Source organism: Plecotus auritus, assembly GCF_963455305.1.
Source record: "Plecotus auritus genome assembly, chromosome: 2".
Lineage (NCBI taxonomy): Eukaryota > Metazoa > Chordata > Mammalia > Chiroptera > Vespertilionidae > Plecotus > Plecotus auritus.
Genome location: NC_137771.1, coordinates 22,806,174 through 22,877,576, shown reverse-complemented (window position 1 = coordinate 22,877,576; position 71,403 = coordinate 22,806,174). Strand labels below are relative to the sequence as shown.

General features: G+C 48.1%; 3 protein-coding genes across 3 annotated transcripts; all 3 read right to left on the bottom strand.

Moving 5' to 3' along the window:
• Positions 1-20,603: 20,603 nt before the first annotated feature.
• GJA4 (gap junction protein alpha 4) lies at positions 20,604-23,202 on the bottom strand. Its single transcript, XM_080654876.1, has 2 exons — positions 23,126-23,202; positions 20,604-22,115 (listed from the first exon to the last, which is right to left on the bottom strand). The coding sequence occupies exon 2, from the start codon at positions 22,096-22,098 to the stop codon at positions 21,109-21,111; it is 990 nt and encodes a 329-aa protein (XP_080511002.1). The 5' UTR covers positions 22,099-22,115; positions 23,126-23,202; the 3' UTR covers positions 20,604-21,108.
• Positions 23,203-41,405: 18,203 nt separating this feature from the next.
• On the bottom strand, positions 41,406-42,230 carry GJB3 (gap junction protein beta 3; the record flags this gene model as incomplete). Its single annotated transcript, XM_080654887.1, has 1 exon — positions 41,406-42,230. The coding sequence occupies exon 1, from the start codon at positions 42,213-42,215 to the stop codon at positions 41,406-41,408; it is 810 nt and encodes a 269-aa protein (XP_080511013.1). The 5' UTR covers positions 42,216-42,230.
• Positions 42,231-70,056: 27,826 nt separating this feature from the next.
• GJB4 (gap junction protein beta 4) lies at positions 70,057-70,860 on the bottom strand (the record flags this gene model as incomplete). Its single annotated transcript, XM_080656081.1, has 1 exon — positions 70,057-70,860. One exon carries the CDS (start codon positions 70,858-70,860, stop codon positions 70,057-70,059), a length of 804 nt encoding a protein of 267 aa, XP_080512207.1.
• Between the last annotated feature and the right edge of the window lie 543 nt (positions 70,861-71,403).

Genomic DNA, 71,403 nt, shown 5'->3' with positions numbered 1-71,403 from the left:
GTCATGATGTGGCAACGATTTCACTGTAGAGCAATATTTCAGAGATTGCCTGTGCAAAGTGGAGAGAGAGAGGAAAAAGCAGCTTTTCATGTTGGACATGCTGACTTGGAAAAGGTTGGATGACATCCATATGAACTTGCAGATGGACCCAGGAGAGAGATTGGGCCACTTTTGTGTGGATCTAGAAGTTTGTTTGAAGAACATGGAGAGATGTAAACCCCAAATATGAAAAGATGTTGGGAATAGGCTGCCGTTGAAGGTAATCAGATTCCTGCTGATGGAGGCATGTGAACAGAAGCTGGTCAGCCATTGTATGCATAATAACCATACAATCTCAGTGGTGTATGACAATGAGGGTTTACAGGTCATAGGTTGGGAGTAAACTAGGGGGCTGGACAGGCAGCTTGCTGATCTTGGATGGGCTCGTTCACATTTGAGGGATTAGTTGGCTGTCGGCTGATCTAGACTGTCTCTGGTGGGGTGAGTGGTGGCTCTGCCCTGCTCCACATGCCCTCATCCTTCCTTAGGCATGTTCTCTTGAAGGAGAGCAGATGCAAATATGCAAGGCCTCAGAGCCTAGGCTCAGAATGGGCCCATGGTCACGTCTGTTGCAATCTTTTGGTCAAAGCGGGCCACAAGACCAGCCCCGATTCAAGGGATAGGAAAGTAGGCCCATCTCTGCAGTGAGAAAAACTACAAGTCAAATGACGAAGGCGGTGGGTTCAGGGAGGGGTGAAGAATTAGGGCCATTAACGCGATGCGCAATGCGTGGTGCTTAGATTAGTGTTCAATCTGAGTTCTGTGCAAACCTAAGTTTTGAACATTTTCTTCAGTGATTCCCTGGAAGGCTTGGGGGAGGCCGAGTGAGTTGTGCTTTCTCCTCTGGACTGCTAGAAAAGCCTCTTCACTTGATCTTAAGAACATATTATTAATTTATTAACTCAGGGGTGATGCTCTCTGTTGTACTAGTTGCAGCAAGGGCTGTCAGGGCGCCACTCAGGTCCCTTTGACACTGACTATTCCTGCACCTGCTGTCATGTCAACTTGCATCTTTCTGCCTGAGGACTTTCGCTGGCTTCGGGAGCATGGTCAGCCCCCTCACAGCGCAGTCTGGAAGCTTAAAACGTTAAGGTGCCAGGAGCAGCACTTCTCTAAGAATGGGGGCGGGGGTGGTGGTGGTGGATAAATATTTCAGCTTCCTTGCCTCTCAATAGACAATTCTGTTCTATGCTGTGTCCCAGAGGTCCCCGGTGGGGCTGAGCCCCAGGTGCCCCCAGCGGTCTGGCCCACCGATGCACCCCGTATCAGATTCCTCCCTTTCTTATCTCTCTTCCCAGTGGGAGCTCCTGGGGTCAGCTCCTGAGTAAAAATTACTTTGCACTCAAACGCTTACCTCAGGGTCTACTTTGGAGTGGGGTGCGGGGTAGGGGGGCTCCAAACTAAGATATTAACCTAATGGGTTTGTTTTGAGTTTCCTGATAAAGAATGAGGGGTAGCAATGACAGGTTGATAATAGCTCCCACAGCAGCCCAGGAAATTAACGCAGTAGCCTACAAACATGAAGGGCTAGGGCATGATGCAAAGAACATGGACTCCGTGGTCTGGGAGATGTGGACCACTCGCTGTGTGGCCTTGGACAAGTCACTTTGCCTCTCTGAGCCTCAGGCTCCTCATCGGACAAAGGCGAGGGGCAGCAATCTTTCCCTTTCAAACTCCCCGTGAGCACTGAAAGCGGTGACGCTGGGAAGGGGCCTGGCATAGAGACTGACTGAGAAGCAGGCCCCCAGCTCTCAAAGGTTAGCCCACTGTGCATTGAGGTCAACTACAGTCCTTGGGGCCTGGCAGCCACCGGGGTCTTCATTTTCAGTAAAGGGAGACTTGGGGTTGGGTGCTTTATCGCCCAAGTGGCCAGGACCTTGCTCGTTGTCCCCACTCTAACTCTGAACCTGGCATTCTGGCCTGAGTGACCTTCAGGGTGGGCTTGGCCCGGCCCTGCCTGGGCAGACCCAGCTGGCAGCCTGGCAGCCGGGCTCTCTGGGCTTATCAGCTCCCATGTTTGCTCAGGATGGGTACAGGTCCCCTCCTCCCCCTCAGAAAACAAGAAAACATGTTTTGCCAGTGGCGGGGTGGAGTGGGTGGCCTCTCTGGCTCCAGGCCGGCCCCCAGCAAGGCGGCCAGCGGGCGGGCAGCCTGTTGTTGTTGGATGGAGAGCTGGCTGCCCGGCCGCCTGTTTCCTCCAGCTGTCCAAGCACGGCCGGCTGGGGAGGAAGCCCCTGGTCTGCGCTCAGTGAGCCGAACCCCCTGTCACAACAAGGGAACAATGGCCTGGATGGGCTGGAGGTGGGAGGGTGGAAGGGCAGCCCCGTTTGTTCTCCCACTCCCACCAGGGACAGGGACAGGTTGCTGGGAGGTCTGCTACCTCCTCACCTCCCCGACCCCGTCTTGTTTTCCACCTTGTCGGGCACTGTCTCCCACCATGGGGCCAAGGAAAACAGAGGCCTCAGGAAACGTTTCTGGGCTGTTGCTGGGGTTCCGCAGGTCTGCGAGGTAGCAGAGCTGGGGGTGGGGACTGGCATCACATAGGCTCCATTCTGCCCGGGGCTGTAGCTAATGAGTCACAGGTCTGTTTCCCCACAAGCACCCAGAAGACTTTGTCTCCCTGCATCTTTGTGTCTTCAGGCCCAGCACAGGGCCTGCCACAGAGCAGGCAGCAGAAATAATTTGTTGGCTAAATAAATGAAAGATCAAACATATGGATAAGTTTAATTTCTAGCTCTGCTATCTGGTGGCTGTGTGATTTTCAGCAGGTTACTTAACCTCTCTGAACCTTACTTCAGCGTAGGAAGTACTCAGTACTTCAGAGTTTTCAGAGTAGGAAGGATAAGGATAGAGCAATATTGTATATGGCTCTACATATCTATGGGTGTATATATGTACCCAGGGTGGGGCAAAAGTAAGTTTACAGTTGTTTGTATGAAAATGATGCAATAATTAATAAATAATAATAAAAGAATAAACAGTTTTTGTGTACTCATGACTGAAAAGATACTTTTGCCTCATTTTGTATATGTATATTGGATTAGTCAGATAGACTAATGCTGTAACAACAATACTAACCATAAAAACATATCCAACTCACCTTAGCCAGTTTGGCTCAGCAGATAGAGTGTCATACTGAAGGGTCCCAGGTTCAATTCTGGTCAAGGGTGCGTACCTTGGTTGCAGGCTCCATCCCCTGTCCCGGTCAGGGCGCGTGTGATGTGTTTCTCTCACATTGATGTTTCTCTCTGTCTCTCACCTTCCTTGCACTCTCTAAAAATCAATGGAAAAATATCCTCGCGTGAGGATTAACAACAACTACAACTCACCCAGTTCTTTATGGCTTAATGCAGTGGTCGGCAAACTCAGTCAACAGAGCGGCAAATCACGGCTCGCGAGCCGCATGTGGCTCATGAGCCACAGTTTGCCGACCACTGGCTTAATGCAATAAAGGTTTATTTTTTTGCTTATTTCACAGTCCAGCCAGGCTCCTTCCATATTGTGGTTCCATCATCTGCTAGGGTCTCAGAATCCTCCACTGGATCCTCTCCGTCCTCCAGCAAACAGAGCGCATGGAGAAGGCAACCCATTCTTAGCTGCCTTATGCAGAGATAACTCAGATCACTTTCATTTACATTCCGTGTGAGAACGGGTTGCATGGCCCGACCTAGATGCAAGGAGACTAGAAGTGGGGTCTACAGTGTGTCCAGGAAGAAGAGGACAGCATGATGGGGGTGAGCTCTAGCAGGCTCTGTCACACACATATCAATGATTAAAAAAAGAGAAACCAAGATGGCGGCAGAGGTAAACACCTGAACTTGCTGCCTCGTACAACCACTTCAAAACTACAACTAAAAGACAAAACGGACATTATCCAGAACCACAGGAAGGCTGGCTAAGTGGAAATTCTACAACTAGAAGGGAAGAGAAAAGCACACTGAGACTCAGAGGAGCTGCGGAAGTAAAGGCAGAGGTATGCGGAGAGGGCTGGCAACTGAGTAGGCAGCTGGCTTTTTCAATCCAAAGGGAGACACAGCTCCCGACTGCTCTGAGCTCCAGTTCTGGGTGAGACTCTGGGGACCCAGACCTATATGGGGAGAAACTGGACTGTCTGGCAGCAGACGGAACGTGAGGGTGGCTTTCTCTCAGAGGTGCTTGCAGCGATTACCAAGGGACACTGAGACCCTGGGGGCCTCTTAGGGCAGGGCTGATGGGAAGTCATTGCTGTTTGCTCCACCCTGAGATTCCGCCCCATCCAAGCTGTGTACAGAGGCTTTTGCATATGAATGGTCTGGTCCTTTGAAATCTAAACTTACCTAACAAACTGCAGCTGAGTCGGAGAGACCCAGAACATCCAAAAGAAGGCCCAAGGCCCCACAGCAGCTTGCATTGCTTCACAGCTGGACCTCATCTGGGCACCTCCAAAACCCAAACAAAGAAGAGGAATCTGCAGAACTATCCGTAAGTCATGCTGGGTGGCCTCAGGAAGAGCCTAAATTAGCACCTCCTTGGAGATCCAAGAGCCAGTGTACCCAGTGGTCAGAGTGGGACCATCCAGATTATAACTCCTTAGATCCATAAGGGACACACTCAGGGGGCAGACTCAGTGAGCATCAAAGCCCCACTGAAGCAAGTCTTGCCTCATAAAGGTGTCTTCAGCACAGAAGTTCTGCCATCCTAGACACAGCTGATCCTCATAGCCAATTGGCTTGGAGGGCAATTCCTCCCAGTGATACCAACAACAATCAAGGCTTAACTACTACAAGACTGCGCACACAGCCCACAAAGGGGTGCACCAAGACTGTCCACCTCAGGTAACTGGGGAGGCTGAGCCACTGGGCCCTATAGGACACCTAGCACACAAAGCCACTCTATCAACTCAGGGAAGCAGCCAAAATGCGGAGACAAAGAAACAGGTCACAAATGAGAGAAATGGAGAAAAGCAAACTACAGGATATAGAGTTCAAAACCACGGTTATAAGGTTTTTTAAGAATTTTCTAGAAAAGGCTGATAAATTTAGTGAGACCCTCGAGGATATGAACAAGGACCAACTAGAAATTAAGCATACACTGACTGAAATTAAAAATAATATACAGAGATCCAACAGCAGATTAGAGGATTGCAAGAATCAAGTCAAAGATTTGAAATATGAAGAAGCAAAAAACACCCAACCTGAAAAGCAAAAGGAAAAAAAGAATCCAACAATATGAAGATAGTGTAAGGAGCCTCTGGGACAACTTCAAGCATACCAACATCCGAATTATGAACGTGCCAGAAGAAGAGAGAGAGCAAGATACTGAAAACCTATTTGAAGAAATAATGACAGAAAATTTCCCTCACCTGGTGAAAGAAATAGACTTACAAGTCCAGGAAGCACAGAGAACCCCAAACAAAAGGAATCCAAAGAGGACCACACCAAGACACATCATAATTAAAATGCCAAGAGCAAAAAGGCAAAGAGAGAATCTTAAAAGCAGCAAGAGAAAAACAGTTAGTTACCTACAAGGGAGCACCCATATGATTGTCAGCTGATTTCTCAACAGAAACTATGCAGGCCAGATGGGAGTGGCAAGAAATATTCAAAGAGATGAATAGCAAGAACCTACAACCAAGATTACTCTACCCAGCAAAGCTATCATTCAGAATTGAAGGTCAGATAAAGAGCTTCACAGATAAGAAAAAGCTAAAGGAGTTCATCACCACCAAACCAGTATTATATGAAATGCTGAAGGGTATTCTTTAAGAAGAGGAAGAAGAAGAAAAAGGTAAAGATAAAAATTATGAACAACAATTACATATCTATCAACAAGTGAATCTAAAAATCAAGTGAATAAAAAAATCTGAATAATCTGGTGAATATAATAGAATCAAGGGCATAGAAAGGGAGTGGACTGACAATCCTTGGGGGGAAAGGGGAGGTGCGGGAAGAGACTGGACAAAAATCGTACACCTATGGATGAGGACAGTTGGCGGGGGGGGGGGGGGGTAAGGGCAGGGGGTGGAGTGGGAAACAAGTGGAGGGAAGCTATGGGGGGGGAAAGAGGAACAACTGTAATAATCTGAACAATAAAGATTTAATAAAAATAATAAATAAAAAAATATAGCTAACAACAAATGAACAACTCTTCCTATGTGCAAGATAACTGTGCTCATTTAATTCTTGCAACAACCCTGTGAGGAAGGTACTGATGGAGATGATTCCTACATTGCAGCTCAGGGAACTGGCAACCATCAGTCTATCTCCCCTCACCGAAGTTTTGTCCTTTCTAGAATTTCATATAAATGAAGTCATGTATGATATTGTCCTTTATGTCTCCCCCCACAGTTAGCATGTTTTTGAGATTCATCCACATTATTGGTATGATCAGTCTTTTTTCATTTTAGCCTTTCTAGTGTTTTTTTTTTGTAGTGGTATTTCATGATGGTTGTAATTTTCATTTCCTTAATTACTAATGTTATTAAGCATCTTTGCATGTATTTTAGTTGCTACTTTTTGATGAGGTCACATTTATTAATTTTTTCCTCTATGGCTTGTGCTTTTTGTGTTCTATCTAAGAAATCTTTACCTAACCTAAGTTCACAAATCTTTACCCCACCCAAGAATTTATCTTCTTTTTACTGGGTATCTCTCTATCGTTGATTTCAAGTTCAAGTCCATTGTGGTCAAAAACATATTTTGTATGGTTTCAATCCTTTTAAATTTATCAAGATTGGGGTTATGGTCCAACATATGACCTATCTTGATGATGTTCCATGTGCACTTAAAAAATACTATATTCTGTTCTTAATAGAAGGAGAATTGTATAAATGTTAACTGGGTCAAGTTGCTCGATAATGTTGGTAAAGGCTTTTATATCCTTACTAGAGGCCCAGTGAATGAAATTCATGCATGGATAGGGTCCCTAGGCCTGGCCAGCAATTAGGGCTGATCTGTGGGGCCACTGGCGGGGTGATTGGGGGGCCCCTGCTGGCACCCACCTTGGCTGGCCTGGGGCCTGTGGGCTGGGGGCAGCTCCTGCATTGAGCATCTGCCCCCTGGTGGTCAGTGCATGTCATAGCGATCCGTCATTCCACTGTTCGGTTGATTTGCATATTAGGCTTTTATTATATAGGATAATTTTTTGGTTTATTTGTTCTATCAGTTACTGAAAGAAAACAATTGAAATATTCAGCTGTAATTATAGATTTATCTGTCTCTTCCTTGTTTTAAAAAAAGTACCCAGAATTCAACAGAGTAAATTTTAAAGATCTTATTGGTGTTATTTAACGATTCATGAGTGGGACAGCATCCGATGTAGCAGTCAGAAAGGAGCTTGGAAGAATTGTACAAAATGAAAGACTTTTATAGGAAGAAGGTAGTGGGAACAAAGAAGTGATTCTAGGCAAAAAAACAGGTTGGTTATTGCAGCTTACGTACCTTTAGGCAAAGGTGGGGAACCTTTTTTCTGCCAAGGGCCATTTGGATATTTATAACATCATTATAGGCCATACAAAATTATCAACTTAAAAATTAGCCTGCTATATTTGCTCAAATGGTTATTTATTTATTTATTATTTATTAATTTTATTTTTTTGTTTTTGTTGCTATTTCATTTTTTATTATTTTTATTTTATTTTATTTATTTGTTTTTGGTCAAATATTTAATTAACTTACCCCTAATGCCTTGGCAGGGCCAGACCAAATGGTTTCACGGGCCTTTCACAGCCTGCGGGCCAAACCTTCCCCACCTCTGCTTTAGGGGAAGGCAGGGGTCTATCAGGTTTAAGTAATCTATAAGATTACTTAAGTAGTGCTGATTGGGCGATTCCTGATTGACTGGTTAAAGATTCCATTTCTGAGAGAGCTGAAATTGTAAGTTTTGATTTGGTGATGTATGTCAGCATAAGTGACTCCATTTTAGGTCTGTTGTCTTGTTTTTAATAGGTGTGTCAGCTTTTGCTTCATGTATTTTGAGACTCTATCACTAGGTGCATGCATACCCACTTAGGATCCCTCTATATCCTGGAATTAGAGATGTCCCTCTTATCCCTGGTCACATTCCTTGTTCTAAAGTGTATCTTGTCTGATAGTCATATGGCCACTCAACTATCTGTATTTGCATGGTATATTTTTTCCATCCTTTTTACTTTTATTTTTAAATAGACTTAGTTTTTTTTTTGTTTGTTTGTTTTTACAAAGGAGTTTTAGGTTCATAGCAAAATTGAGCAGAAAGCACAGAGAGCTCCCATATCCCCCCTGCCTCCTTCCCTACCGCCCACTCCACCAACAATATACAATACCAGAGTGGTACATTTGTTACAGTCGGAGGACCTACATTGATACATCGTCATCACCCAAGTGTGTAGTTTACATTAGGGTTCATTCTTGGTGTTGCACATTCTATGGGTTTTGACAACTGTATAAGGGCGTATGCCCACCATTATAATGTCATAGGAAATAGTTTCATTGCCCTAAAATCATCTGTGCTATGCCTCCTTATTCCTCTCGCCTCTCTAATCTCTGGCAACCATTTTTGTTTTTGTTTTTTAAATATATTTTATTGATTTTTTACAGAGAGGAAGGGAGAGGGATAGAGAGTTAGAAACATCAATGAGAGAGAAACATCGATCAGCTACCTCCTGCACACCCCCTACTGGGGATGTGCCTGCAACCAAGGCACATGCCCTTGACCGGAATCGAACCTGGGACCCTTCAGTCCGCAGGCTAACGCTGTATTCACTGAGCCAAACCGGTTAGGGCTTTTTTTTTTTTTTTTTTTTTTTTTAATGTCTATAATTTTGCCTTTTCCAGAATGTCATATAGTTGGAATCATACAGTATGTAGCCTTTTCAGGTTGGCTTCTTTTACCAACCAATATGCATTTAAGACTCCTCCATGTCTTTCTTTTTCTTAAAAAAATTCTTTATTGTTGAAAGTATTACATATGTCTCCTTTCCCCCTCCTCCATGTCTTTTCATGGATTTATAGCTTTATTCTTTTTAGTGCTGAATAATACTCGATTGTCCGAATGTACCACAGTTTATTTACCCATTCATTTACTGAAGGGTATCTCAGTTGTCTCCAAGTTTTGGAAATGACGAATAAAGCTGCTGTAAACATTTGAGTGCACATTTTTGTGAGGCCTTAATTTTCAACTCCTTTGAATACAGCAAAGGAAGTAGTAAGAGGGGACATCCTTGCCTTGTTCCTAATCTTAGTGGGAAATCTACTTTCTCACCATTAAGTCTGGTGTTAGCTATTGTTTTTCCTTTTTGTAGATATTCTTTATCAGGTTGAGAAAGTTCCCCTGTATTCTGAGTTTACGAAGAGTTTTTTATCATGAATGGGTGTTGGACTTTGACAAATGCTTTCTTTGCATTTATTGATATGATTATGAGAGAAAAATGGGCAAAAAACATACAGAAGAAACACAAGTACTGAGGAAGTATATGTTAAAATGCTAGCCTCACTAAAAATCAATGCCTATGCACTGAAAGGTGATCCCATATTTTTACCTGTTTAATAATGAATAAACCAAGAATTTAAAAATTTTAATAATGCTGTATGGGTGCCTTGACATGGGCACTTTGGTACAGTGCTCTTGAATGCACAAGTAACTTTTCTGGAAAGCCTCTTGTAATTCATATAAAAAATAATCCTGTGCAATGAATATAGTGAGCCCCTTCCTTCCTCTTCAAAGCCTGGGAGGATGCTGTCCCCTGCTGAGATGCTCTTCCCAACTCTGCCCTGGATCCTTCCTCCTCACCTTTCAGGTGCTGAAGCTCACATCCTCAAGGCAGCTTTCCACAAACTACAGTCTCCATTAGATCCTCTCTCTTTTTCTTTTTTTAAAAAAATATATCTTATTGATTTTTTACAGAGAGGAAGGGAGAGGGATAGAGAGTTAGAAACATCGATCAGAGAGAAACATCGGTCAGCTGCCTCCTGCACACCCCCTACTTGGTATGTGCCCGTAACCACGGTACATGCCCTTGACTGGAATCGAACCTGGGACCTTTGAATCCAAAGGCCTACACTCTATCCACTGAGCCAAACTGGTTAGGGCTAGATCCTCTTTTTATAGCTTTAACCATCAACCAGCATTCCTGGGGCCACTTGGGGGGAGAAGGCTGAGGGTCTCACCATTCAGTATGTGAACTTTCTGTTCATTCCTCTATGGTGTGTCCCCCCTCTACTGTACACGGTGTTTCCCAGGGAAGAAGCTCGAGCCCTCCACAGGGCAGGGGAAGGTGGTTACCTCGTGGCTCAGAATGGAGGAGGGGATCCATGGGCTACTCTCAGTCAGCTCTTCTGCTCTCACCTCCACCCTCTCTCCCACTCTCAGAGGCAGTTGGTGCCTTCACTTCTTGTAATTGACTTGTGCTTTTCTGTATTTCTGAATCACCCACAATGAGTTACTTTCACAATCAGAAAAAAAGCCCCTAACTTTCATAATTTAAAATTTCATACCTTTTGACCCAGTAATTTTACTTCTTGGAATGTTTGTCTTTTAAGGAAATAGGCAATTTGGAAAACATTTATGTACAGGCATCTGCACCCTAGTATAATTTGTAACAGAGGAAAATTAGTTGCAAACAATCTAAAAATTCAATATCAGGATTATGGTTAAGTAGACAATGATAAAGCCATTAAGTGGTGTTTCCAAAGATTTATGACATGAAGGAAAGGTTTATAATTTAATGTAAAATGAAAAAAGCAGAATATGAAATTATAGGTATACCTTTACTCAGATTTTATTTAAAAATATGTATGGAGGAGGGTGGAAGGAATTAGTTCTGGATATTAACTGTTGTTTCCCTTGGCGGGTAGGATCTCATTGTCTACAATGATTATGCATTACCTTTATAATCTGAATAAAAACTTCTATATATATGCAAAAGAGAAGAAAATAGAAAAGTTAATGTAATCCTAGGTTGCATTAATAAAGGTAGAAGTTAAAATATAAATGGATTAAATGCTCAAATCAAAAGATATAGGGTAGCTGAATGGATAGAAAGCATGTCCTATATATCTGCTCTCTACAAGAGACCTACCTCAGGACAAAAGATACACACAGACGGAAAGTGAAAGGATGGAAAAAAAAATTCCATGTAAATGGAAATGGAAAAAAAGCTGAGGTAGCAATATTTATATCTGACAAAATAGACCTCAAAACAAAGGTCATAAAAGAGACAAAGAAGGTCACTACCTAATACCAAAGGGATGGATCCCACAAGAGGCTATAACCTTTGTAAACATATATGCACCCAATATAGGAGCACCTAAATATATAAAAAAAATCTTGGTGGATAGTAAGGGACAGTCATAGTAGAGGATTTTTTATTTTATTTTATTTTTTTTTAGTTTTTAAGTCTTTTTAATTTCTTAAAGATTTTTAAATGTAATCCTTTTTATTTATTTATTTATTTTTTATTGTTTAAAGTATTACATATAGTAGTACATATATCTCCTTTTTTTTCCCCATTGACCTTCCCCCAGCCTCCCGTACCCCCTGTCGCATGCCCTTATCCCACCCCCCCCAGTGTCTTGTGTCTATTGGTTGTGCTTACATGCATGCATACAAATCCTTTGGTTGATCTCTTCCTCCACTCCCCTAATCTTTTTCTTTTTAAAAACTATTTTATTGATTTCAGAGAGGAAGGAAGAGGGAGAGAGAGATAGAAACATCAATGATGAGAGAGAATCATTGATCGGCTGCCTCCTTCCTGCATGCTCCCCACTGGGACCGAGCCCGCAACCTGCATGTGTCCTTGACCGGAATCGAACCCGGGACCCTTCAGTCTGCAGGCCAACACTCTATCCATTGAGCCAAACCAGGTAGGGCTATAGTAGAGGATTTTTACATCCCACTGTCATCAATGGATAGATCTTCCAGACAAAAATAATCAACAAGGCAATAGCAACTTTAGATAACACATTTCATCCCAAAGCAGCATGTGTCCATGGAACATTCTCAAATATAGACCACATGTTAGGACACAAAATAAGTCTTAACAAATTTAAGAAGATTGAAATCATAGTAAGCATCTTCTTGGACTACAGTGTTATGAAACTACAATAAAAAACTGAGAAACATTTAAACACATGGAGGCTAAATAGCATGTTATTAAACAATGAATGGGTTACCAGTGAGATCAAGGAAGAAATAAAAATTACTTGGAAACAAATGAAAATGAACACACAACAACCCAAAATCTATGGGACACAGCAAAAGCAGTCCAGAGAGGGAAGTTCATAGCATAATGCTTACCTCAAGAAACAAGAAAAATCTCAAATAAACAACCTAACCTTACACCTAAAAGAACTAGAAAAACAACAACAAACAAAGCCCAGAGTAAGTAGAAGGAAGGAAATAATAAATATCAGAGTAGAAATAAATGACATGGAAACTAAAACACAGTATAAAAGATCAATGAAAAAAGAACCCCAAAACTGGTTCTTTGAAAAGACAAACACGCTTGATGAACCTTTAACCGGATTCATCAAGGAAATAAAAGAGAGGACACAAATAAATAAAATCAGAAATGAAAGAGGAGAAGTGACAACTGACATACAAAAATACAAAGGATTCCAAGAAAATACTATGAACAACTATATGCCAACAAACTGGAAAACCTTGGTGAAATGGATAAATTCCTAGAAGCATATAATCTTCCAAAACTGAATCAGGAAGAATAAAAAAGCCCTGAATAGACCAACTACAACTAATGAAATTGAAGTAGTAAAACAAAACAAAACAAATAAAAACTCCCAGCAAACAAAAGTCCTGGACCAGATGGCTTCACAGGCAAATTTTACCAAACATTCAAAGAACTACCACCTATCCTCCTCAAATTATTCCAAAAAATTCAAGAGGAGGGAAGACTTCCAAGCTCTTTTTATGAAGCTGGCATTATACTAAGTCGGAACCCAGATAAAAACACTACAAAGAAAGACATTATAGGCCAGTATTCCTAATAAACATAAATGGTAAAATCTTCAGCAAAATATTAGTGAGCCAGATCTAGCAATATATTAAAAGGATCATGCACCATGATCAAGTGGGATTTGTTCTGGGAATGCAAGGATGGTACAATATTTGCAAATCAATAAATGTGATATATCACATAAACAAAATGAAGGATAAAAAGCACATGATCATATCAATAGATGCAGAAAAAGCATTTTGTAAAATCCGGTACCCATTTATGATAAAAACTCTCAGCAAAGTGGGAACAGAGGGATCATACCTCAACATAATAAAGGCCATATATGATAAACCCACAACCAACATTATACTCAATGGGCACATACTAAAAGCATTTCCCTTAAGATAGGGAACAAGACAGAGATGTCTACTTTTACCATTTTTATTAAACATAGTACTGGAAGTCCTAGCCACAGCCATCAGACAAGAAGAAAACATAAAAGGCATCCAAATTGGAAAGGAGGAAGCAAAACTGTCATTATTCTCAGATGACATGGTATTGTACATAGAAAACCTTAAAGGCTCCACCAAAAAAAACAACAACACAACCTAATAGATCTAATAAATAAATTTGGCAAAGTAGCAGGATACAAAATTAATATTCAGAAATTGGTGGCATTTTTATACACCAATAATGAACTGTCAGAAAGAGAAATTAAGAAAACCCCATTTACTATTGCAACAAAAAAAATAAGGTACCTAGAAATAAATTTAAACAAAGAGGTAAAAGACCTGTACTCAGAAAATTATAGGCTATTGAAGAAGAAATTGAGGAAGATACAAATAAGTGAAAGCATATATTGTGTTCATGGATTGGAAGAATTAAAATCATTAAAATATCCATATTACCCAAAGCACTATATAGAATCAATGCAATTCCAATGGCATATTTCACAGGTCTAGAACAAATATTCCAAAAATATATGGAATCCCAAAAGACCCAAAATAGCCTCAGCAATCTTGAGAAAGAAGACAAAGTTGGGGGATCACAATACCAGATATCAAACTATACTACAAAGCCACTGTAATTAAAACAGCATTATGCTGGCATAAGAACAGGCATATTGATCAATAGAACAGAACAGAGAACCCAGAAATAAACCCAAGCCATTAAGCTCAATTAATATTTGACAAAAGAGGCAAAAGCATACAATGGGGTAAAAAATTGGACAGGTATATGCATAAAACTGCAACTAGACCACCAATTTATACCATATACAAGAATAAACTCAAAATGAATAAAAGACTTAAATGTAAGTTGCAAAACCATAAAAATCCTGGAAGAAAAATAGGCAGTAAAATCTCAGACATCTCACATAACAATAGTTTTGCTGATATACTAGTATCTCCTTGGTTAAGGGAGACAAAGGAAAAAATAAACAAATGGGACTACATCAAACTAAAAAGCTTTTGCATAGCAAAAGAAAGCATTAACAAAGAAAAGGGGACCCACTGTATGGGAGAACATATTTGCCAATGATATATCTGATAAGGGATTAATTTCCAAAATATATAAAGAACTTATACAACTCAACACCAGAAAGACAAACAACCCAATTAAAAAATGGGCAAAGGACTTGAATAGACACTTCTCTAGAGAGGATATAGAGATGGCCAATAGACATATGAAAAAGTGCTCAATGTCACTAATCATCAGAGAGCGGCAAATTAAAACCACAATGAGCCCTAGCTGGTTTGGCTCAGTGGATACAGCATAGGCCTGCAGACTGAAGCGTTCCAGGTTTGACTCCAGTCAAGGGCACATGCCCGAGTTGCAGACTCGATCCCCAGTGGACTGTGGGAGGCAGCTGATGAATGATTCTCATCACTGATGTTTCTATCTCCCTCTCCCTCTCCCTCTCCCTTCCTCTCTGAAATCAATAAAAACATATTTAAAAAAACACCCACAATGAGATATTATTTCATACCTGCCAGAATGGCTATTATCAACAAATCAACAAACAACAAGTGCTGGCGAGGATGTGAAGAAAAGGGAACCCTTGTGCACTATTGGTAGGAATGCAGACGGTGCAGCCACTGTGGAAAACAGTATGGAGTTTCCTGAAAAAATTAAAAATGAAACTGCTTTGACCCAGTGATCCCACTTATGGCCATATGTCCTAAGAAAATGGAAACACTAATTTGAAAGAATATATTCACCCCTACATTCATTATAGCATTATTTAAAATAGCCAAGATCTGAAAACAGCCCAAGTGCCCATCAGCAGATGAGTGGGTAACGAAAGCTGTGGTACATTTACACAATGGAATACTATGCGCCTCTGAAAAAGAAGGAAATTTTACCTTTTGCAATTGCTTGGATGCACCTGGAGATTATTATTTTAAGTAAGATAAACCAGTCAGAGAAACACAAATACCATATGATCTCACTTATATGTGGAATCTAATGAATAAAATAAACTGATGGGCAAAATAGAAACAGAGGCGTGGATACATGGAACAGACTGACAGCTGTCAGAGAGGAGCACTGGATGTAGAAGGTGAAGGGGTTAACCAAAAAACATATCCTATATAATAAAAGCGTAATATGTTAAGAGTCTGACCAATTGGTTGACTATTCTGTTGACCACTCGACCAGTTGCTATGACGCTCACTGACCACCAGGGGGAAGATGTTCCGACCGGTTGGTTAGTTGCTGCTGGGGTCCTGCCCTGGAGCCCTCCTGCAGTCCCTCCCCAGCCAGCTGGACCCAATAGGCGCCAATCGGGACTGATCGCTGGCCAGGCCGAGGGACCCCACCCGTGCATACTAGTAAATGCGTGCATCTGGCCTCTAGTATACATATAACACATAGACACAGACAACAGTGTGGTGATAGCCAGAGGGAGTGAGGGTTGGGGCTAGGTGGATGTGAGCAAAGGGAAGAAAAATGGGGACTGAAAGAGACTTTGCTTGGGGTGATGGGCACACGATGCAGTGTGTAGATTATGTTTTATTGAGTTGCACACTTAAAACCTATATGGTTTTGCAAACCAATGTCACCCCAATAAATTCAATAAAACAACAAAAGTGGAAGTTTTGAGGCAAGAGGTGATAATCTGGATTCTGACCACTTGGAGTATCATGTCTAGCATCCAGAGGAGGATGAAACATGTTAAGAGGAAAGTGGACAAGCTGCAGGTTTGCTAGAGACTTCTGCAAATCAGAGTCAGCTGGAGGAGTAGGAGAAGCACAGGCCCAGGACAGCTGCAGTGTTTGCATGGAAAGAGCAGAGCACCTGAGCCTCGTATGGCCCTTGAGGTCAGAGCCAGGGCTGGTGGGAGAAGCTGGAAGGTGGAGACAGAAGTTCCAACAGTCCTGTGGTGGATTCCTCTTCCTGCAAACATCAGTGGCCATGCTGAGCCCAATGTGAAAAGGAAATGGAGGAATCCCAGTCAAGGCTCTGGAGGTCACTGTGAGAATCATGAGGTCAGCAACCTAGTGGTCAGTGAGCCGGCATGTTCAATTGGGAAGTTTTTTCTTCTTCTAATACATTTTTGTTAATTTCAGAGAGGAAGGGAGAGGGAGAGAAAGAAACATCAGTGATGAGAGAGAATCACTGATTGGCTGACTCCTGTGCGCCCCCACACGGGGGATCGAACCCGCAATCTGGGCATGTGCCCTCACCAGGAATTGAACTGTGACCTCCCAGTTCATAGGTCGAAGCTCAACCACACCGGCCAGGCTGGGAAGAAGTTTTGCCATCACTCAGCCCAACCACTGTCTACTTTGTTTATGCATGCCCATGACATTCACATGCTCCCCTGGGTCCCAGATAAGATGACTTGGGCTTATGCAGAATTCCCAGTGCACACCACATAACCCCAGACCCTTTTTTTTTTTCCTTACTCAGGAAGGCAATGTGGAACTCAAGTGACTGGGATATATCCTATTATAGAAACAATCTTGAATCTGTTTTAATTCATGGAAAATAGCACATCACTTGTGAGCTTCAGATCAATGATGAGTGACTAGTTCCTCCATGCACTGCTCCTCATACCTACCAGCCATACACCTGTCTCTCACCCAACACTTATATTTCACGATAGGGAAAATGAGGCCCAGAGAGGGGAAAGGACCACAGTCAAGTGACTATGAAGGATGGGTTCCAGGAGTCAACCTCCTATGGCTCCTCCTGTGACTGAGAGTTGCCTGTACCCCACTTCGATTTTGGTAGTGTGAAGGATAGGCTGGTGGGAGGACAAAAGAGGAAGAAGTGAGATGTGAACCTTCTGTGTTCCATCCAGGCCACATCAACAGGGAGATGCCTGAGTCTAATATATATTTAATGTTGTCCTTGGCCTCCCCCAACAAGTGCTTGGAGGTGAGGTGGGGCTGGTAGGGTGGTAGTATCGTTGAATTGTCTACCCCCAAAAGGTATGCTGAAGTCTCAACCACCAGTACCTCCGAATGACCTTATTTAGAAATAGGGTCTTTACAGAGGTGATCAAGTTGAAATGAAGTCATTAGGGTGGCCCTAATCCAATATGATTAGTGTCTTTATAAAAAGAAGTTTAGCCCTAGCTGGTTTGGCTCAGTGGATAGAGCGTCAGCCTCGGACTGAAGGGTCCCTGGTTTGATTCCGGTCAAGGGCACATGCCTGGGTCATGGGCTCAATCCCCAGTAGGGAGCATGCAGAGGGTGGCCGATCAATGATTCTCTCTCATCACTGATGTTTCTGTCTCTCCCTCTCCCCTCCTCTCTGAAATCAAAAATATATTTAAAAATAAATAAATAAAATAAAATAAAAAAAAGTTTAGCCTGGTTCAGTGGTTGAGCATCGACCTATGAACCAGGAGGTCACAGTTTGATTCCCGGTCAGAGCACATGCCCGGGTTGTGACTCGATCTCTAGTGTGGGACATGCAGGAGGCAGCCGATCAATGATTCTCTCTCATCATTGATGTTTCTAGTTCTTTCTCCCTCTTTGAAATCAATAAGAATATATTTATCAATCAAATAAAAAGAAGTTTACACACAGAGACAGATGCATGCACAGGGACAATGTGTGAAGAGGAAGGCAGAGATGGGGGAGATGCTTCTATAAAGCAAGGAATGCCAGCCACCCACCAGAAGCTAAAGGCATGGAACAGATTCTCCCTCACAGCTCTCGGGAGGAACCAACCCTGCCCACACCTCGATCTTGACCTTCCAGCCTCCCAAACTGTGTGAGAGTAAGTATCTGTTTTTGAAGGCCCTAGTCTGTGTTATAACAGCGCTAGGAAATGAACACAGGTGGGATGAGGCTTACAGCCACTCCTCACTGGATCTTCTCCCTACAGCACTGCCCCCCCACCATTCTGTGTGGTCCTCTACCCCCAATACACTATCGTTGCCCTTAAACACCCGCCCCCACCCCCCCAGCCGCAGCCCATTTGCCCTTGTGTTTGCATTGGCACCAGCTTAGGTCTCAACCCTAGCCTTGCCAAAAGTCTGTATGTGGGCCCTTTACTGACCACAGCCCCAACAAGGCCTCTCACCCTGGCTGGGGACGAATCCTTTAGAAGAGGACTTCAGCCTCCCGGATCATGCCCTTCCAATGAGTGAATAGCCTACTTTCTGCCCAGTCTCACTCAATACCTTATCATAGATAGCCAAAGTAAATGCAGGGCTAGGCCCATGGGGAATAAAAGTGTCTCCCTAGTGACACTTAGAGATTCACTGGGGAGTTGAAATAGACATACTAAGCAGCGATCCAGATTCCTGAGAGGTAGAGATCATCACTGGAGACTGGCTAGAGAAGTCATGGAGGGCTTCCTGGAGAAAGAACCTATGATGGCTTTGCTGGAGAGGGTGAGCTGAATTTTATTGCATGTGTTCTAGGAGCCAGGCATACTCATATACTTTCTCTTATTTTTATTTCTTATCACTTGTAACACAGGTGATGTTATCTAAATTTTATAGATGAGAAAATGAAGACTCAGAGAAGTGAAATGATTGACCTAAGACCACATGGTTTTGTACATGTGAGAGGCATTGTTTAAATTGAGGACCCTCTGATGTCACAGCTCATCTTACTCTTTCTTCTGCATCCAGGCTCTGCCTTTTCCAGGGTCCAGTACTGTTTAAAGGACTGATGAAGTTTAGAAGTACATGAGAGGAGGTACTCCAGGTTGTCAAAGAAGCAGGGCGGGGACATACTGAATGAGTCTGGGGAGACAGGAGAACACTGGGCTATTGGACCTCAGGGATTCAGAGGGAACCATGGGGACAGAAGCTGGAAGAGTAAGAGAGCTGGTCATTTATCAGGCTGAGCATTCAGACTTGATGGTTAAGTAATGAGTGAATGAGTTCTGGGGTGAGGGATACAGAGCTGGTGTTTTGGAGACCTTTCTCTGTTTTTATTTATTTCAGAGAGGAAGGGAGAAGAAGAGAGAGATAGAAACATGAATGATGAGAGAGAATTGTCCATCGGCTGCCTTCTGCATGCCCCACACTGGGAATCGAGCCCACAACCTGGGCATGTGCCCTGACTAGGAATTGAAATGTGACCCCCTGGTTCATGGGTCGAAGCTCAACCACTGGGCCACAGCATCTGGGCTTGGAGACCTATTTTGATGGGCAAGGGGCCAAGTTGCCAACTTGCTGTAAAGGCTCTTAAGGGGAAGCATGTGACCATGTGAGATGGACCCCCATTCCCTTCTCCAACCCCAGCCCCAGATCTCCCTGGTCGGGGAGAACGACCAGTTTGCCTCCAAGGGCCACTACTTGAGCACTCCCTCTACCTGGGTCATCTTCCACATGGAAGGTCAACTCTACCAACGCTGGGCTTATCCTCAGCTATTCCTCCCATTTCCAAGAGGGCTCACCAGGCCCTAAGCACCTCTCACAACTGCCTGACCCTTCCCCTCCTCCATGCCTTTGCACAAATTTCTTTTCTCTGCCTGAATACTCAGTGTCTTCTTCTCCTCCTCAGCGAACTTCTATTCACCCATCAAGATCCAGTTCAATTGTTCATTTTCTCCTGCAACATTTGTGACTTAGAGGCCCCTCCACAATCCCTCCCACCTTTCTCTGTTGCCATTGTCTGTTCTTAGTGAGTTTTAGGTGCTGGGGGGTGGGGGCGTGGGGCATGAAACAGGCCTTTGAGTTGCTCCTTTTGGTGGGTAGAAAGGGCCACGGTTGGAGGGGCAAGTGATCTAAACCCGCCTCCCCGAATACCAAAGGGCCCAGGATGAGGTGGGATAGGGTGCATTTGAGCTGGACTGTGAAGGGCTCAGCTGGCCGGCAGTGTTGGGAGCAGGGTGTGTGTGTCCAGTAAGGAAGCACACTGCAGGGGGTGGAGTGGCTGGGGCACTCCATGGCCATGGGGCAGGCTGAGGACAGACACTGCTTTGGCTTGAGGGGCTGAGGCAGAGGATGAAAGAGGATGATGCCTGAGGCATTTGAAAAGGCAGAATGTTTAGGACTCAGGACTGCTGAGAGGCAGGGTGTATGAGTTGGAAGGTGAAAGGTGCTCGCTGGAGTTGGGGTTGCAGAGGCCAAAGACAGATTATCCAGGACAGAAAAGAAAAGAAAGCCTGGGGAAAGCAAGGCCACCCCTCAGCTCCCACCCTGATGCACATCACGACAGCATCAATACACACACCTAGCTTGTGACCAAGTTCTGTTTATTTTAGAAGCATAAACAGTGGAACCAGGAAGGAGTGATGAGAACAAGACACCAGCCTTTTTGACAGGCTCTGTGTGTGTAATCCAGGCCTACCCAGCAGCCTGGTCCAGGCTCTTCCTGTGAGGAGAGGGTGTTGAGGACAACCTGGGTGGAGGAGAAAGTTCCATGACGGTGGGGGTGGAGTAACTTGGCTTCAGGTCCCTCTGAACAAAGTGAAAAAGGCCAGAGGGCTGAAGCCTTTGGTCAGGAGCACCCCGAGCTGGCTCTGTCTGTGCCTGCGGCAAAGCCAGGTTCTGGAGGGGAAACCATGAGGTGTCGTCTAGTCACTAGGAAGGCCCCAGGTGTCCAAGAACAACTGATAGTGAGGCCCATGCCCAGCAAGCACCCACTTCCCCTGCCCTAGTCATCTCTGCAGAGCCTTCAAGGAGGGGCACCCAAGGCAGCCAGACTTCCGAGGCCCCGCTGTTGGGTGACATAAGCCCCAGGTTCCTACAAATACTGTTTCTTAGAGGCATGGCTGCTGGGGTATTTCTGGCTACTCTGGGGGTACGGGTCCAGGAAGGGGGGTGGCCTAGAAGCAGCCAGCCTCTCCTCTGTAGTCAGGTTGGCCCAGTTCTGCTCACTGGATGAGAGCCCGCTGTAGACGGGGCATGGCTCGGACGAGGGCTCCTTGCCCATGGGGAGGTAGAAGACCTGGTTAGCGTAGGGCTCCGGGGTGGTCCCCTGAGCTAGGGGGGCATTCTGGCCCTGCTGGGCCTTTAGTCTCCTTGTGAGGTAGCGGTACAGAAGGTGCACCAGCTCCAGCAGGTTGAGCAGCAGGGAGATGAATCCGACCACCTGCATGAAGATGATAAAGATAGTCTTCTCGGTGGGGCGAGAGACATAGCAATCCACAGAGTGGGGGCAGGGTGAGCGGTGGCACACATACACAGGTGCCATGGTCCAGCCATAGAGACGCCACTGGCCGTACAGGAAGCCTGCCTCTAGTATGCTCTTGCAGATCACACTGACCACGTAGGTGCCCATCAGCGCCCCTCGGATCCTCATGCGACCATCTTCGGCCACTGAGATCTTGGCCATCTGACGCTCTATGGCTGCCAACGTCCTTTCCACGCATGGGTCCTTGTGCGGCAGTGCCCGCAGCTCCTCCTCCTTCTGCCGCAGCCGCTCCTCACGCCGAGACAGGTGAATGACATGGGCCAGGTAGATCAGGGTGGGCGTGCTGACAAAGAGGAACTGCAGCACCCAGTAGCGGATGTGGGAGATGGGGAAGGCCTGGTCGTAGCAGACGTTGGTGCAGCCCGGCTGGGCCGTATTGCACTGGAAATCTGACTGCTCGTCACCCCACACAGACTCACCGGCCAGGCCCAGGATGAGGATGCGGAAGATGAAGAGCACTGTCAGCCAGATCTTGCCCACCACAGTGGAGTGCTGCTGGACCTGGTCCAGCAACTTTTCCAAGAAGCCCCAGTCACCCATGGCTCCCGGGCTTCTGTCTGCAGGGAGACAGAAAACACTGTCAGCAGGGCATCCTTCTCAGCTGGCCTAGCAACAAGCCTGCAGCGAGGCGGGACATGCCCTTTTATCTACAGGGAAACCGAGGCTCAGGGCGGGGAAGGGACTGGCCTGAGGGCTCACACCCAGCAGGGTGGTCAGGACTCAAAGCAGATCTTTGGATGATGGCTGCTAAGCTCTGGCAAAGGTCCTGTCTAGACACACATCCGTGTCCCTCTTGTTCCCAGCCGGAGTCCCAGGATGACCACAGCCCAAAAACGATTCAGCTCAAGTTGAGGCTCCTGAGCCTATGGGAACAGAATTTGAGGAACGTATCCAAGGTCACACAGCTGTGCCATGTCCCTCGTCCCTTTTGCCCAGGACAGGCTGTCCCCAGACAGTGGAAAGGGGTGGTGGTGCTATCTTCAGCTTCTCAGGGTGCCCAAAGCCTCGGGTGCCTACTCCCTTCCTCTGATCTCATTCTAACTTTTGAGTTTGTGGCAGGGGGGGGTGTTAGACAGCATCCTGCATGAGCTCCACCTGCCAGCTATCGGGACCTGCACTTAAGTATGGACGCTTGATCCTGCCCCTTCCTCCATCCCAAGACACCCCCACCGGCCATCCCGCCCCCCCCCCCCCCCCACACACACACACGCTGTTGCTGCCAAATTGTCATAGCAGGGAAGCAGCACAGGCCACACAGTTCCCAGAACATCTTGGGGCAGGGGAAGTAGGGGAAGGAGGAGCAAAGGAACCAGACCTGAGGTCCAATCCTGACTCCCTCTTACAAACTGAGACCTCGCTTACGGGACAACCTCTTAGCACCTCTCTTGTAAAACGGAAATAATAATATTCCTGGCTCCTGCGGTTATAAGGATACAGTGAAAGGCGATAGGAACCTTGCTTAGCACAAAGCCTGGCAGACTGGATGAATGCCGCTGTGGTGGTTTGTACCCTACCGCCCTCACTCCCCCCACTAAGCAGCAACCCCCAGCCCCTGAGGGCAACTCACCGCCTGCCTGCCAGGCGGCCCAGGTGTTGGTGGGGACGCGAGGTGGCCCGAGCCAAGCGGCGCCGGGGAGCCCAGCTGGGACCTCGCCTAGAGGCTGGGGCGCCTTAAATAGCGCCGAGGGGCGGGGCAGGAAACGGGGCGGGAGGGCAGCGGGCGGTTTCCCAGAGCCGGGGAATGGGACGGGAGGTGCGGACTCTCCCACACAGCTCTCCTGGAAGGGACTGGGGATATGGCGCTGGGGCTGGGGGTGAAGGGGCTCTCTCCTCCTCAGCTAACGGCATTCCAGGCGTTAACTCTCCTGGCCGCAGTTTCTTTGGTGATGGAACAGGAGTTCTCCAAAGCGAAGTTTTTCAGGGCGGGGTGAAGCGGGGGTATTTGAAAGTATTACAGCAAGAATTTGCTGATCCCCGCAACTGGCCCGAGGGGGTGTGAGGGTGGGCAGATGGGGATGGGGATGGGGGAGTGTGGAGCAGACTGTTAATGTGATTGGTGCCAGATCCTATACCTAGATGCCAGACGCCACCCAAGGGAGACAGCTTCTCCTAAATCCGCATCTCCTCCGCCCCAGACGGATCGACCCCTCCCCTGTGTTCCACACGTGCTGGTTCCAGGAACAGGCTGGTGCCCTGCCCCACAAACATGCTTGTGTCAGGCATTTCCCCCTTGTCTGGGGTGGGGCATGCCCCAGCGCCGGGATCCATCCTGACCTGTCCGACATGACAGTTTAGCACTTGCCATGAGGGTTGGAGGCTGCCCACATCCTCCTTCCCACATGACGTGCCTCCTCTCGAGTAATGTACGTTCCCATAATAAACTCTTGATGTAATTAATGCTGGAGTTGTAAGTCTCTTCAGGCTCTGAGCCTGGTAACAGGGCCTCCAGGGAAGGGCCTTTCCTCCACTCTGGGGCCTATTGTCCTTGGTGAGAAGAAGGGAGACCACGCATTTGTTATGCAGCCATGGTGCTCGGCCTCCCCCCCCCCTCCACCCCGTCCCCCTGCACTGGGCCAGGCAGGCAATAAAGGCTCATTAGGACATGGGGAACCACAGCGTCCTCCCTAGAGTCTGTGATGGAGCCTGTGTCTCAGCTGAGCCTGTATCCTTGCAGAATTCACGAACATCCCCACTATACAACCAAATATCACCAAAACTCCCATGCACCACTTGACAACTGGGGAAGGGGGACTTTCCGGACCTTTAGTTTGGATCCCATCTTCAAGGCGCTAAATGGGAGGGTGGGACAGCCAGAGCCCACCATCGCTCATTCCAGCTTCACCCTGTTGCTGAATATTAATGAGGGTCTGCTGTGGCATGGAGCGAGGGATTCGACCCTAACCAGCCAGATGTGATCTCTGGCCACCGGCTCTCACACTAGCTGGAGCAGGAGGTGGGGAGGGAGCATATCAGCTCTTGGGATAACAGTAAAATGGGAAATGTGCAAAGTTCTCCTGAGAAGGACAGGGGGACTCACAGGGGACTTGGTTAGAAACCTTTCCTGGAGGGAGACTGCATTAGCCAGGTTGGGAGTGGGGGTGGAGGTGGGGTGGGGAAGAGCATTCTAGGCAGAAGGAACAGAAAGAGCAAAGGCCCAAGGACCTGGGGCTGCCAGGTCCTGAGACCCTGGCCACAGTCTGCAGAATGCTGGCCTTGGTGGGTGGAAGCAGTAGAGCCGAAATTGAGACCTTGCTGTGGACTCCTTGCCCTGAGGCACGTTGCATAAACCCCTGTGCCTCAGTTTCTTCCTCTGCATAATGAGGATAATAATAATACTGTGCAAGGTTGATAGGCGATCCAGTGAAAGCACATAGCAATTGTTGATACACAGAAAATTTTCAAGTTGAGTGGTGGCTAAAATCATGTGACAAAATGGATCTGTGAGTTGGTCTTAGTGGGAGCTGTGGATCAAAACCATTAGGGGTTCTATGGAAAGTAACTGTTAGATCACCAGAGCAAGGACAATGGGCCAGGTACAGAAACTCGCCAGGGCAGAAGGCTCCAGACGCCTAGCAAGGGGCAAAACTGGGAAAACAAGAACTTTGTCCCCAGGATCACCTATCCTCCCCCTAGCATATCACTGGTCATGTGGTTTGGACCCCTGATCTTTCATATTGCTGGTCTGGCGGTTTAGACACCCCTGACCTTTTCCTCCTTAAACATAACATCTACGCCTCAGTTGTATTTCAGCTCCAGGCCCAGAAAAGCAGCAAAACCAGACAAGTGATGTCGTGGCTGCCTCAGGACCAGCTACACTGACTAATGACCCCCTGCCCTGGCATTGACCAATCAGTGGAGACCATAACCCTGAAAGAGCACACCTAGGAAGCTGATGAATATTCTATTGAGACCCTCTCCTGGGACCTCTCCTAAGATTGCACTATATCTTCTCTACAAATATCAATAATTTAAATCATGTGTATGGTCTTCATGTATTTGCCTGCATGTTATATGTGTTTTCTGCCTCCAGATGGCACCACTAGGGTATAATGTTTTATTGGCCTACAGAGATTAAATACTTATGTAAATTAAATAGGATCCTATGGTCTAGACAAAATGTTTAATATTAAAACCAGTTTAAGTTTAATTAATAACCTTTAAAGTTATTACCATAATATATACATTTGTTTTACCTAGATTTATAATATAACTAGAGGCCCAGGGGCGGGGGGAGGGGTGGTCCCTCAGCCCAGCCTGCACCCTCTTGCAGTATGAGACCCCTCAGGGATGTCCGCCTGCCAGCTTGGGCCCTAAGCCGGCAGGTGGACATCCCCGGAGGGGTCCTTAATGCTGCAGCGGAGGCGGGAGAGGCTCCTGCCACTGCTGCTGCGCTCGCCAGCCGTGAGCCCGGCTTCTGGCTGAGCGGCGCTCTCCCTGTGGGAGTGCACTGACCACTAGGGGGCAGTTCCTGCATTGGGTGTCTGCCCCCTGGTGGTCAGTGTGCGTCATAGTGAACGGTTGTTCCACTGTTCGGTTGATTTGCATATTAGGGTTTTATTATATAGGATCTTTTGGTTAAATATATTTGACAACCTTCCCAAAGTTTAAATTTCTTGCTTTTTTTTTGTTTTGTTAATCCTGTGAGGATATTTTTCTATTGAGTTTTAGAGAGAGTGGAAGGGAGGGGGAGAGACAGAGAGAAAGAAGCATGATGTAAGACACATCTATTGGTTGCCTCCCACACGCTCCAAGAGGGTCGGGGGATCGAGCTTGCAACTGAGGTATGTGTCCTTGACCAGAATTGAACCCATGACCCTACAGTCCATGGACCAACACTCTATCCACTGAGCCAAACCGGCTAGGGCCCAAAGTTTAAATTTCAAAAGACTTTTTTTTTTTTTTTAACAGAGAAATGACTTTGAATTATTACAATGGGCCCAGAAATACCTCAAGGATTCATTCTCTCTCCTAAGTTTCTAAACTAATTAGGCCTATTTAATACTAGAGGCCTGGTGCACGAAATTCATGCACGGGGTGGGGGAGTTTGTCCCTCAGCCCAGCCTGCACCCTCTCCAATCTGGGACCCCTCGAGGGCAGTCGGACATCCCTCTCACAATCCAGGACTGCTGGCTCCCAAACGCTCGCCTGCCTGCCTTCCTGATTGCCCCTAACTGCTTCTGCCTGCCAGCCTGATCACCCCCTAACCACTCCCCTGCCAGCCTGATTGGTGCCTAACTGCTCCTGTGCCAGCCTGATTGCCCCTAACTGCCCTCCCCTGCAGGCCTGGTCACCCCTAACTGCCCTCCCCTGCAGGCCTGGTCCCCCCCCAACTGCTCTCCCCTGCAGGCCTGGGTCCCTCCCACCAACTGCCTTTCCCTGCAGGCCCGGTCACCCCCAACTTCCCTCCTCTGCTGGCCTGGTCACCCCTAACTACCCTCCCCTGCAGGCTTGATCGCCCCTAACTGCCCTCCCTTGCAGGCCTCCCAACTGCCCTCCCCTGCTGGCCTGATCGCCCACAAATGCCCTCCCTTGCAAGCCTGGTCCCTCCCAACTGCCCTCCCCTGCTGGCCATCTTGTGGTGGCCATCTTGTGTCCACATGGGGGCAGGATCTTTGACCACACGGGGGCAGCCATCTTGTGTGTTGAAGTGATGGTCAATCTGCATATTACTCTTTTATTAGATAGGATAGAGGCCTGGTGCATGGGTGGGGGCCAACTGGTTTGCCCTGAAGGGTGTCCCGGATCAGGGTGGGGGTTCCCTTGGGATGTGGAGTGGCCTGGGCGAGGGGCCTGTGGTGGTTTGCAGGCTGGCCACGCCCCCCCGGTGACCCAAGTGGAGGCCCTGGGATCTGGAGTTTATTTATCTTCTACAATTGAAACTTTGTAGCCTGGAGCGGAGCCAAGCCTTCTGCTTGCCCTGTGGCGGCAGCCATTTTTTGGCGGATTTATGTATCTTTTATAATTGAAACTTTGTAGCCTTAAGCGAGGCCTGGGCCGGCCAGCCTGGGCCAGCCAGGGTGTGCGGAAAGCTTGGCTTCCTCCACCGCCAGGAGCAACCCTAGCCTCCTGCTCTTTCCAGCTCCGTGGCTGCTGCCATTTCTGTTTGGGTTTATGTATCTTCTATCACTGAAACTTTGTAGCCTTGAGTGGAGGCCTAGGCCGGCAAGGGCAAGTGGAAAGCTTGGCTTCCTCCATTGCTGGGGAAACCCAAGCCTCCCTCCTGCTCTCTGTGGCCGTAGCCATCTTGGTTGGGTTTTATTTGCATATTTGCTCCTGATTGGCTGGTGGGCGTGGCTTGTGGGGTAGTGGAGTGATGGTTAATTTGCATATTACTCTTTTATTAGATAGGATACTTGAAAAGTTACATGGGGCCCTAACTGGTTTGGCTTAGTGGATAGAGCGTTGGCCTGCCGACTGAAAGGTCCCAGGTTCGATTCCAGTCAAGGGCATGTACCTTGGTTGTGGGCATATCCCCAGTAGGAGGTGTGCAGGAGGCAGCTGATCGATGTTTCTCTCTCATCGATGTTTCTAACTCTCTATCCCTCTCCCTTTCTCTCTGTAAAAAAATCAATAAAATATATTTTTTTTTAAAAAAGAAAAGTTACATGGGAAGCTTTATCAAATAAAAATTAGTAATATTAACTATGTTTTATTTGAATACACATTTTATTAAAATGAATAAAAATTTCAGTCTGCTCTAGGAAGGAACTTGTAAAGATTCTGAGCTGAGTTCAAACAGTAAATTCTCAGGAGTAACAGGTATCTTGTCGGTGACACTGGACCAGCATTTGGCAGTAGAACTCCAGATATTTGTGATCCACACACTGGGGTGTTTATGAATTGTCTACAGTGCTCCATGCATACTTCCAAGAGCCATGTGCTTCATTTTAAAGTCTTGCAAGTTGTTTGTTCTTTATGTATTATAAAACTCTATATTAAACCTAAGAATATAAACTTTATATTGTTCTCTTATGTCATTTCATAATAATTATTATTTATCAGGAAATTATTAGCTTGGAATATTACATCCTACAAAATGGCAAGGTTCTTTGTCAATTGTTTTATGGTCAAATCTATAACCACGTCACTTAAATATGTTATTTACAGGCCATCATTGTTTTGCTCTGATGCATTTACAAATATGTTAGTTAAGTCTTTGAAAAGATTCATAACAAGGACACTGGCTTATTCGAAATTACTAAGAGGTCATCTCTTTAAAGTAAGTAAAATATAGAACTCTAAAGAATGACTGAAAACATAAAATACTGGCAAATAATCAGGACAAACAAAAGATTAGTTATATGGAAAGCTTTCTGTCTTTCAGATATAAGAAAGCTTGTTTTTATTTCCCTAGAACAATTTGGTAAATTATATCTTCACCAGAGGCCCGATGCATGAAGATTCATGCAAGAATGGGCCTTCCTTCCCCTGGCTGCCAGCACCGCATTTGCTCCTGCCAGAGCCGCCTTTCCGCCTTCCTGCTCAGTGCTTACATATGCAAATTAACCCATCATCTTTGTTGGGTTAATTTGCATACTCACTCCCAGTTGGCTGGTGGGCATTGTGAAAGTACGGTCAATTTGCATCTTTCTCTTTTATTAGCGTAGATAAGCAATATGGAAGCTTTTCTATTTTTCTCCCTATCTTATCCCTCCAGAATTTGGCAATTCTTTATGAATGAGTCATGGCAATATGTTTCTTTGCATAAATTCAATAAGACCAGTTTTCAGTTGTGGTTTTATTAACCAAGACTTTGACTGGGATGTCATGTCTGAAAAATATGTGCCTGGACTCTGGCTGTCACCAGAAAGCTTTAAGGAATGGAGATTGACTTTGAAACCAATAAGAGCCCGTTGGAGAAAGCCTGGTACCTTGTTTGGTCCTATGGTTCATAGCAATCTTTCCAGGTAAGGAACAAAGGTTGCTTTCCTGAGAGATGGCAAGGAAGGAACCTTAAGACATCAATGGGGACCTCAAGAACTTAAGGAATTCACCCAAGTCTATAAATATTGCAGGCAAACCTGATGGCAGCTAAATGGCTCAGCTTCTTTGTCCTGAGGGGCTAATTAAAGCTCAATCATGAGATTCCAGCAAAGCAGATTTTTAAAAGCTTGTATAATCAATTGCTATTCTTATTGTATTTATGCAAATGATCAGGCCAAATGGTAACTAGACTTAATACAGTAAGTAAATTGGCCTTAATTTGGCTCTTTAATAAAAATAAGATAATTTTAAGGGGGAAATTGTGTTTCAATAGATTCTATAATACACAGTTGTGAATATTAGACTCAAAGTTTTATTTTTCATGTATAAATTGAACTGGATCCTGAATTTATCTAGTTTTCTTAAATATTTGGCTACTACCCTCCAAATTAATGTTTCATTTTTCTCCTATCCTTTTACTTAGAATTATTAGAACTAATGTTTCATTCCTTCCACCAGACCATTTATCATAATTCTTGTTGTTCTAGCTTTTGCCCTGATAAAAATAAAATTTATGACACCATTTGTCTCCACCAGGTTACAAGTCCTACTGTACGCAGGAAATACCACCCTTAGACACCATTACAACCTCCTTCTGTGCCCAGGTCGCATTGTCCCTCACACAGAGAGCAAGGATCTTTTGGCTCTGAAGGAAAATGTTGCCACATTTCAGCAGGAAACAGTTACAGAAGAGACCCTGAGCCCACTTTCTCTGAGAGAATTCAGTGTCAAAAATCCTTGAGGGGCGAATGTTAGACCCCCAGAGCAAGGACGATGGGCCAGGTACAGAAACTCACCAGGGCAGAAAGCTCCAGATGCCTACCAAGGGGCAAAACTGGGAAAACAAGAATCTTGCCCCCACGGTAACCTATTCACCCCTAGCAGATCACTGGTCATGCGGTTTGGACCCCTGATCTTTCATGTTGCTGGTCTGGCAGTTTAGACCCCCTGACCTTTTCCTCCCTAACAATAACATCTAGGCCTCAGTTGTATTTCAGCTCCAGGCCCAGAAAAGCAGCAAAACCAGACAAGTGATGCTGTAGCTGCCTCAGGACCAGCTACATTGACTAATGACCCCCTGCTCTGGCATTGACCAGTCAATGGAGACCATGACCCTGAAATAGCACACCTGGAAAGCTGATAAATATTCTATTGAGACCCCTCTTGTGAGTTCTCCCCTAAGATTTTCACCTGCAAGAAAGAGATAAATATGCCTAGGACAAAGGACCCAGTGTGCCCTCTTCCTCCAAGGAGCACGCCCATGCCATTCCCTTCTCCCTCTCATTCCCCCACAGGCACCTATCCCCCAGCCTCTAAGGGGCCCCATGAGACTTGCAACCAAGGAAACAATGGGCAGTGGCAGCTTGTCCTGGGCTTATCCCCTGAACCTGTCTCCAAGGCCCCCTTTCTCTGTGTAGCCCTTCCCTTTGGATATCCTCATCTCCTATCCCCCTTTCCTTAAATAAATTCAATTTTCCTTTAATCACCATCTGAGATGGCTATTTAGCCTGCCTGTGCACCACCAACTTTAACCTTTCAGTAACCTCACAAGGTGATTTGATCATAAATTCCTAACTAGGCAGGACCTGGTGAGTAGTCAATAGCCTAGACCAGTGGTCGGCAAACTCCGGCTCGCGAACCACATGCAGCTCTTTGGCCCCTTGAGTGTGGCTCTTCCACAAAATAACACGGCCTGGGCGAGTCTATTTTGAAGAAGTGGCGTTAGAAGAAGTTTAAGTTTAAAAAATTTGGCTCTCAAAAGAAATTTCAATCGTTGTACTGTTGATATTTGGCTCTGTTGACTAATGAGTTTGCCGACCACTGGCCTAGACATATGACTTCTTTAGTTAAAGGTTTATCTTTGCCTTAAGCCCTTTCCATTGTTTCTGTGCATCAAGGTTAATGCCTCTTTGAAATGCCTCTTTCAGACTCCTCCTTACACAGGGTGAACACCCCCAAGAGAGCACATACTCTCATTAACTCTCCTGTTATCACATGGCCTTGCTTGGTTTTCTCCTACCTTTACATAATCTTTCTCAGGGTCTCTCCTTAACTCCAAATGCATAAAAGAAGCTGCAAACTGTCATTTCTTGGAAGCATTTATCTTACTAGTATAGTCTGTTGAGATCTTGCTTCCACGTGTATCCTTTGTTTAACTCTTACAGGTTTGAATGTTTCTTATATCTACAGAGTAGAAAGGGTGGTGGTAGGGAGGAAGCTCAGGGGTGGTGGTGGGAATGTTGCAGGTGGGGGCTGAGGCCTGGGGCTGGTGGCAGAGAGATTCCTGCTTCTCCACAGTAGGATTTAGTCCTTGGACTCCTAGTGCCCCAGGGTCCCTGAGGGTCCTGTCTTCAGCCCTGGCAGGACTTTTGGGGCAGCAAGTAGAGTGGGCTTGTTACCAACTGGGGTTACTGGCTAGGACCTCGGTTCTTCTCATCAATGCAGAAAAGATTTTCAGGTCAACGAAAATGAAAGTAAAGCAAAGTGGGGTTTATTGAATATACATGTCAAGGGAGGAGCAGGCCGTTGAGACAATGGCCCCAAACTTGTGAGTTATATTGTTTAAATGATGAATTTTCGAATTTTCTGGATGATTTTCATTTGCATTCTGGGATGATTAAAAAGGGTTATGTAACTATTTCTTCTGCACATGCCCCTTACCCATAATGCATACAGAAAATCTCATGGGGGGAGGGGTGGTAGTGGGAGCGAGGGATCAAAATTGCAATGCACAGTTTATTATGATTAGTCCAAGACCCTAGTAAGATTGCATAGAGGTCATGTCCTTTTTCCTCTGAGCTTGCTCCAAGAATCAGATGGTTCTGGACCTGCCCGCTGGCAGTCAGCTGGCTGCTGGGTCACCCATAGAGGGGTGGTCTGAAGGCAGTGTTGGTCTGATCTCATCAGAACTCCAGGGCAGGCCCAACCCAGCCACTCATGCCTAACTTCCTACCTAATATTCCCCCCTCAAGGCATGGGAACCCAATTCTTTGGGGACTTTTGGGAGAATACCACTCTGGCTGCTTCAAGCTGATCAGGGCTGTTGTGGGGCCTTGGGTTCCCATACTTGCTAGCTGTTGGCTGAGAAAGGTGGCTGCCGATGTCCATCCAGGGACCCAGAATAAGAACTCTGTTGTGTGTGTGTGAGGGCTTGGTATCTTTCAGACAGAACCATTTGAGGCCATGATTCCCCATCGGGGAGCTTATATTGTGGCCAGACCAAACTATAATAGAAAATTACTCTTTTCTTTTTGAAGGTCTAGGAGTCAAATCACGCCCAGTTAGCAAAGATACAGGCCAGGGGACTCCCACCTGGTATAGTTTGTTGATTCCCCATCTGAAAGGAAGAAAAAGTCAGGAATTAGAGAGCCCAGCATCCTAGGTCAATTCTGGAGCTTGGGGTCCCAGGGCTCAAAGGCGTCTGAAGTCTCAAGCATCTAGCAGGGATGATGAGAGACTAAGGGCACCACCTATTCTCACCATAATCTGAGAGGAGGGGAAATCAAGCCTTTCCGAGTGATGGGTGTCTCTGCAGACCTGGTTGGGGTGGGATATGCCCAGGAATCCGGGAGCAGGCAAGTCTGCTCGACCAGGGCAAAGGAGCAGAAGGGGGGAAAAAAAAAATAAAAAGAGCTAGTGTGTCCAGAGGAGACAACAGAGTAAAGGGGTTTTATAGATAGAGGAGGGTTTTGCTAAAAGGGTCTTGGTGTAAATGAGGTAGTAGACAGTAAATGGAAGGACTAATGGTTTGAGGTGAATTTAGGGTGCCCTTTACTTCCTAGTTGTCTCATACCTTGCCCTTCTGCATAGTATCTTATGTATTCCTTTGATGATGTCTATGCCATTTCCGCTGGACCCCTGTGATCCACTCAGACAGGTAGACCCCTATTCTGAGAGTTTTCACATTGTCCAGATTGTGGGAACACTGTGCCTGCCATAACCCCTGATACTGTAGACATTCTACCATGGTACTTCCCGCCAAGGGCTGTAGATACTAGACCCAGTTAAACCCTGAGAGCTTTTGCAGGCAATAGACAAAAAGATTTACCTAATGGGTCTGGCTGGAAGAATGAATGTTATCTGCTGGCCCATGAATGTTACCTGCCCAGACCCTTTGGAGTTTCATACAAAGTCAGTGCCTAAGTAGATGTGGAAGGCCTCCAGGGCGGGGTAGAAAAGTAGGTAATAAGGACCCTGGGATTATTCCGAAGACATCTCCTATCCCTTCTATCGGCTTGTTCCAAATATGGAGAAAAGGGTTTTAAGGCTGTGGTCAGGAATTAGTGGTCTAGTAAGGGCAGAGTTAAAGGTTCCCATTTCCCAGGGAGCCTGTATCTGCTGGATGGAGAGAATGTGCTTTCGTGGGCTTTTCTGGGAGGTTCTAAAAAGCCGGGTGGAGAGCTTCAGTATTAGATCTGTTCTTTTCGGCAAAGAGTGAGCATCTTTAGATACAGGTTATCGGGAGCCAATTTAAAGATGTCCCCTACAGTCTCAGGGCACAGATAAGGAGGAGGTACTATTTTCTGTGTTGCCTCACCCTCCCAATCCTGGAAAAGAAGGAAAAGTAAAGCAGCCCTTTCTCCAGTCTCAAGGACTTACGGTTTGTGCAATCCGAGTAGCGGCACCAAAAAGATGTTACCAATTGGGGTTACCGGCTGGGACCTCGGTTCTTCTCCTCGACGCAGAAAAGATTTTAAGGTCAACGAAAATGAAAGTACAGCAAAGTGGGATATATTGAAGATACACTGCGAGCAAGAAGCAGGCCAGTCAAGAGAGACAATGCCCCAAACTCCTGGGTTATATAGTTTCGATGAGGAATTTTCTGGGTGGAGACTTTCATTTGCATTCAGGGATGGTTGACAGAAAAGGGTTATGTAACTATATATCTTCTGCGCATGCTCTTACCCATAATGCATACAGACAAATACACCAGGGGTAGGTGGGGGGTGGGAGGGGATGGTCAAAACTGCAATGCAAATTTTATTATTATTAGTCCAGGGCCTTAGTAAGGTCACATGGAGGTCATGTCCTTTTCCTCCGAACTTGCACCAAGAAGCGGCTGGTTCCAGACCTGCCGGTTCCGGACCTACCGGTTCCGGACGTGCCCGTTGGCGGTCTGCTGGCTGCTGGGCCAGCCATAGAGGGGTGGTCTGAAGGCCGTGTTGGTCTGACCCCTGTCAGGACCCCAGGGCAGGCCCCACCCCGGCCGCTCATGACTAATGTCCTACCTAACAGGCTTGGCTCAGACCTCAGAACTTCAGGATCAGTCTGAGCTGAGTCTTCTGGATTCCCAAAGCTGATAACTGCGCCTACTTGGTTTTGACCCCCGAGGTCGTGAGAACAGAGATCCCTAGAGGCTGGTTCTGCTCCCAGAGCCCCGCTCCTGCGGCAAGGCCCAGGCGCTCCCAACGTCCTTTGGATCCATCTGCTGGGAAGGAGGGAGGAATGGAGGCGATGTCAAGGCTGCCCTCACCCTGCTGGAACTGCTTCTTCAGGCGCTCAGAGATCAGGGTTTGAATGACCTGGCCCCTTCCCAGGGAAAGGAGGATCAGCCAAGACAGTGATTCCCATAACCTGGCCATTCCACCTGGAAAATATCCCAGGAACCCCACCCCTCTCTCCATTCCCATTGCCCTGATCCTGTGGAGGCCACCATCTCAGTGGCCTCCCAGCCTCTACCCTTCCCTGACCAGAACCCCTCCAACCCAGCCTCCACCCTTCCCTGACCAGAACCCCTCCAACCCAGCCTCCACCCTTCCCTGACCAGACCACTGCCCTGCTTAAACCCTTTTGTGACTCCCCCATTGCCTCCTGGCCTAGATCACTTCTCCAGCCTCATCCCTCTCCCCTTTCATCTTGTGATCCAGCCAGACTTGACTGGTTCTCTGTGCACTCTTGCTGTGTCCAAGCTGTTCCCTGTGCCTGGAGCACCCTACATGCTGAATGAATCCTACGAGCTGTTCGGGCCTTTGCTCCCTGTAGCCTTGTCCCAGAAGTCCCCTGGCTGTCCTCCACCGGGTTAGGTGTTCCTTTATGCTCTCAGGGGCTCAGGTACTGCCCCTGGGGGAATTAAATTTTTATTTTATTTTACTTGTGTTAAATAAATACATTAAAGAGTGTTTACCATCTTAACCATTTTCAAGGGTACCATTTAGCAGAGTTAAGTACGTTCACATTGTTATGCAACGGATCTCCAGAACCTTTCCATCTTGCAAAATTGAAATTCTATTCCCATGTACAACTCTCCACTTCCCCTCCCCCAGCCTCTGTGCATTGTTTACTTGCCTTTACCCCTCCCTGGTTAGACTGTGAGCCCCTGGATGGCGGACAGTCTTGTTTACATCTCCAGCATATAGCCAGGGACCAGGCCATATATGAATTTATTAATTCAACAAACCTGTATGGTCCCAGGTGCTGTGGCACTGTCCTAGACACTGGAGAGCAACCAGGGAATAAAAATCCGTCCTAGTGGAGTTTACATTCTAGCTGGGGAGACAGACAAAACGAAATGCAGAACATGTTAGAAGGTAATAAATGCTATGTGGAAAGTACAGTAGGAAGAGAAGATTGAGGGTGCAGGGGGTGGCGTTTTAATTTTGAACAGAAGGAAGGACACATTCTCACTAAGGGGCTGGCAGCTGACATTTGTCGTTGGTCAGTAGGGAGCCCGGTGTCTCTGAGGGAAATAGTGCTCCTGGTTAAGGGAGTGCACAGTGCAAAGTCCCTGAGGCAGGAGCATGCCTGGTGTCCTTGGGGAAGTGCAAGGACGTGTCAGCCTGGCTGGAGTGAGGTGAGCCAAGAGAAGGGATGAGTTCAGAAAGGGAGCAGCCAAGGTGTGAGTGAGGCAGCGCTTGCAGGCTCCTGAGCCCTGTGTGAGTGATGGGGGGAAGGCACACAATAAGAATAGGACCACAGTTGTTTAATGATTATTCACTTTACTGACTACAGATAAGAAGTTATCTTACAGACCCTGGGAAACTGGAGGATGTGGTGCAAGAAGGAAAAACAGAGCTGTAAAAAGATAAGCAACACCTTGGGGCTAGGACGAGTCCATTGCTCAGAAAAGAAAATACATTTTGAGAATAAAGGACAGGAGACACTTTGATTTGGTTGCTGTGCCTAGACTCTGAGCCCCCTCAGGGAGTTTGCCTCAGGAATGCTGACTATTCTTGGGTCCTGGCTGACAGGCTGGGTTTTAACACCATTGTAAGTTAACTACCTTGTTATCAGACTTCAAGATTCTGGGAGGAGACACAGGGACCACAGACCCTGGGGTCATCCCCGTCCCTCCCCCCTTGCATGGAGTCTTTCTTCCTTATCTATCTATATAATAAAATTTGTGCACTGGGCCTCTAGTATATAAAAGCCTAAGCCAGTGGTTGGCAAACTGTGGCTCGGGAGCCGCGGTTTGCAGCTCTGTTGACTAATGAGTTTGCCGACCACTGGGATAGGGGCTTAATCACAAGGAACAACAACAGCCTGTAATTATTGGAATTGAGAGTCTAGGTCAGTGGTTGGCAAACTCATTAGTCAATAGAGCGGCAAACCGCAGCTCATGAGCCGCATGTGGCTCGTGAGCCGCAGTTTGCTGACCATTGGCCTAAGCGATCTTTACGACAAAACGACCCAAACAATTGGTCGCTATGATGCATACTGATCACCAGGAGGCAGACGCTCAATGTGGAAGCTGCCCCAGCCCGCGGGCCCCAATTGCCGAAGGACTCCCCCACCCCCTCCCCCTGCCGGCAGGTCCTGATCTCCTGATAGGGGCTGGGCCCTGGGCTGGGACAGGGAACGGGGGTGGGGGGGGGTGTTGGTGGGTGGTGGTGGACTCGGGCAGTGAGGGAAGGAGGAGGTGAGGAGGTGGGGAACCTGATCTGCCCTGATCACCCGCCAGGCCTAGAGACCCCACCCATGCATGAATTTCGTGCTCCGGGCCTCTAGTCCCTATATAATCAGCCAGCTAGTAGGAGGTGTTTGAACAGATTTTTCATAGATGGCTTGCTGCTCTCCCATACTGTCCACATTATTGGAATAAATGCTCATATATGATTCAACCCTGTCTCTGCTAATGGACTCAAGGAGTGAAAGGCAGCCTGGACCCATTTGTTGCCTGGTTTCACGAGGGGCCTTTGGAGGTTTTGGGCAGAGAGTGACATCGCCTAACTTCGGTTTTGACAGGATCACCCTGGCTGCTGTGCTGGGAATACACAATGGAGGTGGGTGATGAACAGTGGAGGCCCCCCTTTAATATAGGACTTGTCTAACTGTGGGGAATCTGGTCAGCTGACAGGCTCCAGCAGTTAACACTTTCAGGTCTGCTTCAGCTGTCCAGGTGGCCAATTTCTGCTTGGGGTGGCCCCAGGTGATGAGTGAGCCAACCCCTGCCACCCAATGCGGGGTCCTCTAATAGACAATCTTTGTCTCTGGATATAGAGCTCCCTGCCACAGGTCTTGTTGCTCAGTCTACTTCCTCCCCTTTTCATTCACGGGTATTACTCCCCAGAACACCCTTTGCACTCTTAACCCTTCCTCAGTGTCTGCTTTCCAGGGTCCGGGGCCTGCAGGAGGGAGACTGTTGCCGTAATCCAGGTGAGAGCTGATGAGGAGGTCCTAGTCAGCTCAGGCTGCTATAACAGAATAGTACAGCTGGGGGGCTTAACCAAGAGAAATACATTGCTCACTGTTCTGGAGGCTGGAGTGAGATCAGGGAGCCTGCATGGTTAGGTTCTTAGAGACTGCCCTCTTCCTGGTTTGCACAGGGCTGTCTTCTCAACCTGTCCTCATCCTTCTCTTATCTCTTCTTATAAGGGCACTAATCCCATTCATGAGAGCTCCACCCTCATGACCTAGTCACCTCCCAAAGGCACTACCTCCTAATGCCATCACATTGGGGGTTAGGATTTCAACACAGGAATTTTGGGGGAATGCAGACATTCAGTCCATAATGGGACTTGGACCAGGGTGATGAATACAAAGTAATCTCCTATTTACTTAGGGCTGCAGGGTGGCTGTTTCCTCATTCAGTAGATGTGGACTTGAAGGCTGTGTATATGAAATGGAAATCTATCAGATGCACAATTGAAGGAAGCTCATGCAATTGAGGGAGGAAGAAATAGAGGTGTGTACCCTGAGCAGAGAAAGCCAAGGGAACACGAGAGCTATCATCTGGTGACAGTGATGTGCACTGGGGGACTCTGGGTAATGAACATTAGCCCAACACATACTGGATGAGAACAGTAAGCTGTGATGCTCAAAATAGCTCCCAGGCCCAAGGCAGGATGTCCAGGACTGGAATGTCCCTCGTCCATGGTCCTGGCCTGTAGCCTGGAGAAGCAGGGTCGGGCTGGAAGCTCAGTCCATTCTGGGATCGCCAATGATGTGCTCTGATTGCTCTGATCTCTAAGCCATCCTTGGCCAGGCAGCCAAAATGTCCTGGAAGATGCTGGAGTGCATGGTGGCAGATAGGTGGAGATCCCTTCTCCCTTAAGACCTATGCTAACATCCAATCCAAGCTGGGGTTGAGGTACCATGTGGCCTGGGGATCAGGCAGAGACTTTCCTGAGCATGGTTGTACTCTGATATTTACTGGCTATGTTGTTAGCGCTGTACTAATGCCTTACCTGCAGTGTCTCCTTTTACCTCTACAACAATCCTAGGTATGTCCTGAGTGCTGGGATGAATATGTTCCCTTTGCCCCTTTGATCTACTCTTCCCCCTTCTCCAACCTGCCTTGTGCCCTGGGAGGCTCACTGCCCCCTGGATCTCTGGCTTCTGGTTGGGTTGGGTCAGTGGGAGCCACCAGCAGGTGAGCAGGGGATGGGGGAGTGAAGTTGGGGTATTTATTTGGTTGGATGCAGCACCTGTGTGGCAACCCTGTCCATTGCTACTCTGGTACTAGCCCCAGGAAACGGAAGTTACCCTTCGTGGGTTTCCTGACTCATGCCCATACCTTTTAAAACAGCCCCTCCGGGAAACTCGTTGACATTATTGGTTTGACTGTGCCATCTGCTTCCCGCCAGGACCCTGATTGATACGGTTCCCATTGTATTGGTGACAAGACAGAGATTCTGAAAGCTTGCCAAGGTGTAGCACAGTGAAGCTGTGATCCGGAAGTGGTTAAGCTATGATTCAGACCTGGCGGGGGTGGGAGTGGGGTGGATGTCAGCCCTGCCCAGGGACCTTAAACTTGGCTGGCTTATCCATCTCACTAATGGCCACACTTGAGAGCAAATATGAATCACAGCCGCTGTGTCTGCACGATGATCCAACCTCTCCCTGCCTGCATTGGCTCTGGGCTGCCTCCTGGATTTCTGGCTCCTGGCCTTGGCTTTAATAGTCACTACATGTTCCTCTAGGTCAGTATAGCCTTTGTGCCTCTTCTGCTTCCCATCCTGGTCTGGCCTTGATGATGGTGTCCCCTAAGTTTCAGGTCCTCACACAGTGCTGGGAGAGGGGCTGAGCCACCAGAGGGCTGTTAATGCAGAAGAGTTTGTTTCTGTCTCCCCCAGGCTCTGAGCTCCTTGGGCTCAGCTCCTACCCCCTCTGCAGTCCCAGCATCCGGCCATGGGCCGGGTGTGGAAAAAATGCTCAGGAAAACGAAAAGAGCTGAATAACGCTTGGGTGAGGCAGGGACCACATGCCTGTAGAGGACACAACTGGCCTGCTGGGAACATATATGCATAAGGAGTGAGAGTATGACTAACAGGGATTTTGTGTACACAGGGTGGGGATGCGGTTTTGGATAGCAGTGCCTGGGTTATAGAGGAGGGACTGTGATTTGTCTATAATGAGAAGGCAGTGATTGTGCGCGCTCAGGGCAGTCTCCCTATAAAATCACTAGAACGGCTGTAGCGGGAGTATTGCGCCCCCTTGTGGCCACATCTCCAACCACAGTAGGTTCCACCCCAGCTCCTAACGGTCAATCCCAGCCCCAGTCTAACTCCAGCCCACACCCTAGCTTCACCCCAGCCATGGAGCTCTCTCTCCTTCCTAGGGCTACCTCTCCTGCCCTCAGGGCCTTGTGGGTGGGAGTGTAGAAGAACAGAGGATGGAGCCAACGTGTACAAAACACAACCTTTATTGGTTTCAAGGACACTGCTGTGGGGATGTTCCTATTAGGACATCCACCCCACGCCCCACGAAGCAGGGTCTGAAAGGTTGGCCCCAGACTGAGCACATTTGCAGGGAGGAAGATGAGAGCGAAGCTTCCTGAGGCTGGGAGAGTGGAGTCTGGGGAGGGGGACCTGCTCTGAGAGCAGTGGGACTCAGAGGACCCCAGGGTGTCACCAGGAGAGGTTGGTGTCACCAGAGCCCCCTCCTCCTCTTCCCCAGAGTTCTCAGGCCTCCAGACCTCCCACTGCTGGGGGAACTCTTCCTCTGCAGCACAGGGACCGAGTGCTTCTCCAAAGGGCAGGGACATTCTTTTTGGTCTGGTGCATCCAGCCCATGGCAAGCATCTCTCTTCTTGTAGCCTCCAGGCCTCTGCGCCTGCCCTTCTCTCCACTTGGAAGCACTTCTCACCTCTCCTAAACTTGATTTCCTCAGGAAAGTCTCGCCTGATCGCTCCCTCCTGGTTGGGTAGAAGCCCTGCTATGAGCGCCCTAAGCATCCCCTTGCGCAGTAGTTAATTTGCTCCTTTCAATGTTGGTTTCCCCCACGGGATGGCACTGGGCCTGTGGTGTGACCTACACCCAAGTATTCAGCACAGCGCCCAGCACTCGAAAAGTATCTGCCCCAAATGAAACTGAATAGCTCGATGAATTCAAAGTGGGGGCACCCAGCACCTGCAGGACCCCTCCACCGGCGCGATACCTCCCCACCTGTCCCCGTTGGCAGACCAGGCATCGCTCCCCAGCCCGTGGTCAGATGGGGGTCAGAGTGGGCGCTGAAGCATGCGGCTTGTCATCGTGGGCGCCCAGGACGAACTCCCCCTCCACCAGCTTATGGTGGCAGCGGCAGGTGGAGGCCCGGCTGGCTGAGGATTTGGGGTTGCGGCTGCCCGGGGGCCTCTTATTGCGTATGCCTTTGATGACCCTGTGGAAGATGAGGTAGCAGATCTCGCTGATGGTGAGCACGATGCAGACGGCAGAGGCGCCCACCATGAAGTAGGTGAAGACCTTCTTCTCCGTGGGCCGGGCGATGTAGCAGTCCACGGTGTTGGGGCAGGGCGCCACGTTGGAGCACTGCACAAGGCGTGGCATGCTGAAGCCGTACCAGAGCGTGTGCAGCACGTAGAGGAAGACGAATTCGATGATGAGCTTGAAGATGAGGCTCAGCAGGTAGGTCCACCACAGGCCGCCGTGCTTCTTGCCCGCATTGTCATACAGCTTGGTGCACTGGTCGCCGTGCTTCAGGCGGTGCCGCCGCTCCCGCTCCTCCCGGTAGGCCACGTGCAGGATGACCAGCAGCGAGGGGCAGGTGACGAAGATGAGCTGCAGGGCCCAGAGACGGATGTTGGAGATGGGGAAGTAGTTGTCATAGCAGACGTTGGTGCAGCCTGGCTGCTTGGTGTTGCAGTCAAAGTCCTTCTGCTCGTCCCCCCACACGCGCTCCGCAGCCACCACGTACACCAGCACACGGAAGACGAACACCACCGACAGCCAGATGCGCCCGAATGCTGTGGAGTACTTGTTCACGCCACTCAGTAGGGCCTGGAGCGTCTTCCAGTCCATGGTGCCTGGTAGGGGCGCCGGGAGCCTGGTCCCTGGTAGGGGCGCCGGGGGCCGTGCACACCTGATGGGATAATAGGAAAGACCATATGTTAACGAAGGGGTGACATTTCCTGAGCTTTTACTATGTTCTGCGCTCTATGTGGATGGACTCATTTGACCTTATGAGATCAGGGATATTATGCTGCCTAAGCTACAGGTGGGTAAGTAACCTGCTCAAAGTCACAGAGCTCGCATACCAGGAGGAACAACAATTCCTATTTATCGAGCATTTACTGTGAGCCAAGCACAGAGCTAAACACTCTCTGTGCAGGATTTCACTTAATCCTTATAACAACCCCATGAGGTAGATGCTATTAGGCTCCTCATTTACCCTTACAAAGATAAGGGTTGCAAAGTGCTTAGTACATAGTCAGTGCTCAATAAATGCTGGCCACTCATGAAATCTAGAGAGGTCCAGTCACTCATTTAAAACTAGAGTTGGAGTCAAGGCTGGACTGCGGGTGCCAGGGCTGTGCTGTCCATTACCTTCTCTCCCCTTCTCTGCTGGATGCCTGCCCCAGACCAGGTTCTTACAACTTACCTCGCTGATGCCTCGCTACCATCCTGTGAGGTTGGGGCTGAATCTTATTCTACAGAGAGGAAACTGAGGCTGGGAGAGGGGAACTAACTCCCCAAGGTCTCATAGCTGGTAGGTGGTAAAGCTGGGAGACCAATTCATGTTGGGGTGTGTGTGAAGAGGGGTAATGGCCTAGCTCTGGGGAACAGGAGATCCAGAGACTATGGAGCTAGAACTACCTGCTCTCTGTGCCAGGCCCTGGGGAAACCCCAGCTACCCAGCCATGCTGGATGCCAGGCCTTTGTTCAGGCCTCCAGATCACCCCAGCCATGTTGGGTGCGTGGAAACATGTTTTGTTTAGGCCTCCAGATCACACTTTTTCCACTCAGTCCTGGAGTGACTCAGAGGGTGTGGATGGGTGGGTCTGCCTAAGTGTACCTAGTGTCCGTGCGTTGCCATGGGTGTGACTCCATGTGTGTATGGGTCTGCACACATATATTAGTGCTCCTGGAGTGGTGTATGTGACTCTGAGCATGCATGATGCCTGTCGGCCCCCTCTGCCCCCTCCCTGCACAGCTGCTTCTCCCTCCCTACTGCCACCACCCTGGTCCAAGTCGCCATCAACTCTTGCTGGTATTATCGCCACGGCTTCCTTACCGGCCTCTCAGTGTCTGCTCCTGCACCCCTAGGTCCATTAAATTGGGTCATGCCACTCCCTTGTTTAACACTCTCTACTAGCTTCTCATTACACTTAGAACTGCCCCCAGATTCTACCTCCTCACCCTTCTCTCCTGCACGCTCACCCTGTCTGTCTGCTCCGGCCACTCTGGGGACCTTTGGGGCTTTGGTATTTCCCCTGCTGCCTGGAATGCTCTTTCTCCAGAACCACGCATGGCTGGATCCTTCCCATCACGGCGGCCTCTGCTCAAACATCTCCTTAGAGCAGCGATTTTCAACCTTTTTCATCTCATGGCACACATAAACTAATTACTAAAATTCTGCAGCCCATCTGACAAAAACAAGTATAATTTTGATTTATTCACACTGGACAGCTATTGTGTGTTGGCCGTTGTCATTTTTAAAATTTGACAATCTAAGGGAAAAGAGGTCAGTGCCCCTGACTAAATAGTCAGCTATTGCATGTTTTAAAAATTCTTGCAGCCCGACTGGTATAGCTCAATGGTTGAGTATTGAGCCATGAACCAGGAGGTCAGGGTTCGATTCCCATCAAGGCAAATGCCCAGGTTTCAGGCTCCATCCTCAGTAGGGGGCGTGCAGGAGGCAGCCGATCAATGATTCTTTTTCATCATTGATGTTTCTATCTCTCCCTCTCCCTTCTTCTCTGAAATCAATAAAAATATATTTAAAAATTCTTGCGGCACACCAGTGTGCCTGCAGCAACACACCAGCTGAAATTGCTGCCTAAGAGGCCTCCCTGATAACCCCAAACCTGGGAGCCCATCCCCTTCCACTCACTCTGCTCCCGTACACTTTCTCTCTCTTTTAAAAATATATATATTTCTGCCCTAACCGGTTTGGCTCAGTGGATGGAGCGTCAGCCTGTGGATTGAAGGGTCCCAGGTTCGATTCCAGTCAAGGGCATGTACCTTGGTTGTGGGCACATTCCCAGTAGGAGGTGTGCAAGAGGCAGCTGATTGATGTTTCTAGCTCTCTATCCCTCTCCCTTCCTCTCTGTAAAAAATCAATAAAATATATTTAAAAAATATATTTTTGTTGATTTCAGAGAGGAAGGGAGAGGGAGAGAGACAGAAACATCAATGCTGACAGAGAATCACTGATCGGCTGCCTCCTGCTTGTCCCCCACTGGGAATTGAGCCTGCAACCCAGGCATATACCCTTGACCGGAATTGAACCCAGGACCCGTCAGTCCACAGGCTGACACTCTATCCACTGAGCCAAACCAGCTAAGACTCTTTTATTTTCTTTATAGCATTTAATCACTATTTGAAATTAAAGTTTTATTTAAAGAATTATGAATTTATTAGGTCATCTGGAAAACCAGATGGGCTGAGCCCCCAGATGGTGCCAGCACCCAGGGACGGGGAGTCAGATTTTAAAGGATTCTAGGCGGGCTTTTTTTGGGCGGAAAATTCTCTGGGCAGGTCCTTTAAAGGTTTTATTTTTGTTAATCCTCACCTGAGGATATTTTTCCCATTGATTTTTTTTCTTTTTTAGAGAGAGTGGGAGGAGGGAGGGGGGAGAGAGAGAGAAACATTGATGTGAGAGAGACACATTAATTGGTTGCCCTGACTGAGCATGGAACCCAAAACCCAGGTCTATGCCCTTGACTGGGAATCGAACCAGCGACTTTTAGGTCTGCAGGTTGACGCTCTAACCACTGAACCAAACTGGCCAGGGCGAAATGGAAGTATTTGTTTATTTATTTGTTTTTATTTATTGTTTGTTTCCCCACTAGAATGCCAACCCTGTCTTGCTTACGGCTTTATTTGTGCCTAGTGCTTGGCACAGTGTGGGTACTCAATGCATGTTGAATGAATAAACAAGTGTATGCTTACAGAGGCAGCGTGGAGGGAGCGGCCGTGAGGACTAGGTAGCCTGGGGGGAAAACCTCCTTTCACTGAGAGGAGGCAGTTCCTTCTCAGCGCCCTGGCCCCCTCGATGCCTCTTCTCTGAGAATCCCGGACAAGTTCGGGTGACTGCGCAAGACCCCATCCCTGGACACCCTCCTCGGCTCCCTCCGAGACTGGCCTTTGGGGACGGGCAGTGGAATGTGCATGCAAAGTGGAGTCACGTCTGCATTCAAGCCTCAGCTGGCCACCTATTCCAAGAATTCCCTGATCTCCGTGACTCTACGTCTTTCTCTCTAAAGGGAAACAAGTCCCACTTTCTGGAGCTGTTGTCAGAATCCTGAACCAGCTCCTCCCAGCCTGCCACTCACCTGCTGGAAATTCCAGAAGGCGCGCGTCTGCCAGGCCTGCGAGCAAAGGGGTCCTGACACGTGCTCCCACCGACTCTCCTCCCGGGGCAGCCACCCGGTGCAGCCCCCTCCGGGGCTCCACCCCCGGACCCGTCTGCCCAGTCCCGCCAGACACACCCCGGGGAGCGACTCAACAGCAAGGAATTTCCCTCCAAGCCCAGGCTTGGGACTGGTGGAGCCGGTCTGATTCCCCACCGCCGCGGTCCCCCAATAACAGCTCCGGCCATCCGCTTTTTCCCAGCTTTTGGGCCGAGCAGCGCCAGGATTTTGTCCCCCTCCCCCATAGAAGTGCATTTGAGGGACAGGGGCATCCGTCCCACGCAGTCGAAAGTCCGCGTAGAACTTCGCTTTCGTGGATTCCCAAAATCTAAAATCCTACACTTCCTCCCTCCAGCGACCCTTCTCCTACACGTTCCCTTCCATTCCAGGCAGTTTGGGAGCTTGCGGACATAGAAGGGGGCGTCCGGGAACCTTCCAGCAGCTGGAGCCCCCGCTCCCGCCCAGAATCCGGCGGAGAGAAGGCAGTGGAGAGGTCCCTCCATCATCACCTGATCCCCCTCGCCCCGGATCCTCAGCCGCGCGGGCCAGGCAGGATCAGACGCAGCCCGCCGCCGGCCGTCGCCACGGAGCGCTCAGCGTCCCTGGGGGGCCCTCCCGCACCCAACCCCGCGCCCGCACTCGGCACTTACCCGCAGCGGCGCGGCCAGCGCGGGGCCGGGACCCCGCGTCCTCGAGGTCCGCAGCAGAGGCGGGGGCGCGTGGAACAGGGGCTCTGCAGACACCGCGAAGCTCACACTGTGGCCGGCGCCTGGGGCTGGTGGGGAGGAGGAAGGGTCGGGGGAGGAGCCCGGGACCCCGCCCCGCCGCCGAGGGTCCGGTTCTAGCCCCGACGCTGCGGCGCGTTCCCAGGTCTCTCCCAGGTCCGAGCCTCGGTGTTTCATGTGTGAACAGGGGCATCGGTGGCCATGGGCAGGGCTATGGCAAAGGCTCCAATGAGATTAGGGGCGTGAAGCACTATAAACTGTCAAGTGCTGTGGCCTGGGCACGGACTGCAATCACGACTCGCCCACGCGTGTTACCACTGGTACTGTGCCCGCGTCCTGCAGGTCAGGGTCCCCGCCCGCCCCGACCCCGCGTGGGAGCACTCTTGGGGACCTGCCTTCCCGGCACGAAGGGTCCTCGGCGGCTGTGCTGCCTCCTCTCTGTGTCCTCCAATGAAACATGTGCTCTTTGGAGAATGCGGGTGGGAAGGGGCGAAGCGAATCCTGTGCCTGGAGGTGAAATGGGGTGGGGGCAGGTCGTTGCCAGGAATTACTACGAGGGGCAGAGCCTGTGGAAGGAGGTGGGGTGGGTGCGTGCAGAGCTCCCCGCTGAGGGAGGTGGGCCTGCGCCTGGGCTGCGCTCTGGGGACTAGGCCTTTTTGTCTCATTTACTAGTGGGCCCTGATTAGGAAACCAATGAGTGCCCCTGGCACCCCAGCTTTTCGAGGGAAACCCCAGGAGTCCTGGGATCTTAGTCACATTGGGCTTCAGCCCTGCAGTTTCAACAGCAATGCTGTTGCTGACACAAGGGTGACTCATTTTCCCAGGAGTACCCATTGGTGTAATTAAAGGCACCCTGCTCCTTTATCCTTTAAAGTGCCCCCAAACTTGGGAAGATCAATGACACTGTCACCCTACTCACGGTGATAGAGAGCAAACAGGGTTCCGGGGGCTCTGAGACATCCTTGTGCCAGGCAATGTCCCGAGGCATCATTTCATCCCCACAGTGCGGGTGACCTTGGTGTGAGCCTTCTCACTTTTATGAATGAGAAAACTGAGGCACAGAGATGTTAGGTGACTTGCCCAGCGTTACACAGACCAGTTCTGGGGGCCTCAGCCATGTGCCCACTCACTGGGTCGGGGCCTGCAAAATCATCGCTGAGACTCAGCAGTGCTGGGATGGCTGGGGTGGTTCTGTGCCTGAGCTGGTGTGGGGAGAAGTGTGAGTATGATGTGGTCCATAACTCTGCCACCTGCTCAGACCACCTGTTGCTCTGCTGCATTTCAAAGCAAAACCAGATACCCACCCAGTATGGCTCAGTAGTTGAGTGTCAACCCATGAACCAGGAGGTCATGGTTTGATTTCTGGTCAGGGCACATGCCCTGGGTTGTGGGCCTGATCGCCCAGTAGGGGGCGTGCAAGAGGCAGCTGATGGATGATTTTCATCATTGATGTTTCTCTCTCCCTCTCCCTTCCTCTCTCTCTGAAATGAATAAAAACATATTTAAAAAAGTAAAAATTAAACAAAACTAAGTACCCACTTCCTTATCTCCTAGTCACTCTTTAACCCATTTGAACAATGTTTCTGTTCCTACCATGTCACTAAAGACAACCCCATCAAAGTCACATGAAACTCCATGATGCTAAATCTAATAGCCTCTTCTTTGTCCCCATCCTCCTGGACTTTCAGAAGCACCTGACACAGCTGACCACTCCTTCCTTCTCACTCACTTTCTTCTTTTGGCTTCCTTGACACCACATTTCCCGTTTCCTTGTACATTAGAGGCCTTCCATCCGGGCCTCCAGAGTGGGCATGTCCCAGGGCTCAGCCTCCTCTCTCCTGGGTGAGCTCCTCCAGTCCTGGGGCTCCCACTACCATCCATTTGCTGACGAATCCCACATTTCTAGCGCGATTCCTATCTTCTCCCCAAACACCAGACTATGTGGCCAGGCTGCTCCCTGATCACCAGGTTTCCAGTTACTTGTTTTCCTTCCTGAGATCAACTGCATCTTTGACTACGTAGATATAGTATCCTTCATACATTTCCCCACGGAAGTATGCTATGCCCATGTGTTGTACTTTGCTGTTTGCACTTAACAAAATATAGGACATTGCCCTGGCCAGTGTGGCTTAGTTGATTCGGCAGCATCCAGTGCACCAAAAGGTTGCCGGTTTGATTCCCAGTCAGGGCATATGATCCCGAGTAGAGGGTGTGCAGAAGGCAGCTGATGGATGTTTCACTCTCAAATCAATGTTTTTTTTTCTCTCTCTCTCTTTCTCTCTCACACACACACACTCCCTTCCTTTCTCTCTAAAATCAATAAAAAAGAAGACATTGTCTTCTCTCAGTTGCTATAGACCTAGATCATTCTTTTTTAAAATAGCTGAATAGTATTCCATTTTCTCCTATCAGAGATGTAGAGCTGCCTCTTAAAAAACAACCACCAGCTGAATAGTATATGTACCATAATCTATTTAATCAGTTCTATATTAATGAAAATTAAGGCTGTTTCCAATCTTATATTTCTTTCTGTTATAAACACATTATAAGAAATATCCTTGGGGAGAAACCAAGATGGTGGCATAGGTAAGCACCTAAACTGCTGCCTCGCACAACAATTTCAAAACTACAACTAAAAGACAGAACGGACATCATCCAGAACCACAGGAAGTCTGGCTGAGTGGAAATTCTACAACTAGAAGGAAAGAGAAAAGCTCACGGAGAATCGGAGGAGCAGCAAAGGGCTGAGGTACGGAGAAATGCGCGCAGAGAGGAAGGGCGACTGAGTGCCTGGCTGACTTTCTCTGGCGGGAGGGGGAAGGAAGCCCCCAACTGCACTGAACCCCAGTTCTGGGTGAAACCCCGTGGACTCAGGCTCATATAGGGGGAGTCTGGACTGTCAGGTAGAGAGAAAGGCACACGGACCGCGCGCGCGAGTGCTTGCAGAGAAGGCTGAATGCAGAGGTTCCGCAGGCATTCCCTAGTGGAAGGGAGTCAGAAGCTCCTGACTGCACTGAACCCTAGTTCCGACTGCACTGAACCTCAGTTCTGGGCGAGCCCCTGGGGACCCACGCTTTTATGGGGGGAATCTGGACTGTCAGGTGGAAACTCAGGGGAGCCGCGGAAAGCAGAGGTCTGGAGGCACACGAGCAAGGGCAGGGCCGATGGGAAGCCAAGACTGTCTGCTCTGCCCTGAGACCCCACCCCATCCAAGCTGAGCACAGAGGCTTTTGCAATTTTGCAAGTCTAATCCTATAAGGCTGTCTCCAGCACCAAACTTCTCCCAGCGTAGACACAGCTGATCCTCACAGCCAACTGGCCTGGAGGTCAATTCCTCCCAGTGATACCAACAACAATCAAGACTTAACTACAACAAGGCTGTACACACAGTCCACAAAGGGGTGCACCAAGAGTGTCCACCTCAGGTTAACTGGGGAGGCTGACCCACTGGGCCATATAGGAAACCTAGCACACAGAGCTACCCTACCAACTCAGGGAAGCAACGAAAATGCAGAGACAAAGAAACAGATCACAAACGAAAGAAATGGAGGAAAACAAACGACTGGATATAGAATTCAAAACCAGGTTATAAGGCTTTTCAAGAAGATCCTAGAAAAGGCTGATAAATTTAGCGAGACCCTTGAAGATATGAAAAAGGACCAACTAGAAATTAAACATACACTGACTGAAATAAAAAATATTATACAGAGACCCAACAGCAGACTAGAGGATCGCAAGAATCAAGTCAAAGATTTGAAAAACAAAGAAGCAAAAGACACTCAACTGGAAAAGCAAAAAGAAAAAAGAATCCAAAAAGTTGAAGATAGTGTAAGAAGCCTCTGGGACAACTTCAAGTGTACCAACATCAGAATTATGGAGGTGCCAGAAGAAGAGAGAGAGCAAGATACTGAAAACCTATTTGAAAAAATAATGACTGAAAACTTCCCCTACCTGGTGAAAGAAATAGACTTACAAGTCCAGGAAGCGCACAGAACCCCAAACAAAAGGAATCCAAAGAGGACCATACCAAGACACATCATAATTAAAATGCCAAGAGCAAAAGACAAAGAGAGAATATTAAAAGCAGCAAGAGAAAAACAGTTAGTTACCTACAAGGGAGTACCCATACAACTGTCAGCTGATTTCTCAACAGAAACTATGCAGGCCAGACGGGAGTGGCAAGAAATATTCAAAGTGATGAATAGCAAGAACCTACAACCAAGATTACTCTACCCAGCAAAGCTATCATTCAGAATTGAAGGGCAGATAAAGAGCTTCACAGATAAGAAAAAGCTAAAGGAGTTCATCACTGCCAAACCAGTATTATATGAAATGCTGAAAGGTATTCTTTAAGAAGAAGAAGAAGAAGAAGAAGAAGAAGAAGAAGAAGAAGAAGAAAAGATAAAAATTATGAACAACAAATACATATCTATGAACAAGTGAACCTAAAAATCAAGTGAATTAAAAATCTGAGGAACAGAATAAACTGGTGAATATAATAGAATCAGGGGCATAGAAAGGGAGTGGACTGATAATTCTCAGGGGGAAAGGGTATGGGGGGTGCAGGAAGAGACTGGACAAAAATCATACACCTATGGATGAGGACAGTGGGGGGAGGTAAGGGCAGAAGGTGGGGTGGGAACCGGGTAGAGGGGAGCTATGGGGGGGAAAAGGAGAAACAATTGTAATAATCTGAAAAATAAAGATTAAATTAAAAAAAAAAGAAATATCCTTGGACAAAGCATCATTAACAGATTTTTAAAAATTATATCTATAAGATATATTTCTATAAGTGGAATTTTTGGGTTAAAGTTGTAGACTCATTTAAAATTTTGATAAAAACAACCAAAACCCTAAAAAAAAAGAAGACAAAAAACACCCTAAAATTTTGGTAAATCCCCTCCATAGATGTATCAGTTTACGCTACCAGCAGAGATGAGAGGCCTTGTTTCCTCAGGTCCTTGTCAATATAGAACATCAAACTGAATGATCTTTGCCAGTGGAACCTCGTTATATTTTTCATTTGCATTTCTCTTCTTCTGAGTGACAGTGAACATCTTTTAAGAGCCACCTGTGTTTCTTTTTCTGTGAATTGTCCTTTGCCTTTGCCCATTTTTCAATGGGATGATTGGCTTTTTTTTTTTTAAATTATTATTTCTTAGGAGCTCTTTACACATTAAAGAAAGAAGCCCTCTGTCAATGGTACAAATAGAAAAGATTGCCCCCTCCCAGTTTGACACTTGCATTTTGACTTTGTGTAGTATTAAACTTCTTTTTTGGGAGTCAAATGTATCAATTTTATCTTTTATGGCCTCGGGGTTTGCTCATAACTAGAAATGCCTTCCCCACTCTGAGAATCGAAAAAAAAAAAAATTCTCCCATGGTTTCTTCTAGCTAAAGTAATGCTTTAATGATATAAGTCAGGTCACGCCATTCCCCTATTAAAACCTTGTGGTAACTTACCATTATCTTTATACTAACACCCACTCTCCTGGGACTAGCCTGCAAAGCCCCAGTGAGCTAATCCTGCCTCACCTCCTGCCACACGTCCCCATGAGCACTAGTCTCCCGAAACACTGGCCTTGTTCAGTCCACCCTCTGGCCTTTGCGTTTGCTGTTCCCTCGGCCTGAACGGCTCTTCACCAGGCAGTTCCCCCTCCTTATCGAGGTCTCACGTTCTGGTAGAGGTAGTGCCTGCTCTCCCCCTCGGAAGTTATCTCACCCCACATCCTCAGCAGTGACTCTTCGGGGCCTTGTCTGAAATGACCTCCGGGACAGCAGGGAGCTCGCTGGTTAGGCTCCTGCTGCATCTCAGGGCCGGGAAGTAGCCGACGCCCAGTTACTGTTTGGAAAGTAAATGTTGGCCGCACATGAGGTTTTGTGTGAGAGCTGTTTGTATCTGCGGTTGGGTACCTGTGTGTGAAGGGGCAGCATGGGGAGTGTGTGCATGTTTGGCGTGTGTGGCTGTGAATGTGTGTGACTGTGGAGGTGGCTGGTAGGGTTTGGTGAGGTTGTGGCTATGTGTGAGGTGGTGGCGATGGTGGTGTCTCTGGGCGGCTGTTTTTTGTTTTCTCTGGTGACCAGGTGATTTCAGTGCCTAGGTCTGCACATCCTGACCCTGCCAGATGCTGTCCCCTCACTCCCAACATCAGGCAGTGATCCCAACAACTGGCCTTTGCCTGTTCTGGAAGGAGCTGGCAGAGTCTCCATTCCAGAAAGAGGCTCTGAGGCTCTGCTGTCCCACATTGAAGTGCTGCTGCCTGAGCAGGGTAGTGTGTGGGAGGCCATCTAGGCCATCCCCCAGCCTCGGGGCAAGGCTGTGTTGTATCTGGTCTTGGCAGCTTCCCAGCCACCCCCACTTCCCCGAGGGCCCACACCTGCTGTCTGAAGGTGTTGGGTCCCAAGCCTGACACTGTACCTCTTCCGGCCCAGGCTTGGCCCAGGCTGGTCTTGCTCTCAGGCTGCCCCCTATGTCAGCAGTCTGTCCAGACTTCAGGCAGGAGCTTCCTGGGAAGGGGCAGGGCCTCCTCTCTCTGGCTGGCATTTTCCGTGTTTGTGTGTGTGCAGCAGAGAGGTGGGGCAGGTGGAACCCACTGGAAAGCAGGCCAGGTGGAGGGATGGAGGCTGCCAGCCCTGTTCCAGCATGTCTGGGGCCATGACTAGGGAGAAAGAGATGTCCCAGGCCCAGGCTATAATGTTTTCCTTTCAAAACACCCAGAGTTACTTACAACTTCTGCCTGCACACCTCGAATAAAGGAGGTAATACACGACTTTTCTAAGTTGCTGCTAGGATTCAACCATTCTACATGTTTACTGGATCCCACCTTCTCAACCACCCAGGGCCTCACTCTACCTCCTCTCTTTCTCCTCCATCACCACCCTTTTGCTCTTCACTGGCTCTTTCCCATTGCAGTAACTATGCTGGTATTTCTCCATCTTAAGAACAAACAAATAAACCTCCCCTGACCCCACCTCTTCCAGCATCTGCCTCATTTTTCCCCATTTTTTAAATAGCAAATCTCCTCAAAAGAGTTACCTTGCCTGGCTAGTGTGACTCAGTGGTTCGACCCATGAACCAAGAAGTCACGGGTTTGATTCCTGGTCAGGGCATATGCCTGGGTCACGGGCTCGATCCCAGGCAGGGGGCGAGCAGGAGACAGTCCAATGATGTTTCTTTCTCATTGATATTTCTATCTCTCTATCCTTCTCCCTTCCTCTCTCTAAAATAAAATAAAATAAAATAAATATATTTATAAAAGTTATCTTGATTCATTATCTCCGTTGTTTTGTCTTTTTGAATTCACTCTAATCAGGCTTTTGCTCCTCATGTTCACCCAAACTGCTCTTGCCAAGGTTCCCATGGCTAAATCCCACGGCCAAGTTTCAACCCTCATCTTGCCCTGCACTCCCAGCAGCTTTTGGCCCCCAGAACACCACTCTCTCCTGACTCTTCCCTCTGGTCTTTCTTTCTCAGTCTCCTTGGCTGGTGCCTCCAGATCTCCCTGACTTCTAAATACTGGAGTGCCCCGGGCCAAAGGCCTAGCACTCTCTCCCCTGTCTTCAGTCTCTTGGTAATGTCATCAAGTCTCAATAAATACCAAAATTAGGCTGACAACTCCTAGTTACTTATCTTCAGCCCAGACATTTCCCTTAAAAAAAAAAAAAATCTTTATTGTTGAAAGTATTACATGTCCCCTTTCCCCCCACATTGACCCCTTCTAGCCTGCCCCCATGCCCACCCCAGGCCTTCACCACCCTATTGTCTGTGTCCTTGGGTTATGCATACTAGTATATGCATACAAGTTCTTTGGTTGATCTCTTCCCACCCTCCCACCCATCCCTGCCTTCTCTGACTCCAGACCATTCTCTGCAGCTGCTTCTGGACCCCTCCCTATGGAAACCTAGCAGATATCACAAGCCCCTTCCTTAGGATGGCCAGATTTAGGAGCAAAGCAAACAAAAACAAACCCTGCTCTGTTAAATTTGAGTTTCAGATAGTGCGTGGCACGTGCTTCTGCTAAGAAGAATTATTTGCTGTTAATCTGGATTCACATGTACTTGGGTGCCCTGTGTTTTGCCTGACAATCTACTCCTTATTCTCTCTCAACCTTCTCTTCTCACGTACTCTGAGTAAAGGGCAGTTTTACTCACCTGCTAGTTCAGGCCCCACAGGCAGAGTCCTTACTGACTCTCTTTTCTCATACCTTGCATTCAATGTCAGTGACTCATTTTGGTGTTTTTTCAAAATATTTTCAGAATCTGGACACTTCTCATGGACTCCATGCATGTTATCCTCGTAACATGAAAGCCATGAGTCCCCCTGCCGCCCCCTGCCCCATTATTGCAATAGCTTGTAGCTGTCCTCCCGGCTGTATCCCTTGCCCCATTCATCTGTTGCTAACACTGCCAACCCTTTTTGTTCAAAATGCACCACTGGCTTCCTCCTTACTTAGATGACAGTCAAAGGCATCAGATGGCTTGAAGGAACCTATGCAAGCTGGTCCTTCTCAAGCCTCATACAGAAGCTCTGGCTTCATTGTCCGTGCCTCTTTGCTCTCCCGCTGCCTCATTGGCTTCCTTGCGGTCCTGGGTGCACACGGGTCTTCCCTAGCCTCAGCACCTGTGGACTCGCCCTTCCTTCTATCTGGTACACCGCCCTCTGCCCCCCCCCGCCCCCGCCTCTCCCCGCCGGCTGATCTCTGCCTAGCTTGCTCCTGGCCTTCCTTTGCCTTTTCATCTCAAATTGAGTGTCACCATTCCCTACCCACTTCCTGCTTTATTTTTTCCCCCTTAGCACTACAATCATGTAACATATTTTACATTTTTGCTTATTCTTCATGTTAATTGTCTTCCTCATCGCTAGAATCTAGGAGGACAGTAAATTTTGTCTGTTGTGTCCACGGGTGTACTCCTACTGCCTAAAACAGTACCTGGCACTTCGTAGACAAAAGTATTTATAGAATGAGTGGCTGAAGCCCCCCGCACCTGCACCCTCCCCCCCCCGCCCCGCCCGCCCCGCAGCACACCAAGCTCCTGCCAGGCCAGCACACAGCAGCGGTTTCACCAGTTCCCTTCTAGCTTAGCATCCCATCCTCCTACCTCCCAGAAGGTCCTCCCTGACCACCTGCCCTCCTCCTGGAAGCCTTTACTGACTGAGCCTAATCTGTTTCTCCCCTCTTCTTGCCTCCAGGCCCAAACCCTGGTACTCAAGGGTTGGCTGAGCTGTCTGTCTGGCCTCACTTAGCCTTTGCTTCCTTCCAGATGGGAGGAGGCTCTTTGCTTGGGCTGTCCGAGCTGCAAGGGTGTGGGGTATCGGGGTGGCTGGGGAAGCCAGCTGGGGCTGAGGTGTGTGCAATATGCCTGAAATCAGCCTGCCATCTGCAGTGCTTCTGGGGCCTTGTCCCCGGGCGGAGGAGGTGATGAGCACTGGGCATTGGGGTGCAGAGCCTCGACTGGGTCTGGGCTGCGGGGTCATGGTTCCTGAACTCTCTGTTCCTGTACATTGGAGAGATCTGGACACTGGCATCTGAGTAGATGGCTTGCCATTAGCTGAGCTGGGAAGCACAAGAACAGGAGCAGGTGGGAGAGGCAGAAGAAAATGATGGAGGTCGAGAAATGATATGTGAGTTTGTAAATCCAGCCATTTGGACAAAGCCATTGGAGCTTTCTGACATGACCTGTAAAAAGCCTTTCTGATGATGCAAGTGCACGATAGACAGTTTCGCCCCATCCCACACTCCATCCGGAGCCTCTCCTAGCCCTCCCAGAGCCTCCGGGGTGGGGTGTGTGTGCAAATGCAAAATGCTGCAGCTGCTGTGGAAAAAGTTTGAAAGTCCCAGAAAGTTCAGAAAGTTAAATGTAGAATTACCACATGACCCAGCAACTCCACACCCAGGCATATACTTGAAAGATCTGAAAACAGGGAATCAAACCTTTACATGAATGTTCATAATAGCACCGTTCACAATAGCCAAGACAAATGTCCATCAAAGGAAGAATGGATAAACAAAATGTTTCGAATCCATACAGTAAGATATGATTCATTCATAGAAGAGAATCAAGTCCTAATACATACTACAATATGGATGAATTGTGACAACATCATGCTAAGTGAAATAAGTCAGACATAAAAGTGCTGGTCGTGCATCATTTCACTTATATGAAATATCTGCAATAGGTACATTCATAGAGAGAGCGAATTGTTAGGGGTTACCAAGGGCTGGGTGGAGGGGCGAGTGGGGTTGGGGCTTATGGTTTAATGGGTACAGAGTTTTTGTTAGAGGTGATGAAAAAGTTCTGGAAATAGCGGTGATGGTTGCACAGCATTGTTAATGCAATTAACACCACTGAATTGTACACTTAAAATGGTAATTTTATGTTATGTATTTTTTTTATCACACTAAAAAAATTAACCCTAGCCGGTTTGGCTCAGTGGATAGAGCGTCGGCCGTGAACAAAAAGGTCCCAGGTTCGATTCGGGTCAAGGGCACATGCCTAGGTTGTGGGCTCGATCCCCAGTAGGGGACTTGCAGGAGGCAGCCAATCCACGATTCTTTCTCATCATGGATGTTTGTATCTCTCTCTCCTTCTTCCTTCCTCTCTGAAATCAATAAAAATATATTTAAAAAAAAGGAGAGAGTAGAGGGATGGAAATATGGATTTGGGGGTCAGCAGTGTCCAGATGGTAATGAAGATCATGGAGAGGACAAGCTTACTCAGGCAGGGTGTGGAGACTGAGGAGAGGGGACAGCTGGGACAGAGCCCTGAGGACCTGGGGGTTGCTGAAGGAGATTGGGAAGGGGGTTGGCATAGCAGGAAAACTAGAAGAGTATTGTTTATGAAGCCTGGGTGTGTTAGTTTGTCTTTTGATTGCAGAAGACAGAAATCCAACTTGGTTTAGTTTGGGCACTAAGGGAAATTGATTGGCTTGTAGAAACACGGGAAGGGCAGGGGTACCTCAGGGTCCCAGAAGCACCTGGCTGGAGTCAGGTCTGGATGTGTCTAGGACTTCTCTCCTGCTTGCCTCACCTGTTGACTTCCTTCTCTCCAAGTACTGATGGGCTTTAGCACAAGGCTTTGCTCATGGTCACCAGCAACTCTGAGCTCACACTTTCCTAAGTTTGGTTGCTACATGCTTTCCTTAGAAATGATTCAAGTAATCTGGGGAAGAACCCTGAGCGGCCTCACCTGGAGCGTGTATCCACCCTGCTAGTCATGCTCCTGGCCCCAGTTTAGAGGGGCAGGAGACGTGCTGGGTGGACAGAACACATACAGTATTGATGGCACTTGGAAGAGGTTCAAGAAGGAAGGCCATCTGCTCTGTCACATGGCTCATTGCACCCATTGGGACTGGAAGCACCCACTGGGCTTAGTGACAAAGGAATCGTAGGTGTACTTGGCAAGGGCAAAGTGGTTTGAGTGAGGTGGTGGGGCAGAGACTGGATCATAACTGGTGGGTTGAGTGGGAGGGAGGAAGCAGAGAAAGCAAGTGCAGACCTCTGTTTCAGGAGGCACGGTTGTGAAAGCCAAGAGAGATAAGGAGGGAACCGTGGGACAGATGGGGTCAAGGACAGGCTTTGTTTGTGGATGGGAGAGATGTGAGTGTGCTTAAATGCTAAGAGAGCAGGAGAGAGTTAGAGGTTAAAAAGGCAGGAGAGAGTAAGGAGATGGGGAGACTAGAGCATTAAGAGGAGTAGGCGCACCGTTTTCTACTGTGTGGGGGAAAGGAGGAAGGACCTGTGTGGACACTGATTGGTCTGTAGGTCTGGTGGCCGTTGACGGGAGAACATTTTTCTGGGATAGCTTCTACTTTCTCTGAGAGGTGGGATAAAATCAAGATGTAACTGGCTAGATTACAGGGGTCCTCAAACTACGGCCCGCGGGCCACATGCGGCCCGCCGAGGACATGCATCCGGCCTGCTGGGTGATGCTGCCTGTCCTGCTTAGCAGCCGACTCGTCCCGGGCCTGCAGTGCGCATAGGAATTTGTTCATAGTTTTTTTTTTAAGCTATAGTCCGGCCCTCCAACGGTCCGAGGGACAGTGAACTGGCCCCCTGTTTAAAAAGTTTGAGGACCCCTGGAAGGTTTGAGGAGAGTGCAGAGGTTGAGAAGGTTACCACCATGCAAAACAGCAGAAAGGTCAAAGCAGAGAAGGATGAGGGTTGTCAGATTGTGCAGGAGAACCGGAACCACTCTGGTTGTGTGATTCGCTCTAGCAGAACCTAGCACAGAGTGTAGAGATGGGAAAGCACAGTTGGGCTGATCTGGGCCTGGAGTTTGGCTAAGCAGGAGGGCAGAGGGACAATGGGGATATTCGTAGGACAGCAATTCATTCCAGTCATTATCTCAGCAATTATTTAATACCCTTTTCCTGCATGCCTGGCATAGTGCAGGGCCTGAAGATATATTGGCAAACTGGACAGGTACTGTTCCTGCCCTTATAGAGCATGCAGTCTAGCAGGGAGAGCAGATATCAATTTAGAAGTTTCCATGTGAGATGAGGTGTTGGGAGATGGTGGAGCCTAGTTTTAGGCTGGATACAGAAGGAAGCAAATGAGGGGGGCGGGTTTTGGCAGATTGGGAGAGGGTTGCAGGGTTGGGTCGGGAGGTACCTATAAAGGTCACCTGTTGATCTGTTGAACAAACATAAACAGATGTTGAGGATGGAGCTAAGTGAGAGAGTGGGGATGACACAGGCCAGTAAGCCAGGACAAACAGAATAGGGAAACTGAGACAGATAGTTAAACAGCAGTTTGCAGCCATCTAGTAAATCTTATCTTCCTTAAACCAGGGACACTTAAAAGAGTAAATGGTTTGCACTTCTCCCCAACCAGATACCATTTGCCAACCACACCCAAGGAGAGATGGAGTTAAGAGAATAAATCTCATTTTGGTTCATCAGCATAAAGCTGGTGAATATTCTATTGAAATCCTCTCCTGCCCAGCCACTGGCGTGGCTCAGTGGTTGAGCATTGATCTATGAACCAGGAGGTCTCAGTTCAATTCCTGGTCAGTGTATGTGGCCAGGTGGTGGGCTTGATCCCCAATGTGGGTCTTGCAGGGGGCAGCCGATTAATAGTTCTCTCTCATCATTGATGTTTCTCTCTCTCTCTCCCTCTCCCTTCCTCTCTGAAATCAATAACGATATATTAAAAAAAAGAAAAGAAATCCTCTCCTAAGCACCCAGCCTTTAAAACCCCTCAAAACAAAGGTCCCAGCCCTAACCGGTTTGGCTCAATGGATAGAGCGTCGGCCTGTGGACTGAAGGGTCCCGGGTTCGATTCCAGTCAAGGGCATGTACCCTGGTTGCAGGCACATCCCCAGTAGGGGGTGTGCAAGAGGCAGCTGATTGATGTTTCTCTCTCATCGATGTTTCTAACTTTCTATCCTTCTCCCTTCCTCTCTGTAAAAAATCAATAAAATATATTTAAAAACACACACACACAAAAAAAAAACCACACAAAAAAACAACAAAGGTCCCAGCATGCTCTCTCTGTCCCCCCATGCCTTTGTTCCTCTTCTTCCCCCAAAGGCATGCATCTCCTAAACTCTAAGGGACCCCACAAGGCTAACAACCAGGGTGAGCAATGGGCAGTGGCAGTTCATCCCAGGCAACCCCCCTGTCCCTATCAACAAGGCCCCCTTTTCTCTGACTTCTTAGTGATTCAAAGCAGACCAGCCTAGGCTCATTTCCCAGCCCTTCTTTGTTTCACTGTCCCCAGCTTTAATAAATGTCCTTTAAAATTCACCTGGACTCATTGTGAAATTTTTCCTGCATGAAGTCAAGAACCCACACACTACCAGCTGGCCCTAGGCAGACCCATTTCCGTCTAGGTCCCCTCTTTGGTAACAGGGGGAATCTGTGGTTAGAGAGTGGGATGACTGCACCTGTCTCACTGTTTCTTCCTTCCTCCCATTATAATAGCTGACTTCTCATTTTCCTGTTGAAGCCCAAGCCTCCATCTGGGCTCTGCACTCCATTCCCTCTGGCTGTCTTGGGTCCCTTGGCCATCTTTCCCCTCCACTGGATTTATCTCACCTCCATTTAAATATTTCCAGTTCTCTTTAAAAAATATTTTTATTGATTTCAGAGAGGAAGGAAGAGGGAGAGAGAGAGATAGAAACATCAATGATGAAAGAGAATCATTGATAGGCTGCCTCCTGCATACCCCCCACTAGGGATTGAACCCACAATCGGGCATGTGTCCTTGACCGGAATCGAACCTGGGACCCTTCAGTCCACAGGCCGACACTCTATCCACTGAGCCAGACTAGCTAGGGCTTTCCAGTTCTCCTTTATTGTAAAAGAAAATTTCTTGACTGCCTCCATTTCCTTGCAATTAACACCCTTTCATTTTCTATTCTTCTTGCAGCCACCATATTCCAATCAGTTGTCCATACTTGCAGTCACCAGTTGCTTGGCCTTCACAGTCCCCTCATTTCACTGTCCCTCTTTGATGATAGCCCTGCCATGAATATCAATGACCATCTTTGTTAATCTAATGAACACTTTTGATTCCATATCTGATTTGACCCGTGGCAGTATTTGACCTTAATGATCACTTTCTCCTCTAGAGACTCCTCTTCTAGAACCCTCTATTTTTAGAAACTTCTCTAGAACACTTGTCTCTTGGCTTCTGTGACATCATCTTCCTGCCCTGTGACATCATTCTCTGGGCTTCTATGATATCTATTTACCCCACAGTCCCCTTTTGGCTGGCCTCTCCCCATTCTACTCGGCCCTTTAAGCCTCCATCCTAGAGCATTTTCTCATCTCTCCCCCTGAGTCTCTATACAGTGTTAGCCACTCTCAAGGCTCTAATTTCCACCTACTATAGAGGCCCAAATAGAAAGTGACTCCAAGTAAAAAGCAACCCCTATATTCCCAATGAGGGGACCCTCCAAAAACTTTGGGGTCTGACTTGAACACATAAACTTTTAGCATGGTTGAAATAATTTATTAACTTAGTTTGCTATACACTTTAAAAATCACATATTACATAAACAGTGTAGTAAGATGTGTTATTTTACACCCCACTCAATTTCATGAAGCAATTTTATTTAAGCTTTTAACATTCTTTTATACTTGTGTCAATATCATTAACCTTTCACAGAACACACAAACTTTATTTTTGCTCAAATATTTGTGACACAGCACTTTTTCAATCTGTGTATGATGCTGGGAACTTTATTCATTGCCACAAAAGCCTGGTTGCATAATATTAGGATGCATGAATTAAAAACAAATCTGATAGGTGTGTATTTGTCATCTCCATAACATAACTACTTCCTTTATTGCTCTTTAAGTGGTTTTTAAAAAGGGCTTGCTTAAAAAGACAATACTTGCAACACCCCCAGGAATAATGATTGAATCTGTGTGCAATGTGTTTGCCTCCACTTTTTTCTGATTCTGCCATGACACCTCCATGAAAATCCCAGACTTCATTGATTGAGGTTATTTCAGGCTAATGAGTTTCCCCCAAAGAGCATTTTGCTGTTCAAAAGGCAGTAATTGAGAGCATGCACCATAATGTAGACTTCTCATAAGGACTTCAATGTAAGATAAATCCTGCTTATCTGAGGGGTAATTTTGGAGCAAAATCTTATCTTCTATTCAGGTATTTTGCTGACAACCCCCAAACCCATATCTCCTGACCAGTTCTTTCCCCACTTCTACCCAACAGCCTACTAAACATTTCCACCTGGGTGCCAATCACTCAGTGAGTTGACACATTTTTATTGTCTACTATGTGCCAAGCACTGTTCTAGATGCTGGTGGGTAAAGGGGGGAACAGGACAGGGTCCCTGTTCTCAAGGAGCTCATCCTAGTAGGATGACACAGAGAAAAAGCATGTAAACAAATAAGAACATGTCATATACCAGTAAATGCTATGAAGAAGATAAAATGGGGTCATGTGGCAGAGTGACTGCATGTGGTGTGTTTGCTTGATTTGGGAAGAGTGGGTCAGAAATGGCCACCCAGGGGAGAGGATGTTTGAGTTGAGATGTGAACACCGAGGAGACAGCCATGTGAAGGTCTGGGGAAAAGTGTTGTCAGCAGAAGCCAGTGAAAAGACCCTGAGATGGGAGAAGGTAGTGTGAGCAGGACATGGGGGAAGGGGAGGACCCAGGGAAATGAGTTTGGAGAGGCAGCCAAGGTCTAACCATATAGGGCCTTGCAGGTCATAGAAAAGGGTTTGGTTTGTTTTCATTTTTATGGCCATGATGGGAAGTCATTTGGAGGGTTTTAAGCAAGGGAGTGACTTGACTGATCTGATTTACATGATAGAACAATTTCTCAGGCTGCCACATGGAGCAAGAATTGCAGAGAAGCAAGAGTGGAGGCAGGGAGCCAGCTGGGGCAGGTATCCAGGTGTTCAATGAGGTGGCTTGGCCTGGGATGGAAGCATTGGAGATGGTAGAAAGGGAATGGACTTTGAACATATTCTGGAATTATATCTAACATGACTTGCTAATTAATGATGGATACAATTATGAAGAAAGAGACATCTCGGTTTTTGAATTGAGCAGCTGGATGGATGGGGATGTCATTTTCCAAGATGGGGAAGACAGGGAGACAACATAAACCTGCTCTCTGTTGTGGGGATTAGGAGTTCAGTTTTGGATTACCAATAGGAATTTGAATACATGAGAGTAAAACTCCTGGGAGTGGTTGGGTCTGAACATATAAATGTGGGAGTAATCACTTTATAGACGGTTTTGTAGATGATACTGGACAAAATCACAGAGGGGCTAAATATATATATAAAGAGAGGAAAAGAGGGTAGGGAACTGGGCCCTGGGGCATCCTGCTTTTAGAGATCAGCAAGAGGAAGGAGAGGCATCAATGGGGATCAAGAAAGAGCTATTGGTGAGGTAGAAAAAAAGCCAGGCGAGGGTACTGCCTGGAGCCAAGGGAAGACAGTGTTTAAGGAGGGAGCTCTCAACGGCCAAATGTTGCTGAGGCAGCAAGATGTGGATGAAGAACTGACCATTTTGATTTGCCAACTTATTGGCCATTGGTGACCTTAAAAAGAGTAGTCCTGACTAGAATGTGATGAGGAAGTGGAGATGGCAAGTGTAGAGGATTTATTTATTTATTTGGTAAAAGGGGCAGTAGCTAGAGAAGGATGTGGTTTTAAGAAGGGATTGAGAAATACAAAAAAGGGAAAGAGGAGACTGGGCGGCACCTGGGGCTCCAGAGACACCCTGCGCCGCCCCACCAGGTGGGCATGCCTGGCTGTTAAAAAAAATAAATAAAAAAGGGAGAGAGGAAAACAGCATATTTACAGAAAGGGACTGTGAAGCAACAATATGAAACAGTCCAGAGTAAGTGAGAGGTGATGGGGCCCAGTGTCCAAGCGAAGAGGGGATGTATCCAGAGCAGAGACCCCTCATCCATGTTTACAAGGGAGAAGGCAGAGTGAATGGGCACTCATGCAAGGGGATTGACAGACTTGGTGGGGGTGGGGGAGATAACTTAGTGCTTGCCTATTGCTTCTATTTCCTGGAGGCATATAATGCCTGGCTATTAGCGGAAATGGAAGATTAGAATGGGGGCTAGAGGTTTTGGGAGAGGCGAAGGTGAAATACAGTCATCTTTGAGAATAGTGTTAAAGTGTTAGGAAAACGTTAGAATTTCTTAGAGGTGCTGAGTTCCCACTTGAGGTTTATGGTCAGAAGTCTCCATTGAAACCACTCAATCCTCTTATATTATTCTCCAGGTGCTCTGGATCAGGTGTCACATGGAGAGCTGGGCTTAACTGGAGTTAGGGTCTTGCCTGGTGAGTAACTACAGAAGCACTGAAAGGCAAGGGATGGAGGATATCTACAACCAGAAATTACATGCGAACCTATGGAGTCCAAGATGGGAAAGGAAGGGAGGATGTGAAGGGGGTGATGGATGGTGGAATGGTGGTGGCTCAACAGATGGGATTGCTGGAGTGGGAGCCAGAGTGAGTGAGCTGGATAGATAGGAGATGATGCAGCTCTTGGTACAGGAAAGGTCTAGGGTGTGAGCACTCATGTGGGTGGGTTCAATGGGTGGAGAAAAAGATGGTTAGAAGCAAGGAAGTCAAGGAACTGAGAGGTCAAGGTGTTGGATGTGAAATCATCAAGAATGATCCTATCTAATAAAAGAGTAATATGCAAATTGACCATCACTCAACACACAAGATGGCTGCCCCTATGTGGACACAAGATGGTCGCCACAAGATGGCCAGCAGGGGAGGGCAGTTGGGAGGGATCAGGCCAGCAGGGGAGGGCAGTTGGGAGGGACCAGGCCTGCAGGGGAGGGCAGTTAGGGGTGACCAGGCCGGCAGAGGAGCGAAGTTGGGGGCAACTGAGCCTTCAGGGAAGGGCAGTTGGGTCCCAGATTGGAGAGGGTGCAGGTTGGGCTGAGGGACACTCCCCCGTGCACGAATTTCTTGCACTGGGCCTCTAGTAATAAGCATAATAGTCAAGAGATACATTGAGCCAAGGGCAGAGATGGTCCATGAATGAGAGGAGATAAAGAGGAGATCTTATTTGTGTCTCAGACTCAACCCTGTCTGAAACCTGCTCCTCCCCTGGCTAAACGCACCACCACCCAGAGCCAGAAACTTGGGTGTCACTTTGATTTCTGTCTCTAACTGATCCCCACACCCAATCAACCACCAAGTCTTTTTGATTCTATCTTGCAAACATTTCTTAAACCCAGCTACTTCTTTCCATCCCCACTGTGCACACCCTAGTTTGGGCCACTGTTGTTTCTCAATTGGATTATTAGTGTCAGTTCCCAAATAGGTAGCCATCCCTGCTCTGGCTCCTTTCTCTGCACTGTAACCACAGATACTGCAAATTAGACCATGTTACTTCTGTGCTAAATCTCTCCAGTGACTTTTCATTGTCCTTAGGGTAAAGTCCAAAACCATTAACAGGGCTTTACAAAGAAAGCCCTACATGACCTAGCCGCTGTCTTCTTCAGCCTGACCCCTCACTTGGTTGACTCTCCCTTTCTAGGCCTTTCATGTGCTGGTCCTTCTGCCTGGAATCCCCTCCCTGCTTTGCTTGGCAAAATCCTCCTCTTTCTTTAGGTGTCAGCTTAAGAGGTCTCAGGGAATTTTTTCCTGGGTGCTTGGATGTTGGATTCACCTTCCCCCCTCTCCCAGCACCCCATGCTTCTCCAGGACACCAGGATTTTAGGAGCTTTTCTTTTCATAAAATGGAAGCTCCATGAAGTCAGGGATTGTGTTTGATTCTTCCCAGACGTATCCTCAGCACCTAGCATGGGGCCTATCACATAAAAGTGGACAATAAATACTTTTGATTTGAATTAAGTGGAAGATTCTAGAAGTGGAGCAGTTCTGAGTGAAGACCAAGTCTGGAGTGTAGTTCTGTGAGTGGGTAGCTAAATGGAGTGGAGGAGGAGGTCATGAGAGAATAGGAGTGCATGGAATGAAAAGGACAGAGTCATACACAGGTGGTCGCTGTGGCCCCGGGCTGTGAGAGAATACCAGAAGACCAAGTCATGTGCCCAAGTCTTTCTTTCTTTCTTTCTTTCTTTCTTTCTTTCTTTCTTTCTTTCTTTCTTTCTTTCTTTCTTTCTTCCTTCCTTCCTTCCTTCCTTCCTTCCTTCTTTCCTTCCTTCCTTCCTTCCTTCCTTCCTTCCTTCCTTCCTTCCTTCCTTCCTTTCTCTTTCTTTCTTTCTTTCTTTCTTTCTTTCTTTCTTTCTTTCTTTCTTTCTTTCTTTCTTTTTTCCTTCCTTCCTTCCTTCCTTCCTTCCTTCCTTCCTTCCTTCCTTCCTTCCTTCCTTTTTTCCTTCCTTTCTTCCTTCCTTCCTTCCTTTCTCTCTTTCTCTTATTTATTTATTTATTTGGTTAAAGGGGCAGTAGCTAGAGAAGGATGTGGTTTTAAGAAGGGATTGAGAAATACAAAAAAGGGAAAGAGGAGACTGGGCGGCACCTGGGGCTCCAGAGACACCCTGCGCCGCCCCACCAGGTGGGCATGCCTGGCTGTCAAAAAAAAAAATAAATAAAAAAGGGAGAGAGGAAAACAGTATATTTACAGAAAGGGACTGTGAAGCAACAATATGAAACAGTCCAGAGTAAGTGAGAGGTGATGGGGCCCAGTGTCCAAGCGAAGAGGGGATGTATCCAGAGCAGAGATCCCTCATCCATGTTTACAAGGGAGAAGGCAGAGTGAATGGGCACTCATGCAAGGGGATTGACAGACTTGGTGGGGGTGGGGGAGATAACTTAGTGCTTGCCTATTGCTTCTATTTCCTGGAGGCATATAATGCCTGGCTATTAGCGGAAATGGAAGATTAGAATGGGGGCTAGAGGTTTTGGAGTGACATTGGTTAATAGGATCATGTAGGTTTCAAGTTTTAAGGGAATGAGGAGAAGTAGGTGGCAGCAATGTGGGCCAGCAGAAGATGGAAGAGAAAGATGGCAGGGGCCTAAGCTAAGCAAAGAGTTTTCAAGAAGGTGGAGGTAGAAAGTTCTGAGAGTGGTAATGAGGGCAGTGTGGGGGTCTGGAGAGTGTGGGTGGGATGAAGATAAGAGTGAGATGACTGAAATGTTATCCAGGCCCTTCCGGAGCCCTCAGGCTGATCAGATAGTGTTTCATCCTTGTCTGGCTCAATGGCCCAGGACTTGAGACCTTTGGGAATACTACACATGAAGAGGACTGCCATGAAAGTAGTCAGGTCCCAGGATGCTCTGCCAGCAGCAGCCCCTGGAAGAGGGAATCTAGGATCTCAGAGGGAGTTGGCCTGCACATGGGAACTACCTTGGTCTGAGAAGTGTGGGGGTTACCTGGTTTTGAACTGGTTTTTCTTTGGGATTGGAGGTAAAGTTGCCCTTGATTTCTGAAGTTCAATAGATGGTATAGATGCCCATACCCCTGTTCTGGGGACACCCATTCTCCAGCTGCTGTGAATGTTGGTCACTCATGGCTTATAGCTGCCCCTGGAGAATTGATCTTGACTGGGCAGGAGCCACCATCTCCTTTTGCCCTTCTGTCCTCAAGGTGACCTGTAGCCAATCACGAACTGATTTGAGAGTTTCAAAGCCTGATGCCCTTGCCTCCAGTGGGGACAGCTCTGTAGGGGGGGGGGGGTTATGATCCAAAGGTCCCTCACCCCATAGGGCTCAGGCCAAGGCTAAGCTTCCCTGAGCCCACACCCTGCTCAGCTCTGCCCCTTCCCTATCTTGCTTCCCTTGCTCCTTCCTTCACATGTACACAAATTCCTGCTGCTGGCTCTGCTTCCAGGGACCCTGACATGACAGGGTGACTCTGATCTTGTCCCACAATCAGGGGTGAACATGGAAGCTCTCTATTTGACCACAGGGGCCACAGCCTCAATAGACTCATCCCACACTCTGTGGACTTAGAAGGTCTCCTCCCCTCCCTAGGCCAAAGTTTCCTCACCTATGAATGAGAACTTTAGGCTGGCCTTAGTAAAACAACAACACAACATACATACAAACAAATAAAGAGAAAACACTTTGCCAAACTCTCTGGGCGAGGTGTGGTGGACGATTCAGATGAGCAAGACTCAGTCTCTTCTGCCACATAGCTCACAGCCCATTTACTCAGTTCACAAGCATTTATTGAAGGCAGCCGGGCCCACATGAGTCAGCGTCCTGCCCTGCCCTGTCCGTGAAGGGCTCACAGACTGATGGAGAGAAACGACTGCTCCAATTTGGGGAAAATAACAGAGGCAGAAGCTAGACTGGTGCTTGGAGAAGGTGGTAAGGGCTTTCTCTGAGGTTCTAGGAAGGATCCGAGAGGAGGGCGAAAGGACATTTCAGGCAGAGGGAACAGCATGTCTGTAGGCACAAGGCATAACACAGCATGCTGTGTCTGGCTGGGGAACCAGGAGCCCTTTGGTATTACTGATGGGTGCAAGGAGGGAGGAAGCAGGTGAGGTTGGGGAGGCCAGGGGGGTCCAGGTTTAGGGCGATGGTGGGTGGTGGTAGAAGAATTTTTTACTTATTTATTTAACATATATTTTTATTGATTTCAGAGAGGAAGAGAGAGAGAGAGATAGAAGCATCAACGATGAGAGAGAATCATTGATTGGATGCCTCCTGCATGCTCCCTACTGGGGATTGGGCCCACAACCCAGGGCATGTGCCCTTGAATGGAATTGAATCTGGGACCCTTCAGTCCGCAGGCTGATGCTCTATCCACTGAGCCAAACCAGCTAGACATATTTTATTTTATTTATTTTATTCTTTCCATCATCATTTATTCCCTCTATGCCCTCTTCCTCCTCCACTCTAGAATTTTTAATGTAGAAGGAACAATATGGTCAGATTCCTATATAGAAAAACCACTTTGTCCTTATAGTGGAAGGCAGAGGGGAGGGACCCAGTGAGATGTTAAGACTGTGGGGTGGGAAAGGAGGGGCAGACTCAGGAGGCATTGCAGGGGCTGCAATAGTGGGATTTGGTGCTGCACTGGGATGTGGGGTGTGAGGGGCTGGAAGATGGGAGGGGATGAGGATGGCAGGCCAGCTCCTGCATTGGACAACTGGCAGTGCCCTTCATGGGGTGGGGAGTGGTCTATGAGGAGGGCAGGTTTGGGACCTGCTGAGGGGAGATGCCTGGGGACCTCCTGGAGGGTCGTCCTGTGGGCAGTTGGTGGGCACTCTGGGATTCAGGCAGGTCCAGGCTGGAGGTGGGGTTTTGGAAGTTGCCAAGGTCTGAGTGGTGAGGTGGGGGTGGAGGAGAATGAGGGAATGTGTATCCAGGAAAAAGAAGGAAAACTCCTCAGACTGGAGGATCTGTGAGGGACCCTTTAGCTTGGATGCTCTCAATGGGCTCCTGGCCTGTGGGGATATGCCTCCTTGACACCCTGGCAGATATTCATCCTGGACTTGCTCTCAGCACCATCCACCTCCACTAGGCTTTCCCTCTTCCCCTCAGAGGGGACTCACCCACCCAGGACCTGTGCTAGGGGGTGTCAGGGAGGCTGGATGGGGAAGCAGTGGCCTCCTGAGCATCACCCATTCATCTGAGGAACGCTCGCTGAGAACTGACTTGTGCTGGGCACAGGGTCTCCAGGGATCCCTCTCCTGCCTTGCCAGCTGGTTGGAGAGTCCAGAAACTCCTGGAAAAGTCTCTGTCTTTGGTATTCCCCACCATGTCCTGAGGGCACACTAAGTGTGTGTTTGTATGTGTGTGTGTGTGAGGTGGGTGATGGCTGAACCAGGATCTGAGGTTCCCAGGCTCAGGTGCCCACTGAGTGGTCCTGGCCTCCTCTTCAAGGTCCTTGTGACCCCCCTGCTCTCCTACCCATCACTCCCCACCTGGTCTGCAAGGTACTGAGAAAATCATATTTATTAAGGGTTTTGGCATCCCCTATTGCCATATATAAAATGCCTGCCATTAAACCTTCTTCCCCTGGGGCTCAGGACCCTGAGACAGAACTTCCCCCCAGTACTGGCCCCTGGCTGGGCTTCCTGAGCCCCACAGCCCCCTTCCTTGCATGCCTTGCTGCAGAAAGTGCCACTGTCCTGTGTGGCCTCAGGGAACAGGTGGGGGACATGGTGGTCCCAGTTGCCAACCTCACAGGTTACGGATACCCACCTGCATCCACCACAGCCGAGCTGGCCTTCATTAGGACAGAGTTCCCATCTTGGGGGTGGTCTCCCTGGGAGAGGGCATATGGGGGGCACGAATCATGCAGGCGACTCCGGCGCCGAGACCGATGGCGCCTGGGGCCCACGATCTCCAGGCACCTCTTGCCCACCAGGTAGGCGACCTCACTGAGGTTGAGCAGGATGCAGATCACAGCTGTGGCCACCATGAAGTAGGTGAAGACCTTCTTCTCCGTGGGTCGGGAGATGTAGCAGTCCACAGTGTGGGGGCAGGGCGGCTGGGAGCAGGCCACCACGCGGGGCATGTCGTAATGCCCCTGGTAGAGGCGGTGGAAGGTGTAGAGGAAGCCGGAGTCCACGGTGGCCTTGAAAATGAGGCTCAGCAAGTATGTCCACCAGAGCCCACCCCGCTTCTTGCTTGGATTGTCATACAGGGACGGGGCGTTGGGCCCGTGCTTCAGACGGTGCCTCCGCTCCCGCTCCTCCCGGTAGGCCACGTGCATGACCACCAGCAGCGAGGGGCACGTGACCAGGATGAGCTGCAGGGCCCAGAGGCGCACGTGGGACACGGGGAAGAACTCGTCATAGCAGACGTTGGGGCAGCCCGGCTGCTTGGTGTTGCAGACGAAGTCCTTCTGCTCATCATCCCACACGTCCTCCGCCGCCACCACGAACACCAGCACCCGGAAGATGAACACCACCGACAGCCAGATGCGGCCGAGCGCCGTAGAGTACTTGTTGACGCCACTCAGGAGGCCCTGCAGGGATGCCCAGTTCATGCTGGTGGTTCCTCACACGGGCGGTGTACACCTGCGTGCACCCACTCAGGCCGGGGAGAACCTGGAAATGGGTGCCCTTTATTAAAGATGTGATCGGCAAAACTCTTTCACAACCACTGTGTCATCTGTCCTCACTCGCTATGACTTGGCGGGGTAGGGATTGCCACTGTCCCCATTTCACAGGGAGCAAGCTAAGGCCCAGAGAGGTACCTGCTCGAGGCCTCACAGCTGGAAGTGGTAGAGCTGGTCTTGAACTTCTGTCTTCCAGTTCCAAAATCAGGGGATATTTTATTCTATGAAGTAATAGATACGTGTGAGGGATAATCGTCCTGCATGGACGTGCCTGCCAACCTCTGACTCCTTTCAGCCCTGTGGGTCACCGACTTCTAAAGAAGCAGTAAGAAGGTGTGGATTGACTGATCCACTTTGCCATTCGCTCCAGGGCTGGACCAGGGCAGGAGAGAGGGATGTGTATCTTTATCCTCCAGTTTCCTCCAACAGGAGCCAGGCCCTGAACTGGGTGCCTTCCTATCAGCCTCTTAG

Excerpts from the sequence above, each read along its gene's own strand:
- GJA4 (XM_080654876.1), bottom strand. The coding sequence starts at position 22,098 with ATGGGTGACTGGGGCTTCTTGGAAAAGTTGCTGGACCAGGTCCAGCAG.